The following is a 64,588-nucleotide window of genomic DNA, read 5'->3' as shown; positions in this document are numbered from 1 at the left end:
TCGATAAGTCTGCTGAACATAATGATCGTTGGCATGTGAACTTCACAGATAACGGAAAACACGTTCGAATCAGTAAAGGTAGAGCCGTCATGGAGTCATTGCTTACTCAAGCAGGAGAGCAAGCATAGCAAAATTTATCAACACAATGGGTGCCAAGGAAAACTCACGGTAGGTAGAGCATTACGGGGTGGGATCAAAGTAGAAAATGTTCAAGTACAGGATGGAATCGGTCGGCGCAAGATAAAAGTCGTTAGAGGTCACTTTGTGAGGCCTCGGTCCTGCAGTGGGAAAAAGATAGGCTGATGGAATATCAGCAAATACAAGCGCAGATTATACATTGTGCGATAAAGATCGTGTCTGCAAAGTATTACATCGCTACGCGCTGCGGAAAGATTTGAAATTTCAATCCGTACGTCGTTTTTCCTTAAACAGTGCAGAGGTGCCTGCAGTCATGGTACGAAGGGCAGTCACACGATAGGTGCTTCATGGTTTTTTCTGTGCCACATCTTTGATTTATTGATATTACCTCAAAAGTTCAACCGTCACCGTGGCTTAGCGGCTGTGCCATCGGGTTGCTAAGTACAAGATCGCGGGATAAAATCCGCGTGCCGCTGCTGTCACGTTTCGATGGGGGCGAAATGAAAAAAACGCCCGTGTCCCGTGCATTGGCGGCACTGGAAAGATCCCCACGTGTTAAAAATTAATGCGGCTTTCCCCACTATGGCTTGACTCATAATCAAATCGTGGTTTTGGCAAGTAAAACCCCCAAATTCAATCAATTCCTCAAAAGTTTCTTATTGGGGACATTGCATGAGTCGCTGTTACAATTGCCGCTTTTCACAATACGAATTCGGAATAGGTTAGGTATAAGCATAACGTTTTTGATGTCTGTATGGGATACGGCAAAATATTAAGGAAAAAAGGGCATCTAGAATTCACATGGTTAAATATATCCTCACTGCGTAACTAGCTAGCCAAGATTCTTTTCTACAGCGGACTTGTTGCCATGGGTGTTTGTATTTCTTTTTCTCGTTCTCTATTTACACTGTTCGGTGAATTTCGCTGCCTAGTTAACAACCTAGTTAGTTACCTAGCATAACAACGTTTTACAACAAACGACAAACGGTCAGCAATTACGCCACGTACAACGTGCGGCGGGGGGAAGCCGTAAGTGGTAATCGTCAAAGACATAATCGAACTTGCTGATGGAGTGTCACAGAGCCTCCTCCCCGTACAAAAGTGACTGATGATTAACCATTGATATACTGTTGGGCAATTGTTGAAAAAACGGACTTCAACAAATTTTCAAGAGCAATTGAGTTCACTCGATCTTTGCGCAACAATATTACCGTTGAGCGTTCTCAATAAACAATTTATTGGGTAATTTGTGTTGAATTTTCTAGTTGTTTTTTGTTGTTGAGCAGTCAAGTCCAGTATACAATAATTAGGACTCGCATATGAAGGCATTGCAAACATGTTTTGCGATGCGTTCCAACCTCATTCCTGTCACTTTGCGGCACGTAGGTTCTTCTTTCGCCTCGCTTTCATTAAAAGAAAATTATGTGTGACCGATGGGGTGGAATCGAACGTCGGCCGTCGAGCCCGGTACTCTAACGAACAGGCCACGAGCGCGTGCATACTCCTCTCATTCGAAAGCCAGTAAGCTCTGAAATGCTTGGCGTGTGCGCCGCGTGCCACTTCCTGGTGCTGTCGCTACAGCTGGCGCTTTTAAGCGCCTATCTTCGGGACCGCCTCACTTTCGTAGCTATTTTCGCTACGTAAAAACTGCAACGTTAGACTAGATTCATGACCGCCCAAGCTCATAACGATTCATTTCTTCGCCGGTGTACAAATGCCATCGTCGTTTTAACGTACACTAGATGACATAACTATTGGTACGATCCGAAATGAGGACGTTTAGGGGAGCAGAAGAATGCGAAATTCACTTGCAAACACGGTGACTACGCGCATGTAGAGTTCCCCAAAAGTAGACACGGCAGCAGCGCGGCCGGCGATAAGACAGGCGCCGACACGCGAAGACGCTACCTTCGAGCATCGGACGCGCTGTGGGAGCCGTAGGATGCAAGCGCGCACATGCTGCAAACATACACGTGAGATGTCTTCGAAATTCTTGCGACGCACCCTCTGTCCAGAAAGCAAATATATTTGTATCCAACGGCCGTGGTACTAGAGATGAAACAATGAACGCGGTTTGAGATCGCAGCGCGCAGCCGCTATAACCATGGACTTCAAAGAGCTGCGTATCCAGCAACAACCGCAACATTATCACAGCTAATCGCTGTATCTGCGGATGCTCCCAACTCTCGCCTTGCAAGGAGCATGCGATTTATTTGAGCCTCGCCGAATTGTTGTCCTCTCCCAAGCCTGCACGTATTGTATGTTCAGTTAAATAGAAGACCAAAGGGAAACGAAAGAAATACAGGTAACGGACTCTTATCATACCTTACATGTCACCTCGTTATCTGCAAAGGCACTATAAACTATTTTAATAGGGTTACTTTTGTAAAATAGCGAAATTAGTAATAATTTTTATTTCTAGGTAGCGCTACAAACGTCAAGGTAGCGTTCGGGTGTGTGCGTGTGCGCACGCGGTTGGAATGGTGTGTCGACACGCGGTGTGTCGTTTTGCGCACACTTTTCCAACAGTACACATGGTTACCGCTAGTTTCGTAGTCGCATTTTTTGGTCGTAGTATTTTTTGTTTACGCTACAAATGAGGTTGTTCTAAAAAATTTGTAAAGGTTAGTAGATGAACAATTATTGCTAATTAATTAGCGTTTTTTTTAGTGCGGTAATTTTGTGTTTGAAAGTTTTTATAACTCAATACGATAGTGAAGCTGTGAACGGCTTCCGGACTCAGTTACTTGGTTGCACAATTGTGCGGTGGTTCGCGCCTCGCGATTTTTGATGAAAGTATTTTTTTCTTTTCGCACATCATGACGCACATGTTAGTGAAATGCTTTAACGACGATAAGTGGGACGTTGATCCGTTAGAGTCGTTGGCTGACCCAGCTACTAGTCTTCGACTGATGTGCGAGCCTGGCTGTTTTGATGAGTTGCGTGGCAGAGGTCATGATGCCTGTTGGAGAGAAGGCACCCCGAAACAGTCGCAGCCTAACTTCTGCACATAGGTAAGTAGTCTCGTTTTCTTGAGCATGTAGCCTTTTTTTCTATTTTCACATTGACAAGCGTGAGATGTTAAGCACACCGTTTACTTTCTTCGGGCAAACCGCATGCCCCAGAGCGAAAGCGCGCGATACTAACGCTCGCTGCCGCCGTCACTTCGTTTGAAACAATGGTAGGCGAAAAGGCATCGGTGCCCCATGTGCGTAAAATTGCATTGCTTCATTTGTTCCTATCTAATAAGGTTTCCTTAATTTGTATGAGAGAACACAATTGAAACATAAGGATCAGCTTCTCTGCGCAGTGAAAATTTTGTACAGTGGCCACGCCATCTTTCATAGGGGCTCACGTGGGCCATCTAAGCCCCTTTTATCGCGTTCCGATACGTGAGAGCCACGCTGCCTTTCAAGGTATTTAGGCAGGCATTACGAGCTTAGGAGAACCGCGACAAGTAATTGTGCAGCAGGTGTGCAGCTGCGCTACGCCTGTATCACACTCGTACCGGAAGGCAGTGTTGCACTTCACGCATACGCATATCGTAACTGGGGCAGCCGCCGTGGCAATTTGGGGCTGGAGGTAGTGGATACGATCCCTCCAGCGGCCGCTTTCGAAAGGAGCGGAATGTAAAAACGCTCGTGCATTGTGCACGTTAAAATTTTCAGGAAGTCAAAATTAATACGGAGTCCCCAACGAAGACCTGCCTCATAATCAGATGGTTGGTTTGGCATGTAGGACATTATAATTATTTTTTTATTCCGTAGTGGCTCATCGTATATCATACGGTTAGTGTGGTCACCTTTTGTGCCGTAGCGGTTAAGCGCACCTCGATTTAGGTTGCGGCTAATGATGCGGCGCACCACAAAATATATTTCTCCTCTTCGGAATTTGCTGAGAACGGCCAACCGATAAGTCGCATCTTCCACGCGGTGACTGCACATGGATACACAGCGCAAATGAAGAGGTGTGGTGACGACGCCGGCAAAGAAGACAGCCGCCGACGGGCTCGCCTTATCGCCTATCACCGCCAAAACTACCGCAGTAAGCATCTTAATCTAGCGCGGCGCGTTGCCGTTGAAGGCGTGCTGTACAATTTCAATAGGTGATAACCGAATATGCCACCGTTCTCTGCTGCTTCTTTGAGCTGGACCGAACTGAATGTGCGCTGCTTGCAGAAGCGAAAGGAGCGCCATTCGGCGCGTTGTCACCTCAAGCTAAGCGTCGCCCTCGAGTACCGTTTGCGCGGCGAAGAATTACGCGTGCATGAAGCTAGCTCACTGCTACGCAACCGCGCAAAACGCGCAAGGGCGTGTACGCGATGTTCTGCACACCAATTGCGTGGGATGATGGGAACCACGCCGGAGCGGCTACCTTCAAACAAGCGGTACATGTTCTCACTCGTACAGGCACGCTCACGCTCGCATCACTCTCGGCGTATGTTTAGGTCATTCCTGCTGCTGCACTTCTACCCAAAGATTCGATATCTGCTTGGTATCGGCTATGCGGTGTCGCGTGGTCTTAGATTCTGTGAGAGAGTCGGGAGCATTTTTCCCCGCTGTGAAACATAGCTGTGTGTGTCTTAGCTAACAATTACCGTAGCAACCCATTTGTTCCTTTTCTCGATGGCACTCATAAAGAGCCACAAATGTTTACTTGTCAATATAGTGTGTACTATTTCGTGCATAGTTATGGGCAGTTCGTGGCAGATTCTTATTCCGTGTAATCTCATTTCATGTCCGCATTCCCTTCTCACAGTTTACGCATGCAGCGAATGCCCAGGTGCTAAACTGTTCTACGTCAAGAGCAGCGTGGCCTCGTGCAAGAGACACCCGTTGATATGTGGCTGATTCACTAGGAAGCTCGCATCTCTGTTGCCACTCTCCATCAAGTGGGACTTTTTAACTATTTTTTGTGCAGCTCTGTGGTGTACTAGCTGCCGCATAGACGCTGTGAAGGCTTACTTTCGATTTGCTCTGGCTTTTAGTAGTAAAGGATGGGCTACCTTTTGAGGGGAGGTATTTCCTTTTGCTTGCAAAAATGTTTACCAGCCTAACCTAGTGATACGTGCGTACTGGAAACAGCAGCGCGCACAGAGGCGGACTACGGACGACGAAATAGCACACACGAGCGCAAGCTCAACTAAAACTTTATTTTAACTAAAAGTTCATTTTTGAAGACAGAGGTATTAAAGACACTGGTCAACTTGACAAAGGTAAAAAGCCGTGCATGCGCGGCAGAAACAGCCACGTGCAACAAGAAAAAAAAATATGAAAAAGCAATTTCATGTAGAATAAACGTGCGTGAAAAACGATAACTTTTGGACAAATCTTTCGAAAAAGCGAAAGATTTGTGCGATAAGTGATGCTACCCAACGAGAAATACTCTTTGGAGAACTGCAACTCTTTCCCACTAAAGGCAACAGATAACTTGGTTATGCAATTGTTTCGTTTGTGATCAATGAATATTGCTTCTCGTACTCTTCCGGTTTGCGGTATAGGGCAGAAAGAACGATTGTTTCATCACAATGACCAGAACACAAGAAGACTTATGGAAATATTATTTATTGATCACGAAGAATTAATAAGCAAGATTTTGTGACCCTTAGTTGGAAAGAGTAGCTGCAGTATTTCTCGTTAATATCACTTACAGGACAAACCTTTGAGTTTTCATGTGTTTTTTGTTAGTGTTTGACGCACATGTTTATTCTACGGGACATGTCTTTCGTCCTTTTTTGTTGTGCCGGGCTGTTTCTGCAGCGCATCCATGGCCTTTTCTTCGTGAAGTTGGCCAATGTGTTTAAAATCTTTGTCTTCATGAATAAACTCCCAGTGAGTCAGCGTTTATGTATGTTGCCCTCTTAATTCATCCTCCTCGTCTCTATTTCGGTGGTTGTCAAGTATAAATGTACACCGAATTGCCGAAGTGTCCATAGAATTGATACATGAAGTTATTTGCGCTGTTTATTTCAGGAAGAACGCTATAGAGTCTTATCTTCTCTTTGTTTTTACCACTGATGTACATTTTACTAGATCAACTTGAAGGAGTCCCCTGAGGACGCCAATAAGAGTGATGGTAACTTCATTTGTGTGTAAGATTTATGAAGTTCATCCATTCAAGGCATGACATGTCACACGCCTGCTTGTAGGTATGCAAGCATGTGTAGTTTTTAAACACACTAAACTCTACTTTTCGGTACTCATGACGCTGCTTTATACCGTGCTGCATGCTATAGGCGCAGGAACCTCTTTCATGCTGTAAGTGCATGTGTTCCTTTTGCATATATTGGAGAAAAAATTGTCATGAGCCTAAATATGCATGTATATCACTTTCCTGGTAATTTGTTTTTCAACACTGGTGCTGTATGTCCCTCCGTCTTTGTTACTGCTTTGTCCCAATTTTTGTTACTTTTATGTACTTTATGCAACAAAATTCTGTTAGCATTTTTATAGCATTTTACTTGCGCAATTGAGGTAATTAATGTTTTGTTGGCGCATTTATTTGCGTTTTTCGATGTCTCACCTATCTGGCTGTCCAGTCATTGGAACGTTTTCTTATCCTTTATGACTAATTCTGGGGTACTTGATACTGCAAGTGCAGGTGACCATTTATGTGGCTGTTCGGAATTTTGTTAGCCGTGTGTTACTACCTATTTTCTGGGCTAAATAATTATTTTTCTCGTATCTTTCAAGGTATTAGCCTTGCATTATTTCTTTATTGACTGAGATACCGCTTAGTTGCCGAGTATAGCGAAAAAGGCCCCAAAAGTGCTCTCATTAGCTTTGTGTAAGTCCAGAAAAATTAACTGAACATGAGCTCACTAAATTGAGGAAATACCACCAACAAACTCTTCTGTACCTCAATTTAACATAAACAAATGGTGTACTGTTTGTTCTTGACTTGTGCCAGGGAGATAAGCAGCATTCAGTATACAAAAGGCTTATAAGTTTATGAAGAAAGCAAACCTGGCTCGTCGGAAACATGATTCAGGTGTTCACCATGCCCGACAACTTTCTAAATGATGTCTCGTCAATTAATAGCTAAGTTGAGTGATGTTGTTTTATAAAATAATTGGGAAACATGAAAACATACATCTCGAAGACAAAAAGCCCAGAGAAGTCTTCTTCGGTACTTCATTAAATTTTAGTCGCGGGGAAAGACCTGTGCTAAAGCTTGTATATATTTACGTGAACTCATTTGTTTCAAATCTGTTATTTTGCCTTCTCACAGTCAGCCGTAACTGTTCTGGTGATGTGTTAGTGTGCGAAACATTTTAATGTAACGTATTCAGATGTGTGTATTCACACGCAAGCAGCTTCAAGTATTCATGTGCTCAAAGTTGGTTGTTACAAGGGTATGCTTAAGGCCTGCCTTATGAGTCGCTTTGCCTTCTAGTCATAAGCTTAAGTCGGAAGTGAAGACCACAATGATCGTTTTGATTGAATGTATATGTATAGGTTTTTTAGATGTATTTACACTGCTAAGAGTGCTGTAGGTACTAGCCTATGTCTCCTGGTTCGATGTAGTGGTGCCTTATGTACTGTAATATTGTTTCGTGGGCACGCATCTTTAGTGTAAATAAAGGTACTTCAAATTGATCAGTTTCTCCTTTGCTTTTGTTTGTGTTTTGGAAAGTTATGAGCAAGCATGGGGGCATGCAAGTGTGAATAGCAAAGCAATTTCAATATATGAGTAAGAATCAACTAGCTCAACAAAAAGTCAATCAAATTTCAATAGCGACTTCTGAAATCTCAATGCCATCTCAACTTGGCCACAACATACTTTTCAGTGATGTGACAACAATAACTCAACAACAGGTTAACAGAACTACCACAACGTCAGCTAAATGCAGCATCAATGGTAACCCAACAACCATTCAATAAAACGAACACAACGAGCCGCCTAAGCGTAATCGACTTTCAATTATAACTTAATTATTCAACATTGAGACACCCGATGGTCTTTCAATCAAATTTCAGTGGCAAACATTCAAGAGCCCTCAACACTCAACCCAACGATTCTCCAACAAACACTCCATAATTCCTCAATAAGAAACTCAACATTGACCAATGATAATCAATGACTTCTCAATTTTTTTTAAGAATTATCTTCCAAGTACACATATGTAAAGAGGAGTAGCAGCCCTCCTTATTACGGTGTCTAAATCTCTATTTTCAGAAAGAAAAAGTAGAGCCGAACATTTTTGCTAGTCAGTATCCAGTGCACCCAGTGCAACAACATATCCAAAGAATGACATGAACAATGAAGAAGCTGGAATAATTGGAAAGCTATATAGCTTTTGTGCTTTTGAAATCAACGCTGATTGTGTTCAAGCAGCTTCGCACCTATCTACTTGGTAGTGTACTTACGACAAATGTATTTTCAAGTGCTTCATAATGAAGTATAATGTAGAACTAAACGGAGAATTTATGGAAATAAATGAAACCAGGAACAATACAATCCTGATGTATGGATGTATTCTACGATAATCCCCTCTGCGATACTATCGCCTTCGCTTGACGTAAGGCTCAACCAGCCAATCAGCTCATCCGATTTTGCTGAACCAGCCAATAAGCGCGCGCCTCACGGAAATACTATCGCCAAAGTGATCGTAACAGAGTACGTCCCCATACTTATACTTTTGTCACAATTGTAAACACGATAAGAGTAGTGATGATCCCTGGAAAACCATGCATCGACTATATACGATGCAGTATTTGTGCATCGTTTAATTGCCGCTAAACCGGATCCTCAGCAAGGAAAAGTTGGCAAAGAGAGGTCGTGCACGGGCCCAAAGGGCTCGACAATGTTATACTGCGACGAAAACTTTTTTGTTATATGCAAATGAATCCATTCTCCCCGGCAGCTCCAAGTAGCCAGGACCAGCGATCGGCGGGAAGTCAACTTCGATTCATTTCAGAAATGGGCAGTCTCCGGCTATGCCAAAAAATAAAAGAAATGTTCGGCATTTAAAAGCGTCGTTAGTGCCTGCACGTCACTTTGACGTCGTGGGTTTTCGCGGTTTTGCGACATCGCGTGACAAACAGGCGAAGTGAACGCAGCCCGTAAGCATCTGACCAATTGCGAAAGGCTTTTACGGCCTATGATGTTAGGCAGCTGAGCACAAGGCCGCGAGATCTAATCCCGGCCGCGGCAGCCGCATTTCGATGGGTGCGAAATGCGAAAACACCCGTGTACTTAATTTAGGTACACGTTAAACAACCCCAGTTTCTCGAAATTTCCGGAGTCCTCCACTACGGCGTGCCTCATAATCAGAAAGTAGTTTTGGCACGTAAAACCCCATAATCTAAAGACTTTTACGGTATGACACGCGATGTTTCTTTATTTCGCTGTCTGTCCCTCTCCCCATATGTAGGGTAGTAAACTGAACAATGTGTAATTAAACTCCCTGCCTTTCCTTCCTTGTCTTTTCCTCTCTCTGCCTTCATGTAAATGACGAAGAAAACATTGCAGCAGGCGAGCAGCAACGCTCGTACAGCCAACTTTCCTTTAGAAATGTATACAGCCTTTTTATTACCATGATCGACTGTTTTTACCGAATATTCGGGCGGATAATGGTTTAGTAGCAACGTAACTATCGCAAAGGAATGTTTTGTTTGACTAAGATGAGTGAAGTGATAGAAGATGCTTGACATTTCTTATTATTGAAGACATTGTCGAAAGATGTCGCCACGAGCGCTTCTATTAGCGCAACTTGCGCGTCCTAACATAAACACTGACATCAGGAGAAGAGGCACTCCGTGATGTCCAGTCCAGTTTCAGTATTGAAGTAATGGTTTTTTGCCCGTCATAATTCTTTTATGTAAACTGGAAAGTCTTACGCTTGCCGGGAAGCGCTGATAAACCTCAAAGGACCGCTTCTGCAACATAATCGCACAATTTCTGCAGGTGAGCTTTATGTAGCACGTACACTGCAACGCAATATCAAATGTAGCATCGACTCAAAATTTCTTGATATGTGTTGCATTTACTTGGACGTGCCAGCATCAATTCGGTGATTTCCACTGTGCAGAGATCCCCCTACGAGGTTTGCATTATTCGTCATTACTATATAGTCATCATAGACCTATATCGCAAAACAAAAGACTCAATGATCTCCACGTACCCCAGTCTTGTGTCAATTGATTCCATCCTATCTCTGCAAGTTTCCTCATCCGAGTCGTCACCATATCTAATCCGCTGCTGTTTTTGACAGCGTTTCCCTGCCTAAATAGCACCCGTCGTTCCTAATAAGCCACTGGTTGGTTATAAGCATTATATGATCTACCAAACTCCACTTCTTCCGCTTAATCCTAACTACAATATAGTCACCAATTACAAACGTACAAAAGGGTCCTGCACCGACAAAAGAGCGTGTACTATACAAAAATAGCCCGAACCCTCGAGCAAGAGCAAGGTGGCCCTTAACTACTTTGGTTTTCTCCGCAAAAGAGAATACTACAACATGCTTTTCAAGGGACCTCGCGAAACTAAATATTGTCACAGTCGGTAATGTGGGAAGAAGAGGACGCTGATGGTGATCTTACAGACGACGAAGAAGAGTTTAGTATTATCGCTGCTCTACACTTGTTGGCTCAGCCATTAAAAGCCATCTGTAAATAGACGCACGCTTCTTCCTTCCCGCAACAATATAAAAAAAGAAAATATCTTCGGTACAGCTTCACTGCGCACATGCGATGCAATGGACAACTTAGAGTGCTCTCGGACGCGTAAACTTGAAAAAGGTACCTAAAGTGAGGCCGCACTTGCATTACCGCGTAAAGTACGGCGTCATGCGAACAACATGCATTATCGCTGAGGAGTGCTGGTGACGCCGGTGCGACACCGCACAGTCCAGGAGAAATTCACATCGCTAACACTGTAACGTAATGTAGGTTCCAAAGTTGCGACTGGGAAGCTTTCCTGACAACACTCTTTGGCGGTGACCCTCGTCCTTACTCATGGTCTTCCTGGTGGCATTCGATTTGCCATTGCCGTTGTTGTAGTGGTATGCACCTGTGCCCTATCGCTGCGCGATATGCCCACGCATCATTATAAAGCTTCAAGAATAACATTTAATTTTGTGACCGCTTGAGAGGAGTTCACTATCATTGGTAATTATTCATTTCACTCTCTCCTTGATGAGAGAGTGAACAATGCATTTCACTCTCCTCGACATTTTGCGAGAGTAAAACGACGCTTTGAAGAGTGAATCGGCCGCTACACTCCTGCGATACCCTTCCTAGTTTTTAGAGTGTAGTTAAAATTTCATATTGAATGGTAACGTAGACACCACGACTTCCACTTTCGGTGCCTACGACGCGTTAAACGTAAGCCACATGCCGTTGTCCTCAGAGAGCCGCAGTGGGCTTAGTCAAAGGACTCGTGGCGGCAACCCGTGGCGGCCGTGGTATATAAGCTACGTAGCAGACCGCAGCTACCAATAGCAGCAACGTACGGGAATCCACTTTATTATGAAATACAGTGTTCAGAGGAAAATGAAGAGCAGTATTCTGTTCAAAAGCGAGCATTTGACAGAAAACTTACTTCACGTTCCGCTTGTGGGCTCCTCGCACCGCGTACGGCAGCAAAACTTGGCTGAAATGTTCACAACAGCGTGTGCTACCCGCGCACTGTGCTATTTCACCAAGCCCGTGGGGTGGCTCAGGTGCCCTGGGCCACCCCTCGGGCCAGGGAGCCTGGGCAGTGGTGTGCAGAGGCGTGCACCGTTGTGGTATTCGACAGTTCATAACGCAAGAAGTTCTGCGGCGCTCATGTTGTGCAGTTTCATCTAGTGATAGCTGCAATAAATTCGCCAGGGATTAGCAATCCTCAGTACTCCCATCTTCTAAGTTCAAGGTACTTGGACAACAAGAAACTGCCGAACATTTTTTGCATTAAGTACTGTATGATTAATCAAGCCTCTTCAATGATTTCTCTTCGATTTATATATTTTCCACAATAAGGCGATTGTACCAAGGCTGAATAAGTGCAACGTCACGCTTATATGTATCTATTGCGCGTGACCCACGGTGGCACTATTTTGTATATATATCTCGTTCATTCTTCCAATAAAGCTGTTCATTGCCTGACCCCGACTTGCGCACATGGTGGCAGCGGTTCAATATCGCTATGTCGGCCCCGTCAACGCTGCTCCCCCACGGAAACCACTGGACCCTTGAGCAAACGCATGGCTTGGATGGAAAACTTGGAAATCTGAGTTCATATTGTTCTCCACGGCTACCCAGTTAAGTAAGCAGCCGAAAGAAGTACTAGCAGCAACTTTACTTGTAACAGTTGGAGAGGAGGGCAGGAAAGCACAGCGCCTACCTCCTACTACTGCGCATGCCTTTTGGCATTACCTCTGCTCAGGAGATATTGCAGGCAGCGATGCACCGCGTCCTGGAAGGTGTGCCAAATGGCGCAGTAGTAAGGGATGACATTCTTCTCTGGGGCAAGACTAAGCAAGAGCACGACCACAATCTACAGCTTCTTCTAACGCGCTGCCGTGAACAGAATCGTCGACTAAATTTGAAGAAATGCTCCTTTTTGCAGCGAAAGATGCGCTACCTGGGACACGTGCTCAGCGCCGAAGGCCTGCGTGTGGATGCCCAACGTGTTCAAGACATTCCGGAATTCAGTTCCTATGCATTGATTCCTAATGTAAAGGTTGGTGCGGCCGAACAGTCCATGGTTCCTTCGTCCAATAAGGTTGTTCATTGCCTGACCCCGACTCACCCATAGAGATTAAATAAAACATAGTAAATAACAAAGAAATAATGAGGGAGCCTAGCAACAAACGAAGATAAAAAGGTAAGCATTTGATTGGCACAACTAGAGCCCTAAAACAATTTAAAAAATTCAAATTCATAAAATAATACGCCCTGTCTTATGCGGGAAACGGGCTTGGCCATTTCCAGCGTCTAGTGCAAGAAATTTAACCAATAAATTGGTGATAGTATAAAAAAGCACAGCAGTAAAGGAATTAGGCAACTAATCAGTGCACCCATACCGTCTTGTTCATCTATACGGAATTTAAAAAAAAAACACATATTCTATCAAGAGGTAAAAAGAGCCACACAGAAAAATACAACCCTAGTTATATTTCACTACAAAAAGGCATTGAAGTTAGTCAGAAAAGTGAGAACAATACGTCTCTGTGTCCGTCTAGGAGTTAAGGCAATGTTCAGCTGAAACATGTCCGTGCTAAACATTGCATAATAAATGCAAATCCTTTTTTTTTCCAGATTTCCTTATATATTTTACGCAATGCAAATGTCAGATCTAACTAGTTTCGAAGCTTATGGACACTACAGAAGTAAGAATTAAAACAGAAATAAAAAGGCTCCTATTGCACCATCCTGCTGGAAGAAACATGCCATTGCATAAAATTGTATATAAGTGTACAGGAAATTTTAGAATTTCTTACAACAATTATACATAAATACACTCTCTCACTTTGATGTCACTCCTCACTAGTTTCTAAGCGTGCATACAACTGAATGCTTGCGGCACCTTTTGTTCCGAATTATCGAAAGTATTATCGAAAGAAAGTCAGTTTAGTTTTTGCCAGTACGCGTAAGCCCCTATGGAACAGCAATAGCCCATGTCATGGCACAGCCATGACATCAGTAGACGGAAGCGTAAGAATTTAAGGGTCAGAACATAGAAGTTCAAGCTGTGCCTATGACAAAGCCATTTTCAAAAAGAAAAAGAAAGTAACATGTGAGCAGCCTAAAACAAAACTTCCGATCCTCATATATCTCCATGTGAACATGGCTACGCTACTGACTCCATAAAGTTATTAGGATGACAGGGTAGGCTAGTTGGTAACAATGCATTGCAAGCAGCGCCAGTTAAGGACATGAAAGAGGAGAAACACTTACATGTAGTGAACTACCGATTAAAGTTTACAAACAAACTTTCTGCTACGTAGCATACGCTTAGAGCCTGATACAAGATTAAAGTACAACTGTTGGAAATGAAATGACAATCTTAGCCCAAGAAGTTTCACTTTCCGTTCAAAAATGTCAATTACACATTGGGAAAAGAAATAGAAGAGTAGTTAAGAACCATACCTTGTCTTTATCCTTTAAACCTGTGCGCTATTTCATTGACCCGCCTGCGTGAAATATATGCCCTCTAAATAAGAGTATGACCGGAATGACAGGGATAACACCATGTCTTTTAATAATTTCTCCCTGGCTGTGGCAGATGTATTTCAATGGGGAAACAAAATACAAGAATACTCTTTTAGCGTGCTTTCTGTACATGGTACACCCACATGGTCAAAGTTAGTTGTGAGACGTCCACTACACCATCCCTCAGAACCCAATGTCCAGTTCCGGACATATTAAACCCCGTAACTTTTTAAGCCTCATTTGACAGAACAGTCTGACATGACTTAGCTGCGAACGCATGAGAACGGCTCCCCATACCCTACCCTCTCCCTTGCTGGCAAAGCCTATTACATCTTTGATTTCACACAATGTAAGAACACAGCTTGCAAACAGACAAGTGAGGTAGGTAGCAATTCTGTCTGCAAATTAGAAAATGGCTGCATGGCACGAACACAGCTGACATTTCAAACTGAACCCCGCACACCCCTCCTCTCATAGGGTCCCCGCTTTCAAAAGAGTCGAGGTCAAAGCACAAATGCCTCTACATAAGACACTGTCTGCAACACTACCGATTATGGCACCCGACTTCGACAAGTAAATAAATGCAGGACGGGCAATACCACAGTTGAAAGTGAATCACACAGGAAAAATGAAGAGAGAAGTAGGTGGGGCTCATGGTGTAAACATGGCAAGGCACCTTGGCAAACTTATAGGAAATGGCACGGAAGGAATGACGCTTGTATATGCTAGTCAAGACAAAGGCGGGAGCATTTATACTGGCAGTAAAGCTTGCTTCCTAGCTACATTACGAGATGACATTTCAGTTTTTCCTGCCTCCTCTATAATGAATTATATTGAAAAGTTGTAAAATATTTCGGTTTTTCAGTTAGTACATAGCGTTCTGCAACGTCAGTGTATAATTAAAATTTGCAATTGCTGCTGGTGAGGGGCCTGTTGCTGCTTTTAGGCACACCGGAAAGCACTACTATGGATATTTTTTCTGCTGAACACTCCAAAAAAGCCACATCTATTGCCTTGGTTCCCGCTTAATTCTTTGTACGTGTAATGAAACCACTTGTAAGGGTATTTTTTGCCATTACAAGCGCAGATCTTTGGTGTTTCTGGGCTCCAAAAGCAGCAGAATGTGGTAGTTCAGCCACCACTTACCGCTTTTGAGTTATGTTTGTGCGTGAGAAACCCTACAAACAGCTAGGAACAGCACCAACTGATGCCCAAATGAATGTTGTCCTGAACCTGCAAACAGCTCTAGGAGAACAACATGGGTGAAAAAATATGTCGCCGCTCTCAAGATTTTACTAAATAAATATGTGTCCAGCACCACTCTTTCAATGTGAAGCCACGCTGGCACTCATACGACACCAATCACAGTATTTAACACAACACACTAGAATCTACGTTTGGAACTGAAAGTAATACGCATGTGTGCTTTCCATGTGAAGCCCTCCATCCACTTACTCAAAGAAAGAGTTAGAAGTGTTCATTGTTTGCAAAATGTCACAACGGGCAGCGGGATATGGACACTTACTTGAGTTCAACAATATAATAACCACAGCATGCACGACTAACAAATGAATCGGGGATCGCTGCAAGGTGTGGCTGCTTCACACATAAAAAAGTACCCCTCCTTCTATGAGCAAAATAATTGTACTTATGCATTTCTTCCACATTGCAGCTAGAAATATTCTATCTTCTCATGCTACAGACGCCATTCTGTAGCTGCTGATGAAAATTTGTTACTCTTATAGTAACAAATTCTTTCAACTGAAATCATTGAGGGCTGGCTCATAATTGCTGCACAGCTATAGATGCGGTTATTCTCCCAGCTAAGATTGCAAACCACTTCGAACTTTTGGACTGCTATTTTCTGTTTATCTCAATATGATTCACCAACTCTTGAGATGTAGAAAGTGAATGGAAAACTTTCTCTCGCGAACCACCAATGCTTGCAAATCTTCTGCTTTGGTTTCTATGTTTCCTAGAGTGAGGCGAAAGCAAGGCTCATTCTCTTTCGGTGGATGAAATTTCTGTGACGTTATTGATCACTGGAGGGCGCCACCGCGTTGGTCAATAAAAACGCACGCATGACTGGGCTAGTCAGTGCGTTGTATGCCCTCGACTGGCGTGTTGTCCTTCACTCGGGGCCGGGAAATGTTCCCAGCCCGGATTATCACAACTGGCGACGAGCGATAGACTACGGTCACGTCTGCGATATCCGCCCCCCCCCCCCCCCCCCTGTATCGCCCATGTCTGTTGTCGGGAAGGTGGAACCATTCGACGCGGGTACGTGGGATTGGACCGAGCAGCATGAATGGGTGGAACTGTACTTCGCAGCGAACGACATCGCTGAGGCGAAGAAGACTGCTGTGTTTCTGACGTGCTGTGGATCAGAAACGTGCTCGCTGCTGCGGAGCCTGCTAGCCCCTATGAAGCCTGCCGATACCACCTTGGCAGCAATTTTCAATGCTGTGAACAAGCACTACTCGCCAAAGGTATAGGAGGTTGTGGCCAGTTTCAAGTTTTTTTCTCGACACCGGCGGGACGGAGAGTCAGGTACTTCATCGCATCACTAAAGAAGCTTGCCGATGACTGCAAGTTCGTATCGTTCCGTGAGTGGATGCTGCGGGCCGAAGTCGTGAGCGGCATCAGCGATGTCACAATGCCGACTCGGCTGCTGGAAACGGCACATTTGGAGTTTGAGATCGAAAAAAAATACCCGCGAACGCTGTCGTCAGCTGCTGTTGCTGATGCCACTGCCCGAGATCCAGTGGTTTCTCGAGTGAGGAAAGCCTTGTGTACTGGCCGCCAGCTAGACATGGGACCTGAGAGGAAACCTTAAGAAACATGGTTCCCCGAGATGAGTGTGTAAGGGAACTGCGTGCTCTGGGGCAACCGTGTGTTGGTCCCTGTGTCAATCTAGGGCGACGTCATGAGGCTGCTTGATGAGGGCCATCGAGGGATATCCAAGATGAAAGATGTAGCCGGAGCCATGTATGGTGGCCTGCAATGGATGACGATATAGTTCCTGCAATCTAGGGGTGCCCAACGTGCCAGGAGCAGAAGCGAGCGTCACGGCCAATACCCGTCATGCCCTGGCCGTTCCCGGATAGACCCTGGTTAAGACTTCATATGGACTATGCTGGGCCATACCGGAACACTTATTTTTTTATTGCAGTGGATGCATTTTCTAAATGGATTGAGGTGTTCCCAGTTTTTTCGGCATCTGCAGAAGCCACCATTACGTTCTTGAGAGTCATGTTCGTGAACCAGGGGTTACCCGACATTGTGGTGTCTGACAATCGTCCAGCGTTTATTAGTGACGTGTATGCAACATTCTTGAAGAAGAATTGGGTGAGACGGATGCTGGTACCGCCGTACCATCCAGCGTCTATTGGCGCTGCAGAACGTGCCGTTCAGACCGTAAAGAGGAAGTAGCAGAAGGCTTGTCCTGGGGAGCTTCGGGCACAATTGCATGCTTCTTGCTGACTTATCGATCGACACCACATGAAGTCACGGGCTCCAGTCGCGCAGAGCCACTGCTGGGATGAAAAATGAAGACTGCAATGGACCTGCTCTGACAAAATCGAAGGGCCACCGTACAGCAAAAACAGCTCACGCAGAAGATCAGATGGAACCAGCGAACGAAACCTCGGATTCAGGGACTGCCTGAGGATCAGGTATTCGCCAGAAACTTTCGGCCAAGGCCTGCATGGGTGTAGGCTGTAGTCACAACTCAGGGCATGTTTTCTTCGGACCTCCAACTGGCAGATGGACGACGATGAACGCGCCATCGTGATTATCTCTGGCAGGCAAACCTGCTACCCCAGGCTGAGCATAACCAACCATCCAGCACAGTCACGGTCCCTGACGTTCCTGGGCCCAGTCCTGACATACCCAAGCCGACAGGGCAGGTTGTGGCACCTGATTTGTCAGATGAGAGTTCTGAAATCTCCTGTCCAGTGGTATCACCTAAGGAACAAAGGTAGCCAAGGGCTGCAGAAGGTGCAGCGTACCCTCGGCAACACCTCTCCCCTCGTCCACTCGCCACCACGCCTCTCCGACGGGGCACCAGGGTTCGTCGGCCTGTACAGCGCTACTCCCCATAACTCAAGTTCTGTCATTGTTACACTTAATTACCTTATAATTGTTTGGATTTTTATTAACTTAGGGTGGGATGGATGTGACCTTACTGATCACTGGAGGGCGCCACCGCGTCGGTCAATAAAAAGGCGCGCATGACTGGGCTAGTCTGTGCGTGGTGTGCCCTCGACTTGCGTGTTGTCCTTCACTCGTGGCCGGGAAATGTTCCCAGCCGGGATTATCCCAAGTTCGAACTGTATTTTGGGTGAACATAAATAAAGCAGGCGAAACTCCAGCCCCTGCTATCGAGGCATAGCACTGCTCAAGTTCCTCTAGCCTTGAAGCTTGAATTTGTGGCATTGGGTGCGATGGCTCACGTGAGTCGGGAGAGCTGATGCGAGTGATGTCCATTCTTTTTTATTGTCTCGGATAAGACAAAATCAATGCCTTTAGGCTTGCGGAACACTGTCATAAGGTTGTGTGCAGGGTGCCACACATTGCCGTTGTCTGTGCAAGTTTCAAAAACTGCGGTAGATTGCGAGGTTCGGGATTCAATATATCGGAGGACTTTTCACTTATCGTGCAGTCTATCCGTAGGAAGCTTTGTGCAAGTACCAAAGTAAACAGATCTACTGGGGATATGGTCATCCTTGCTTTTGACAAAGTTAAAATCAACGGAACCCTTTATCATTGAGGTGCCGAACGAACCTGTTAATCTACTACGCGATGACCAGGCTCTTGGGGTGACTGCACCCAACACTGCAATTTAAACAACCCCAGATCACAGTCTCTAGTTTATTACAGCTGAAGGACGTTGTCCTTAATGAATGTCAATGCTAAGAGCATTGAAAACAAATGCGACAATCTGGAAGTGTTTTTTTTTGTTGCTTAGGATCCTGATATCACCGTGGTAACTGATACTTGACTTCACGACAGCATAGGTTGTACCTGTAACGCATGAAAGTGTCCCTCACTGTCACTGTTAAAGAGAGGAAGGTGTGGCCCTTCTGCTGAAGAAGGGCGTTTAGTATACACTGGTCCTACAGAATAAAATTGAAGTGGTGTGGATAACTGCGAAACTTTCCTGCCAAAACGCACTTATCGGAGCTGTCTATGCATCACCCAATGCTGACATCTCTATGCTGGAAGCATTACACAACTTCTCTGTAAGACAAAAAAGCACTATATTTGCGTTACAATGAGTGGCGACTTCAGATTACCTAATTCAGATTGGGATCTGATGTGTACTACTCCAAGATGACAATACGCGGATCTGTCGCTAGATATCACATATTCCTTCGATCTACAGCAAGAAGTACATACCCCAACGCGACAGATTGCGTATCAATTTCGATTCTTGATCTCGTCTTCCTATACGATAACGTCAGTATGGTGTGTTACACTGTTGACATCGTGCCTATTATATCGGACGAGTCCTCTGTCCTATTTAACGTCATCTGTGGTGCAAAGCTGAGCGCAGCAAGCCAAGAGAATAATTTAACAATGTGGAAGATGTTAGAATATTAGACATTTTGGAACAAGACTGTGATCACTTTTTACAGTGTCACAAGAACTTCACAAGAGCTAATGATTTCTGGCTGTACTTCAAGTGGGCAGTGTATCATTGCGTGAATAAGTACACCCCAGAAAAACAAAAACAAACGTGAAAACTTCTGGGTAACATGCGAAATACTTAACCTAAAGTGGCGCGTAAAACGACTATCGTCCAAAACCCAGAGAGAAAGCGCCATCTTGGCTATGCTGTGATCAGGTTTGCGTTGAAAATAAAATCATCCAGATAAGTTTTCTTTAACGCCAAAATGCACAACTTTATTTCAACCGATCCGAAAAAGTTTTCGCTTCACTTGACGCATAGAAAGGAATCACTTGAGAATGCGCGACAAGCACGTCACTTACGCAACCTGTATACACCTTTCCACTGAAACCCCCTTGGACTCCACCATACTGCGCCGCTAGCGACGCCTGACGGCGACGCCATCTTGAGATGTTGGCTCTCCAGGCTTTCCGTCCAGCCGCGCACACTCAACGTAATATGTGTCTACAATCTCTCGTTTTCGGTCTATGTAAGCCTTGCGGAAACGTTGGCTTGATTAATTTGTGCATTTCCTGGGCCTAGCTCACTGACACAAAGGCTAGAATCACCAGTGTTTCGCGTGTTCTGGTGTGGGTTCACGTACGGTACGCGCTCTAAGTCCGTGCTCTCGTTCCGGATTGCGCCGTCATCCGCAGAGTCGGCGACGTCTTGCGCTGGTGCGTCTAAGGAACCCGTTGATTTGGGAGGTAAAACCACTCACTGTGTTCCCCGATTTATTTCACCGCTTTGATGTTCACGACAGCGTCGTATTGACAATCCTCCAAACGAGCACGATGAAATGGCATGCTCGCACCCTCTAGATGCCTCCTTGCAAATTCAACATTGCGCCAGGACAGATAGCGAAATGCCGCTACTTCAACGCTGTATACCTGGTCGGTGGTTCAGAAAAGTTTTCACTTGCTCTGGTAAATCTTGCACCGCAAGAGCGCCGTAATTCCAAGGCGAGCGCTCGCTGTTTTACATGAGATCAGTTTGGTCTACCGTTATGACGTCGTGCTTCGTCTGTTTTCGAACGCGGTCAAAATCGGTAGTTTATTGAAGCTAATGAATGATAGCTCGCTTTTGACTCGCAGCGATCTGCTCCAGCATTAGATCTGTCGTCAGATTTTTCACTTTTGCCGGCGTCGAATTGCTGCCGTATGGTGCAACGATCCGGATCGCGTTGGTTGAGCTCACAGCCTAATTAGGGGTGGTAGGCGAGAGCCTACAATCATGATCGAGAGGCTCAATCGCGATAGACGGATCGTGAATGTGTGGATCCGGACAGAATAAAATTGCCGTTCAAAGTGTCCGCGGGACAGCATAAGAGTTGCAAGCATTATGGCATGATTTATGGCATAGTTGTAACCTATCGTTGCAGTTATTGCCTTCATCATTTTTCACCATTTGTCATGTGCAATTAATGAATGCAAACTGTTGTCCATCTAAGAAAAGCAGCAAACCTATCTTAAGCTTCATTTTGTTGTTCTGGCTTTATCTCTAGACAGCCGCAGTTGTGACCATCCTGACCTGGTGAAGCGATGGCTAGACGACATGCGATAGTGGGCTGCTGTGAGAGCCCCCGATATAATATTTTGTCTATTCAATCGCAAGCATGCGACCTGCAGGCTGTAAGGGGTTTCAGATCACTGGAGTCATACAAGTATGTCCAGAGTGGATGGGTTGGAAAACTGTTCGTCCACAACATTGAACTAGAGCTCAGCTATGTGAAAGGGAAGTGTCTCCATCACAAGCTCTCGGTGGCACACCCCATACTCCAAGGTTTTGTGCAAAAAATTGGGGAGGTAATTTGCCTAATTTGCCTAACATTTGCCTAACTCAGTAGTTAGTGTAGTGGTATTGACGGGATGATGTTGGTTGGCTATGTAATACCGTTACCTTTCACTATGTTTTCATGCAGGTGCACTCCTATACGAGACACTGAATGCGCCTCCACGGCAACAGCATCTTACAGCGGATAATCTTGGGGACAAAACGCATGGTGACCACAGAGGACACAATGCTCCAAATGGCTGTGTATTATTGTGTTCTACATTGCATTATAAGTATGTAGCCTTATCTGCTGCAGCTGATCCTGCTCTCAGCTTGAAGACGGCCAACCAGTCTTCTGAGCTGTGGTTGTTTTCTCGCAGACGGCGTTTGACTGCGTCAAATGTGGCCGAAGTGCCGAAAAAGGAAACCACTGCAGGAAAAGTATGCTGCAACAACAATGCTTTGCCCAGTGTTCTCTGGCAATGCAGCCACAAAACATGGCAAACAAATGAAGGCAGTTGCCCATGCTCAATTTTCGAAGAAAACAGGTTCTTTAATTAGAGAAGTAGGCACATCAGTAAACCAAAAGCTTCCGTGGCTTTCGGCTAGTCCTAATGGCATGATTGACAACCCAAAGGCCATTATTGAAATAAATTGCCCATATGTGCGTGACATCACACAGCTAATTGGGCATGGAAAGTATGACAGGCTGAGCCAGGACGGGACATTGTTCCTAGCAGAAAAGGGGCCAAATGGCTATTACAATCAAGTGCAATTTCAGTTGCTATGCACTGAGAAGCCACTTTGCCTTTTTTATGTATGGAGCACTCAAAGTGATGTGCTCATTGACGTCCCTTTTGACCCTGCCTACATAGCCAAAAATATGCCACGGCTAAAGAAATTCTACTTTAATCAACTGCTTCCACGCGTGGTAGACATGCACAAAGATGGCAATCTAGATGTACCTAACCAGTACTCAACAATTTGTCAAATTTAAACCACGCAAATAAATAAATATGTGTGTAAGTACTTTCTAATACTGCCGTGGAGCACTTGAAAAAGAGCACGGGGCATAGGAAATGTTGCAAATTATAAAGCCATGGAGATTCGTAATCCATTTCCTCTGTGCTCTTCTATCTCATTCAACACTTTAACTGCACCACAGAGTACAAGAGTAGGATGCAAAGGCATAAAATAGAACCAATAGACGCAAGTCTGTTTATTTTCCTAAGCACTTGGCTTCTTCATCAATTCGGACTTCATGTTGCAGAGCCCTGCACATACAAATGCCATTTTGCTAATGGTTTTCTTTGACGGTGTGGGAAGTGCTTGCTTGAAGATCCTGTAAGTCTTAATCCTGTTGATTGCACGCTCGACATGAATTCGAGCAGATGCAATGCGCTTTGTGCACGTCACCTCGTTGTCACTCCGTTGTGGTTTTCCTGGAATTGTAATGCAGAAGTTAGCATTTATGCAGCATGCCCAAGGATCAGTGTTCTGAATTTTTTTAATAATCAGTGTATGCTAGTTTTATACATGCGCTCGTTTTTCTGCAAGAGTGATGTTGGAGAAAGGGGCCCGCAGACTCAGGAGCATGAGCAAGACCTGCTAATGTTTTCTTGTCTCCGCATAGTGTCTGCAAGGTAATAAGTAAACCGTCCATATTTCCTTCAAGGTAGCACATGTAGCATAGCTTCGGAGTCGACTTTCACTGCTCCTTTCTGCAAAACCTTGAGCACATTTCTAATATGCTGTCGTGCCAGAGGCTACAACTTCTTAGTGTCAGCAATGTGGATGCCACACTGTCGTTACCTTCACATACATGCATGCAGCATCAATTCACTGAGAAAACTAAACACGTTCTGCTTTCTGTGCTCATGAAGTGATGTTTCATCATAACTCTTCAAATAAACAAGTGGTTCTTGTCTGCATCCTGGTCAACATCTTAAACGAAACTATGCCATGATGAAACACAAGAAAGGAATTTTAGGTGTCAAAGCTAAAATATGCGGGAAAATCGAACGAGGCATTATGGACCTTCTAAATGTTTCAATAAAATGGCCCCACGCCCTTAATCTGTATATTAGTTAAGTAGGCAGGGTAGAGACGGCGGGAAAAAAATTGGAATTTTTCCTTAACCTCCAGGCTCTAGTGATTACTTTTAAGCACATGGAATGCATTGTATTATATTAAAGGCTTTGACTTACTTTCTTGCAATTTAGTGACATGTGTACTGATACCAACATACCACATGCTGTTATTGTGGTGTTACATATTTTGCCAGCACAGAAAGCTAAAAATTTCTTGACAACTTTTTACTAAAACCTTAAACAGCACAACAATATAGCATCCAAGAGGTACAAAACAAGTCGAACATATTATAATATATAGGTAAGCTTCAGTTCCCTTGGTCACTAAGGCTCCAGCTGCTTCGTGCAACTCCAGTAAACACATGTATAGGTATAGTATTAAAGCTGTAACCATTCGCGTCAAGTGTTCTGAAAAAATGGCAGGTCAGCTTATCATTATAAGGTGCAGCACTTCCAGTCTCAGATGATAAAAGACCCTGAAGCAAAGAAAACATGGCCCTAGCTTTCTGCGCCATCTTTGTTAGGCCGCACCTAAAACTGCAGTGCTTTGCACTTTTACTAACCCCCCCTCATTCCACCCAGCAAAGCACTAGACCTCTAATTAACAGCACAGAACAACAATGATGAATAAGAGCCCCATACATTTCGTAAACGCCGGTGTGTTAAATCGAATGCCTTGGAGTTGCATCTCGTCTTTGAGGGCAAAGCCCCTGTCTGCCATGACAACATCGCCATGTACCAGGTAGTCGCTAAGGCCACTGCTGTTGGTAATAAATCTGTCCGAGGTACGCCCTCCTTAAGCTTTGGACACAAACATTATAAACGCATTTGGTGCAATCGCTACATGCAACTTCACGGTGTTATGTGCTTTCTGGCTGCTGAATGTTTGTGCCCTGGCCATCAGCTTATTAGAGCGCTGCAAAAACACCTCTGTGGAATCAAGAATGCATGTGGTGTCACCATGCTTATTTTTGATGAAGGAATGTTGCATGCTGTTTCGAATGAGGGATTTCGGCAGCCAGATGACAACCTTCTTCTTGATCTTGCAGAGCAGGCTGAGTATGTATGGCACGTGGTTGCCAACACTCTACACAGAGATTTGGAAAATCTGTGCAAGGTGCCGATACAACAGCCCAAGGTGAAGCCTGGTTAGGCACATTAATAACTGATCAGCACATGTGACAACACTTGGCTTCTTTGCCAGCATATAAATTGTCCTAGGAAAACTGGGGGCTCTCTATACGAAGTGTCAATTGACTGCAAGGGTCCCAGAAAACTGGATGAATGCAAACATTATACTAATTCACAAAAAGGGCGACGTTAAAGAACTAATAAATTATAGGTCCATTAGCTTACTCACGGCATTACATAAAATATTTACAAAAATAATCTCCAATAGAATAAGGACAACACAGGAATTTAGTCAACCAAGGAAGCAGGTTGGCTTGAGGAAAGGTTACTCTACAATGGATCACATCTATGTCCTTAACCAGACTGTCGAGAAATCCGCAAAGTACAATAAACCTCTCTCGATGGCTTTCATAGATTACGAAAAAGCATTTGATTCAGTAGAGATACTAGAAGTCATAGAGGCATTGCGTAATCAAGGAGTACAGACCGCTTACGTAAATACCATAAAAAATATCTGCAGAGACTCCACAGCCACCTTAATTCTACACAAGAAAAGTAGAAAGATACCTATAAAGAAAGGGGTCAGACAAGGAGAGACAATCTCTCCAATGCTATTCACTGCGTGCTTAGAAGTATTCAAGATATTAAACTGAGAAGGCTTAGGAGTAAAGATCGACGGTGAATACCTCAACAACCTTCGGTTTGCCGATGACATTGTTCTATTCAGCAACAATGCAGACGAGTTACAACAAGTGATTGAGGACTTTAACAGGGAGAGTGTAAGAGTGGGGCTGAATATTAATATGCAGAAGACAAAAATAATGATAAATAACCTTGCAAGGGAACAAGATTTCAAGTTCGCAAGTCAGCCTCTAGAATCTGTGGAGGAGTACGTTTACCTAGGTCAACTAATCACAGGTAACCCGGACCATGGGAAGAAAATTAACAGAACAATAAAAATGGGTTGCCCCGCAGGGGCTTCTGCGTCACCAGGCTCTTGGTGTGTTGCGGAACCACGTACCCGAGCACATGGGGGTGGGACCCTCCCGCCTCTAACCGTGCGCGGCTTAGCCGTGTCCGGGGAAAGGGCGATTCTGGAGGTTGAGCTGATGCCGGGTGTTCGCACCTTTAAGGCCCCCCGGCGGAGGCAACATAATTCTTTGGCCTCTGCTTCACGTACACGGCACCCCCGGACTGACCAACCCGGATGCAATCGGTAGTTGCCTTTTCCTGTCTCTAGCTCTCTCCTTACAACCTTCGTCCTTCTCTTACTTTCTACCTTTAGTGTCTTCTTCTGGCTTCCCCTTTACTTCCAATTTTTCCCGGCAGCAAGGGTTAACCTTGTGTGAATAGCCAACCTAGGTTATTTCATATTTAGTTATAGTGGTAATGTGCAGCTAGCGTTTGCAGGCCGTGTTTCACAGGTCCTGCAGCGTTCCATTGTAGGACTCCACGGTGGGTGGCTGGCGTTACTGCCGAAATCTCACATATCTTTATGGATAGCTCCTTTCTTCCACTCCCTGATCGCCTGAGAAAAGAGGGTGCAACGATGAAGTTTTTCAGTTTTTTGGACGCCAAGTCCACAAGTTCCCACATTTCCATGTAGTTCACTCGGAAAAACCCGACAAACCAGTGCGCACCATTTTACCGTTCCTTGTATCAAAGGCTTTGACTTATGTTTTTAGAGCTGGTTATAAGGCGACCAGGATGGCAAGCGGTGATCTCCTCCTGGAGCTCCGCGATAAGAAGCAATACGAGAAACTGCCGAAACAAGTGCCATTTGCGGAGACCCAACTAACAGTAACCCCGCACCATACTATGAACACCACCCGCGGCATTGTGTCGGACGATGACTTGCTGGAGCTCACTGAAGCTGAACTCTTGGAGGGCTTCAGTGAACAGAGTGTAATCAATGTCAAAAGAATTAAGATGAGGCGAGATGGCAAAGAAATCCAGACCAAGCACTTGATAACTCCTTCGGATCAAGTGTCCTGCCCGAGTCAATCGAGGGAGCGTACATCAAGCTCCGTGTTAGGCCATATGTGCCCAGTCCGCTCAGATGTTTCAAATGCCAACGTTTCGGCCACAGTTCGCAGAGCTGCCGAGGCCATCAAACCTGTGCGAAGTGCAGCGCCCATGAACATACTTCTGAAACTTGCCAGAACACTCTCCATTGTGTAAACTGTGAAGGGGAGCACGCTGCATACTTGCAGTCGTGCCCATCCAGGAAAAAAGAAGAAATTGTGACACGTAAAGGAAAATATAAATTTCAAGGAGGCACGCAGGCGGGTATCCTGCCTGCCCAAGAACACATTTGCCGAAGTGGCGCGTCAAGGCGCAGCGCTACAAGGGTCCCCGGCGGCTGTCCGACTCACACCCAGTGAGGCGGCAGTGACGCCATCCGCCCCCCGGCGGCTCCAGCTCGTGCTGCTACGCCAACCCAGCAGAAGGGTCCATCTACCATCAGGCAGGTGGCCTCCAAGGCCTCGTCCAACGTGTCGAAGCCTTCACGCCAAACAAAGTGCTCGGAAGAGCGCGTGTCCAGCGCCTCGCAAGAGGCGATGGACAGAACCACCAGCAAGACGGCGCCACCAGCGCCTAAGGAGCGGCGGGGCACTGTCCATTGCTCCAAAAGAGACATAACTCCCGTCAAGGCGCCTGAAAAAGGCCTGTGAGCTAATCTTCGTCGCTTAAACACACAGCACCCAACACATATAGAATAATGGATACACAAATACTACAATGGAATAGCTTATAACATCGACGACATTACTCCTATACAAACATAATCTCAAGTTGCAGTGGGTTCAAGAGACACATCTTAAAGCTACGAACACAAATTTTCTCCGTCACTACACAATCTACCCTAAAGACCGCAACGAGGCGAACGCCTCGGCTGGCGGTGTAGCAATAGTTCTTGACAAAGCAGTAGCTTGTCATCATGTCGCCCTTCAGACGCCCCTTGAGGCAGTGTCAGTTCGGGCAACCCTTTTTCATAAGTTAATCCCTGTATGTTGCATTACATACCCCCAAATTATGATTTCCCTAAAAGCGATTTTTATAACCTAATTGATCAGCTCCCGGACCCCTACCTATTCGCAGGCGATTTTAACGCCCACAACACCATGTGGGGAGACACGCGATGTGACGCGACAGGTCGTTTTATTGAACATTTTCTTCTGAATTCCAGTGCATGTCTCTTCAACAAAAAGGAACCAACGTATTTTAATATTTACATAATTCATATTTATGCATAGACCCATCGATTGGCTCTGGCTCAATGTTTCCTGATTTGCAATGGCATGTAACCAAAAATCCCTATAGAAGTGACCACTTCCCTATAACGTTAAATTTAATACATCAACATGAATGCCCTCCACATGCCCCCCGATGGAAACTAGCCTCTGCCGAATGGAATAATTTTAACGCATCCACTTACTTATCACGAGATCTTATCAGTGATCTTAACATAGGTGAAGCAGTAGCATATTTTACTTGTTTTATACTCGATGCAGCTCACAAGTGCATTTCACAAACACAGGGTCTCTCTTGTAAAAGACGGGTACCTTGGTGGAATAAGCAGTGCAGACTGGTGCGAAAGAAACAAAACAAAGCGTGGGGTTTGCTGCGTCATTCCCCAACTGCAGAACATCTCATGGAATTTAAACTCGTAAAATCACAGGGAAGGCGCACCCGGAGAGAGGCAAGGAAGGCTAGCTGGGAGAGGTTTCTCTCGGGCATCACATCCTACACTCAAGAGTCTATGGTATGGAATGGCGTACGAAAGCTAAAGGGGCAGCAAATCCACCCTTTGCCCGTTGTAGACGACCAAGGGACTACCTTGGAAGACCAGGCCAACGCTCTGGGCAAACACTTCGAACATGCATCAAGCTCCACACATTATACAAGATCATTCCTCAAGTATCAACAAATAGCTGAACATAAGGCTCTGTATCGCAAACGCCATCCGGATGAACCATACAACCGTCCTTTTAATATTGCCGAGCTTAAAGCTGTCTTGAGCACGTGTAGAAGCTCAGCACCGGGAGCTGATAGAATCATATATGACATGATTAAAAACTTACACAGTGACACACAGATGACACTTCTGGCACTTTTGAACTCTATCTGGGTTGCCGGATACCTCCCATCCTCATGGAAGGAAGCTATTGTTGTTTCCTTCTTGAAACTGGGTAAATACCCGTCCTTGGCAGCAAGTTATGGTCCGATACATCTTACAAGTCACCTGTGTAAACTATTTGAAAAAAATGATTAATCGTCGACTCATACACTTCCTTGAACTCAACAATAAGCTTGATCCCTACCAATGCGGGTTCAGAGAAGGGCGGTCTACGACTGATCATCTGGTGCGCATTGAAGGAAATATCCGTGATTCATTTGTACATAAACAGTTCTTCTTATCGATATTCCTCCATATGGAAAATGTGTATGACACAACGTGGCGATGCGGGATCCTGTGAGACTTATCGCGAATGGGCATGTGTGGAAATATGTTAAACATACTAGAAAGCTATCTGTGCAAACGTACCTTCCGCGTGAAAATCGGCAATGTATTGTCGCGACCTTTTATACAGGAAACTGGTGTACCCCAAGGAGGTGTGCTTAGCTGCACGCTCTTTATTGTGAAAACGAACGCCCTTCATACTTCATTACCACCAGCCATCTTCTATTCCGTTTACGTAGACTACATACAAATAGGTTTCAAATCCTGCAACCTCGCAGTGTGTGAGAGGCAAGTACAACATGGCCTGAACAAAGTGGCCAAATGGGCAGACAAAAACGGATTTAAAATGAACCCCAACAAGAGTTCCTGTGTGCTTTTCACGAGAAACAAAGGGCTCATTGCAGATCCCAGTATCGAAATGTGTGGTCAGCGAATACCTGTGAACAAAGAACACAAGTTCTTAGGCATCATGCTTAATTCTAAACTAACTTTTATTCCACACATAAAGTATCTCAAGGTCAAATGCATAAAAACAATGAACACAACATGGGGCAGCGACAGGAAATGTTAAATGTATCTTTACAAGAGCCTCATTCGATCACGGTTGGACTACGGTGCCGTGATCTATCATTCTGCCGCCCCGGGCGCGCTAAAGGTGCTAGATCCGGTCAACCATCTACGAATCCGACTAGCCACTGGCGCTTTCAGAACAAGTCCCACTGAAAGTTTGTATGTAGAATCAAATGAGTGATCACTCCATCTGCAGAAAACATACATCAGCCAAACATATTTTCTGAAAGTTCACTCTAATCCTCAACATCCGTGTTTTAACACCGTTAATGATACGGCATATGCTACATTCTTTCGTAATCGTCCCTCTGTAAGACAGCCCTTTTCACATCGTGTGAGGGAGCTTAGTGTTGTAATGGATGTTCCACTCCTCAAACACCCTTTCATGCCTCCAGCTAAGCTGCTACCGCCTTGGGAGTGGCCGCTGATACAATGTGATATATCTTTCCTACAAGTTACAAAGCACACCCCAGATATCGAAATCCGAATGCATTTCCTGGAACTCCAGTGCAAGCACTCCTGCACGGAGTTCTACACAGACGCATCGAAGTCACGCGAGGGGGTGTCCTATGCAGCCGTTGGTCCTTCCTTCTCGGAATTCGATGTACTGCATCCGGAAACAAGCATATTTACGGCTGAGGCCTACGCACTATTGCCAGCTGCGCAGCACATAAGGAAAACAAAACTAAAAAAATCTATTATATATACGGACTCCATAAGTGCTGTGAAGGCCTTCATGTCATTCTGCAAGCACTAAAATCTAGTAATCAATGAACTATATTCCGTCCTATGTAAAGCGTATATATGTAACCAGCATGTCATCATATGCTGGGTGCCGGGTCATAGGGGCATCGAAGGTAACGTTCTGGCGGACCAGATGGCCACATCAATTGCATCGGATACTGTTAATCCTGCCGCTGCAGTCCCTGTCGCAGATCTGAGGCCCTTCTTGCGCAGGAAACTACGAAACTACTGGCAACGCTTGTTGGACAGGGAAACAAATAATAAGCTGCTCGTAATAAATCCACATTTAGGGTTCTAGGCTTCTGCAACAAACAGATGTCCGATTCTGTCGTGTAAGAATAGGACACACATTTGGCACCCATAATTTTTTACTCACTGGAAATGAGCCTCCAACCTGTGGGAGATGCGGGGAGAGGCGGACCGTCCTCCACGTGCTCTTGGAATGTCGGAAAGCCGAATCTGAGAGAAAGAAACATTTTCCCTTAGCCTACCGGCAGCACATTCCTTTTCACCCTGTTATTTTACTCGGCCCAGAACCGCTCTTTTACACCAACGCAGTTCTAGGTTTCCTGAAAGATGTTGTGTTACATGTAATTAGCCCCATACGTTCATAGCACCTCCTCTCTCCAGAGGATAGCGCAGTGATAGTTGTTTCGTATAGCACATGCCACTCGGCCCTTGTGTGCCAAGGGCTCTGGTGAGGCAGCAGTGCTCTTAGACAATTTGAGCATCTGACATTTTGTATATTGCATCATTTTTTCCAATGCATTTTAGTGTTCATAGTACACGTCATTATTCATTACCATAATTTAATTACGCGTAGATTTTAGGCCACTTGCACCAATGACTTTTAGGCCCTGTTACAGCCACGTCACACTAACTTCACAGACCACGTTAGACCACTACGAACTCATTAACACTAGCATGGCGCTCTTTGGCCATACTTGGCCCTTGCGCCATTAAACATCAAATATTCATTCATTCATAAAAATGGGTTGGATCGCATACGGCAGACATCGTGAGCTCCTGAATGGGAGCTCACCGTTATCATTGAAAAGGAAAGTGTACAATCAGTGCATTTCACCGGTGCTGACCTACGGCGCAGAGACTTGGAGGCTCACAAAGAAGCTTGAGAACAAGTTAAAGACCACGCAAAGAGGGATGGAATGAAGAATGCTAGGCATAACTTTAAGAGAAAGAAAGAGAGCCGTTTGGATCAGAGAGCAAACGGGCATAGACGATGTTATAATAGACATTAAGAGAAAAACATGGCGCTGGGCAGGTCATCCAATGCGCAGACTAGACAACCGTTGGACCATTAGGGTAACAGAATGGATACCAGAGAAGGGATGAGCAGTAGAGGAGGGCAGAAGATTAGATGGAGTGACGAAATTAGGAAATATGTGGGTGTCATTTGGAATCGGTTGGCGCAGGACAGGGGTAATTGGAGATCGCAGGGAGAGGCCTTCGTCCGGCAGTGGACATGAATAGGCTGATGATGATGATGATAATAATAATTGTGATTATGACGATAATAATGATGATGATAATGAAACTGCTCTTATAAGTCTCTCAAACACGGTCTGGAATTGGCCAGTGTAAAATAAAATGTCCTCTCTTGATGGTGATTCAGCAAATGATTTTCCTTTGAACCCAATGGGGAGATGCTGGACATATGTGTGGTCGTCATGTGAATTGTCCTCCCGCTGTGTCCACCGGTCGTATATCAGCACCTGTGCGCAAAAGTACATGAGCTTCAGAACCACGCAGGCTCATTATGTTGAGTACATGGTTAGTATGAACCACATAAGTAAGCATCAACTCCAAAATATAAAGATATTTGTCACCATTGAATAGGTTTTGCTACGATGAAGATTTTACTCTCAGTGGATATCACATTATTATGCATCTGCAGATTACAGCCACTTCACATTTGTACGCAAGCATGTTTGTTTTGCACCTGGCGTAGAAGGCAAGATGCAAAAGTTTGTTCCTCGCGCAGCAAAATGTGCATGTGATGTTTGCTTATGCCGAGAGGTACAGCTTGGCCCGTGTTTAGAGAACGCAATACATTTTTCTGCCAGCATCAAATTTGCCGCCGTAGCAAGCTTGGCAGTGTGTGCCTGCAGCTTATGACACAGACTTCTCTAGCTCCGTACTTTGTGCTTATGCAGTACTTAGGTGCTGCTTCACCCAACCAGAGCTGGAGCACTCTCAAACTGCTGGTCGCGCACTTGTGTGTTCTTATATAAGAATGGACACAGCTACAAGGTTAACCATTCTTAAAGGAAACACCGAGTGCAAGCTTAAGCTCGGTGAACAATCACGTGATGGCACCGCAATGACAACTCGCACAAGGACTGAGAAACGCAGGTAGCACATCCTGTGCTCTCCTTCCCAGTGGGCACATAGCTGTTAGCATCACCGAACCAAACAATACTCTGAAATGTGCATTGTGTGAAGCAACAAACAGCTTCAGAGTCTGTGTAAATTGTTTTGCTTCGCGACGGCTTACGCACACAAAGCTAGAACAATGACTACTTTAAAACGTCCATGGTAAGCAAAAAAATAAAAAAAACACCTAACTGATCAGCCTATTGTGGCCCTTGCTCACATTTCTAAGAATATATCTCTGAACTTCCGATTTAGTTTTGGCATTCCTACAATGTAAACATAAATCTTACCACAAGTAATCATAATCGTGCATTTTCAGAATGCTTTCTGACCACAGGTGCTTACACGCCTGATCTCCTCACGCTGTTATGTGCAGTGTCTTGACCGTTCTACGAAGGCAGATATGTTAATTTTGCTGAAGGCTATAAAGATTGCATATGGCAGGTGATTGCGGTCGGCGCTGGTCTTTGGGACCAGCATCGACTGGAATTACCTGCTTACATTGCAGCCCCTGCATCCTTCAAATGTGCCATTGTAGAAATTTTATAATATAGTGTACCTGCTTCTTTAGTTTTCTACTGTTTAACTGCTTTTTTTAACTTTTCTACTCTTGTACACACTCCCACTACTCTCTGTAGCGCTTCGCGGCCTTGAGATAACCTGAATAAATAATTACATAGACATACCAGGGCTGCAGCCTTTCGACTTGCATTCCGTTCCTGCTGTTCACTGCCTGGGAGCTGCAAGTCTTGCTGCTCACTGCCAGTGTCCTGTTCCCCAGAATTACTGTCTGTGTCTTGCTGCTCCCTGCCGGTGTTCTGCTCCTCAGAAGGAGCAGCGTGAACTGCCTGATGATTCTGCAGTAAAATAAAAAAGTGCTTTTAATTGCAGTGCTCCCGCTTGAACGTGGTGCTGTATTTGAAAATATAGCACATTTAATGCTAAATACGCACACGTTTGCACATCTTTATGGGATGAAGCTGTGGTATGGCTTTGCTAGCAGCGATTGCAGCGTTTTCACCATGTTCCTGAAGCAAGTATATTTAGACGTGACATACACACTGTGCGTGCGTGTGTGTGTGCGTGCGTGCGTGCGTGCAATAAAAGACATGCAAACAAACAAAGGAGAGGGAAGGTCCCTAATAATGCTAAATAATATATCGAAGCGCGGAACAGCAGTGGTGAGGGCAATGATTTGTGAGTGGAACCTCGTGGCCAGCGAAACTTGCTGCGTCGTATACACCTAAATGCAGTGTACGCCACAGTACCTGCGCGATAACTAGCAACTACGCAGTTATCGTATCAGCCATCGGCACGGTTGGGTGAGCGGCAGCTTTTTAATCGCTGCCTCCGTGTCGCAGCTAGCTCTTTGGAGATAGGAAATACAGCTGTAAACGCGCCAACGCCGTGTAATGTAGTGAAGAGATCGTTCTTTTAAACGCTTAGCCGTACGTTGGTTTATTCGCAGCAGCTCTGCATTAGTCACTAGCACGACAGTAGCCTTCCCTCTTAAGAGCAATGTGTTCTCTTGAACTTCGAGGATGAATACCTTCATAGAAGCGGCAGCACAGAGCAGACCTACGCTGGAGGCGTCATCCTGTTAGCGCGTGATAAGAAAACGTTAGCTCGTGCCATTACGGTTTTTCAGGAATAGCATCAGCTCTCGTAGACCAGAAAAAAAGTTCAACCTTCTCCCCGTAAGCATCTTTCAGAAAATAGGTATCCCTGTGTCGAGATGGAGACTACATGCTAGCGAGGTCGGTGGTGGGTTCTCGGCAGTCCTCTGAAAAACGCCACCAATTACTGACGCTTCGGTCGATAAGAAGTCTCATTATACCTTTTTATTTGGCTGTTGACTGTCGTAGTTCACTAGTCGCCGTCATCCTTTAAGCACCTGCAATGAATAATTTTGTATCATTCCGTCAGAGACGTTTCGGCACCCATGTCAACAGGCTGTACCTTTCTCTCGTATCCGTGGCAAACCATAGGCACCGGGGTTTTGATCGCTGCGCTTACCGTCAACAAAAATGCATAGAACACGCGTGTGACGATGATGAAGCGACGAAATCTTTTCTATTCACTACTGCGATACATTGTCTCTTTCAATCCGCATCAACGGGAAACCTATGCAACAAACAGATGTAGCCGCACTCCTCTTGCACCAAGGTGGGCATGCCGCACAGCTGTTTTCTTGCAGCATTCAGCTTTTTTGATTGTTGCCACAACCGTAAACAGCGCAGTGATGATGCCTTGTTGAAAAACTGTTCTTAAACGACATTCCAAAATTCGCTAGTAAGCACAATACAGCGCCCGTATCGCACACGCTATACAGCACCTAACCAAGCAATTCGATCGTGCAACAGCCCAGAGGCCTACTATTCTCGTTCCCGGTAGACAAGTACCGGTTCCCGAGTCGCTGGTTTGAGGTTACCATTGGAAATGTCTACAGCAACAGAATAAAATGAGTATTTCTCGTCCGTTTTTTTTTTGTGTGTAGTACCGATAACGGCAGAAAATTCAGTCATGCACCCAGGTGTGAACTTTCCGAGGAACTAAACACTGAAGTAGGTATGTTTTAGCACTGTTGAATTCAGACACTAGAAAAACTTTGAGACCGGACGAAATTCTAAATACCTTTTTGTGTAGATACGCGGAGTGATGTACTAAGTATCTTTATATTATTTTTAGCGAAAGTTTGTTATTATTTTTAGCGAAATTCCCGCTGATTGGAAAATAGGTAAAATTATACCGATATATAAAACCGGGGATAAGCTCACAGTAACTACTCACCGCCCAGTGTCATTGTTGTGCACAGCTAGCAATATATTACAACATTTTCCTTTTAAACATTTAAGCAGTTCTTGGAAGGGAAAGTTTTTTCTGAACCAGTTAGCATGGATTCAGGCGTGGCCTTTCAACAGTGACCCAGTTACTGCACATTACTAAAGGTTTGTTTGCAGTTCTTGATAATGATTGCCAGGTCGACATAATCTGTCTAGACTTTGCAAGAGCCTTTGACCTCGTGTCGTATTCCACAATGATACTAAAACTATAGCATATCTCTTCAGAAATTAGCGTATACTGAGGTGGCTTGACTTTTACCTGACGCAACGCCAACAATATGTTCAAATAGGTGACTCTAAATTCTCAATGGCTCCAGTACTTTCAGGTGTTCCCCAGGGGTCCATCCGTGGAACAATAATCTTTCTTCTATATCCGAATGATCTTTTGTTTGACACTGCTGTACAATGTCCATTTATTGCGTATGAGTGCGTCGTTTATCATGAAATTCCATCTAAACATGACCAATTAGTCTTGAGGAATGCTTTAACATCAATTTCTCACTGGTGCAAGACCTGGATGATGAGTCTAAATATGCCTAAGTGCTCCAAAATGACTGTAACAAGAAGAAAGAATGGCCTACAGCATGCATATAAAATTAACAACGTTGAGATGATGCCTCTCGACGCGTCTAAATATCTGAGTATTGCAATATCTCACGATTTAAGGAGTGCACACATTAAAAACATTATTTCGTCAGCCTCAATAAGGCTCTAGTTGCTTAGGCAACCTCTGAAATAGTGTGCGAGTAAGACAAAACTAGTTGGTTATAGATCACTAGTGTGTCCTCTACTTGATTATGGTGACGTCGCTTGCGATAAACACAATAGCACTGATACGAACAAGTTAGAAGAAGTACAAAAAAAGAGCACACAGGATTATTTTTAATAGTAGTAGAGCAGTAGAGCGGCAAGTTGGGCTAGTTGGTGGAAGTTGATCTTGTATCACTGCGCGCGTCCTGTCTATTTCTACTTCTGTTGTCCGTGTCTTAGTGCAGTAACCTCAGTATTACAAGATGTTTATTTTTAATGCCTGCAGAAGACAAGTGTCGCTGTCTGATCTCCGTTCAAGATCTGGTCTCTCAACACTGGAGGAACGCCGTAAGTTACGCCATCTCAAGATGCTTTATACAATAGTCAACATCCATGCTAAAATGAATTTTGACAAATATTTGCAGTTTAAGACATACTAGAAGTCTCCGCAAAAAAGACGAACATCCTTTATTGTGCCCTAGGCTAGAGCGATCACTTATCAATTTTCATTTTTCCAAAAACGATAAGGGAGTGGAACAGGCTTCCACAAGGGATAAGAAACAAACACTCTGTTGACTCTTTCTCATCAGCTCTTTGTCATTTGTGAGCGAGGCATATGTGATTCCTTTAGTGCCGCTATTCTTATTCAACTCGCGACCTTAGTAATCGGAGCTTCTGCGCAGTAGCGTATAAGTATGTATGTTCTATTTTCCAGTGTGTAAGATCTTGCTGTGTTCAAATTTTATTCCGACATTATGTTTGCTAGTAAAGTGTCCCGTTTCTTTTTGTATGTACCACCCCTGCTTTCGCTAGCAAATAGCAGCTGGCAGTATTGTCAAATAAATACAAAATTGCGGAGTCCGTGATCCACACTGCTGACCCTATAGCAAATAGAGTTGCACCCACGTGAGAGCAAGCCTCTGTATCTCCTGCTATGCAACTGCAGTGTGCAGCTATGATGCTGCCATCCATATCTGCCAAGAGCCAGTCTTTGATGGGTCCCTACCGCAGATACTGCGATGGTTCACGTGTAGAAGAATGAACAGCAGATTGATAACAGCCTGCCTCAATTCGTTAGCGAACACACGAGCTCATTTTTCTTTTCCCTATGTCTCGCTATCATTTACTCTCGTGGTAAAAATAATTTAAAATCAGCTGTGAGGAAATTCAGGTCGCGATTTAGCACCTGATTTGCTGTTTGCATGGTTGTTGGCTCACACAAAGCTGGAAACAATAAAAATTCAAACAGCGCAGAAACGACGGGACCAGAATGAGAAGGAGACAAACACTGCGCTGTCTCCTTCTCATTCTGGTCCCGTCGTTTATGCGCTGTTTGAATTTTTATTGTTACCATGCAACACCAACTCGCCCAATCCGGTGCCCCACAAAGCTGGAAGTTATTCTGCACAAGCTTTGCTAGCAGCTTGCATGCTCTTGCTGCAGCTAATTGCAAGTAATGTAAGGAAAAAGAGCAGTGATAAATGAGAACTCGACAATTCAGTAGAGTCGACACACTAGAGATGCTTTTTGTAAACACTGCGCCCACTAGTTCCACTTTTCTATCGGCTAACGTCGCACCACTTATGAAGCAGGAGGGATTTTTCTTACTTTCGCTTTCTGTTGGCTTTTTTTTCTGACTCAAGTGTAAAATTTGGTGCCCTACATCTCCACTCGGCGAGATCGCGGCGTGGTCAACTGTAAAAAAATTAAAGATTGTTGCAACTTTAAATATTTAATTTCATTTAGACTGGTATGTCTTTAAGTGGTTATCGGTATTTTGTCACGGCTGTGAACTGCGAAAAGAAATGTGTTCAACTCACCTGGGTAAGCACGACGACATGCTTTGATGGCAACTTCTTTCTTCAACCCACCCGCTCGTGAAATGGTTGTTATTGAAGCGACCTGTATGCCTTCATTCGCTGTAGCTATACATAACTGGTTGACAACACAAGATAAAATTGTAATGTCGACATGGGTCACGGCGTCATCATCCATTTGTTATTTGTGGAGGATAGTGCGGATGGTGTTAGTTGTGCGCGTCTTTGTGTGCGTTTGGCTAGGCAGTGCTCGTGCGAGGGAGCATGTTTAAGGTGAGCTAATTCTGCACTAAAATTGGTCGCAGAGGTTGTACCAATTGTTGTTATTCATGACGGTGGCATGTTCTTCCATTTCTGTTGCGATTCGTGCGATTTCTTTTTCCTCCTGCGGTTCTGCCGCTGCCTCTTTCGTCGTTTGGTCAGATCTCTTCGCGCCTCCCAGAGGTGGAGCAGATGTCTGTCCACATCCCCCTTCTCCGTTGTTGCATTGAGTTGCTTGGTGGAAGCTTTAAAATCTGCTTGTAGCTCTAGTGTCCACTCATGCAGGGACGTCGCGTCATGTTGTTCAGACTTAGATATTTTGTGGTGGAAAGCATCCAAGTATTTTATTTTGATTACACGTTCTGGGGTGCGTGTCGCCTCCGCTTCGATTTCAGTGGCCAGTGTGTTCACCCTTTCATCATTGCTAGGTCAGGTATCCCTGCTTATGTTGCAACCTATTCTGATTGATGTGTGAGGTTCTATCAGCAAGATAATTTGATGAAGAATAATGACTTGAGCTAGCCCGCGGCTTTACGGAGTTTCTTTTTCGCACCCCTAAGCTAGGTGGTGGTGGGGGGGGGGGGGGGGGTGCGCATTGAAGTCTCCCCGAATAACAACTGTTCCGCCTTGTTTGCTGGCGCCCCCCCCCCCCAAAAAAAAAACAACAACAAAGATATCTGAAACGTGCCGTCCCGATATTCAATCATCTGTCTGCAACCTTCTCTTCCTTCGTTCCGCGTTTCTTACCATAAAAAAAAATCGCTGTGGATTGCGCTACTTCCTATTGCGAAATTTGAGCGCCGCTCCATACGTGTTATAATTTCGCAGTATTTGGGTTGGCGTGGACAACCTGTTTCGTGCGGCACGTTGCAATGGCGCGAGGTGCGGCGTGAGTGCCTCGCTAATCTGGAGACTGTGAGCGCCAGCGCGTGGGTGACGCGTGAGCGCAATTCACAGCAGCCGTCGCCGATAGATCTTCCAGATGACGCGCGCTACTCTGGCGCCGTTTCGTAGCAATGGTCGTCGACCTACACTTTTCTTCTCACGCTTTCGCCATACTCGCCGCCGCTTTCCGCCTTCACGGTTCTACTGCACCATCCTCTCCGCTTTGCTCCTTGCCTCTTCCATTGCCCGCTGCGCTCCGCGTTCGCTTTCATCTTTCTCCGCCACCACCGACGACGACGTTCGCCGCAGAAACAGGCGCCTAAGAGTTATGCTATAAAATCATAGCAAGGCCTCAAGAAGGCATAGAAATCTGTAATAACCTATATTAGCTCACTGTAGCAAAACAGTGTAAATGTAGGAAAAGACCAGACACAAATAACCAAACTAAATAACTGATAGAAGCACGATGTATTTTATAACACCGCAAAAGATGACGTTCACCATTCCAGCGTGCGAGACCGAATATCCTGCCACGTGGGGCTATTTTGGCTGTAGAATTGGTTGTACCACCTGCGAAATTCGACAATAGTCTTGTCTCCTTTCTGGAAGGGTGGCTTCAACAGCATCTTCTTGTGATTCCACACGAGCAGATCCCTTTCGAACTGCGAGGAAGAAAGAATCAGATGGCAAGAACTGTTAAACTACTGGTGCTATATATACCACTATATCTCATAAAGAACAACGAATTGTTCCACGCGTGTCATGGCAACGTCGAATCGACATCACGTAACTAAAGATCCGCTAAAACATAAGGGTGGTGAAATGAGTGAATTTATATACGCCAGTGATGTGCGGCGCATCTTTCGGTACACAAAACTAGTTCCGTTGATATGACTTAACGCATTGAATATAAAAAACCAACCCTTACATTTGAAATATTTCGTAAACTCCACGATTGTTAATTATTGCTCATTTCATTGTGCATCTTTCAGTATAGCTTCATCCGGTGTAATTTTAGGAGGAGCCGCCTGCTGCCAAAGCTCATGGGTTACGTGCCGCGATCGAACGGTCAAAAGAATGTTCCGCGTGCGCCGCTGTGACCATGAGTGGCGCTGGCTAATGCTCTCCTGGTTACATCTTGTACGCATACATAAACACCCAAGAATACGTAAATGGGAAAGGGAGAGAGAGAAAACATTTATTTAGACCATCAGGTCGTAGCTCTTGAGGTCGAGTGGGTGGTGTCCTTATTCCAGGACTCCACTGGCCATGGCTGCTCGACGTACTTGCTGGACGAGAGCTTGTCGTCCCGCCAGCGTATCACCGGTCAGCTGTACCTCCCACCGCTAAAATGACGTGCTTGGCGTCATTTAGTGTTGAGGTTTGCCCCTCGCACGCCCGCGAGATGTGAAAGAGTGTAGGGCATGTGTCGCCGCACCAGGGGCAAGTGTCGCGATATGCATGTGGGTAGAGCTTGCTGTATCTGCGTAGGTTTGGGTAGGTGTTACGAAGACGAAGTAAGGCGTAGGCGCAACACACAAGCGCTGTGGTGCGTCTACGCTTTCCATCGTCTTCGTTTTCAGTAAGCCGTTGTTATTAGCCAAGAACCTATACCAACTCTCCGAGTTTTCTATCCCCTACTTTTGAATGTTGCACGCGTCAGTATGACGTTGTTGTATGCAGAGATGGCTCTCTGTCTATAGCAAGAAGTGTGCCACATATGCCAGAAGAGTACAGTGGTGAGTATGCCTGTTGAACCTAGAAAACCCGCTCTGGCGCAGATAGCCTATGATTGTTTTTGAAGCTCATACAGAACTGGGCCCGCATTCGCAAATAGTTCGTAGGCTAGAATTGTTTGTAATAGAAAATTCCAGTCAATCCTGGCACTGAACATAATATTAGTGAAGGCAACCGGCCAATCGTATGGCGCACTTACGAACAAAACGGTTTGTGAATTTGGCCTCCAGTAATTGGTTCATTGGCGAAGGGTCATATTATCAAAATTTCGCTTCTATCTTATACACGTGACTGCCTCTCTAGCTCAGTGGCTATATAGGGTGTCCCAACTATCATGCACCAAGACTTAAAAATATGCAAATGCCACGCAGCTGGACCGAACCAAGGCAATGTTGTTTGCTGTCGCTTGGAGATACTCAGATTGTTCTTTTTTTTTATTCCGCCTAATGACATAATTTTGCCTAATTAGTTAATGAACTTGTCAAATATTATTATTAGATTAGAACTGTCAATCAGAAAAGTGTATTGCAACATGAAAAACTACGGATAAAGGTTTCTGTGGCTCAATTCGTGCTTTGTAAGGTCCTTTTCTGAGCTTGAAAGTAGTTCGCGAATACACGCAAAGTGCCTCGAGAGGCCAGTCGCGCAGCATTTTTGCGTGCATTTGCGGGCTTCCTTCGCACTCAGAAAAACCCTTTTATGTAGCACGTATTGAGCTATAGAAAGCTGTATCGGGAGTTTATCATGTTCCTCTACAGTTTTCTCATATAACATTTTAATCTGATTATAATATTTGAGGAGTTCGTTAATTAATTAAGACTAATTAGGCAATTAGGCGGAATGCAAAAAAAAAATAACTGAGTATCTCCAAGCGACGGCAAAGAATATTACCTTGGTTCTGTCGAGCTAAATGGCATTTACCTTGGTTCTGTCGAGCTAAATGGCGCGACAGGAAGGCTAATGGCAGGAAGGAGGCGAACACACAGGTCACTGTGCGGTCGCTTTGCTTCTGTCCTTTGTCTTCCTGTCACCGCTGCAGTTAATGGATTTTCATGCGTTGGTTTGAACGATCAAGTGCACTCACGGATTTCGCGTAGATGACGCTTGCCAGCCAGCGGAAAAGCAAGTTTGCACGGGGCTCGTAGTGGATGGTGTGCACCACGCGGATACGGAACGGAGCCATCGGCGTGACAGCGACCACGGTAAGTTGGGTGCCGAAGCCACACTCGACGCGCACCACGAGCAGCGCGGGTCCCTGCAGCGCTAGGTTGGTCACGTTGTCGAAGAAGCGTGGGCACCGCCCAAGAACTCGGATCTTAGCGGCGATGTCGACACAGCAGCGGTGCTCCTTTGTGTACCACTTGGCCGTCCATAGGTGCGTGAAGAAGCGACCCCAGCCCGTGTCGCCCGCGTTTTTCGCGAACTCCTCCGGCGACAGCAGCACGTTGGGTCCGTGGAAGTAGCCGAAGTGCGTCACGTCCGACTCGTTTTCGGACAGGTCCCGGATGTGGCAGCTCAGCGTTTCCTCGTATCGCCTCCACGCTTTCCAGCGACCGCTTGTCACCTCGGGAACGTCTTCTACTTGCCAGCTGGGCTCTTCGCCGTCGGCGTGGTACCACAGAAACACGTTGCCGAGAAGCTCGGCCGTGGTCCAAGTTTTTATTTTGACGAAGTCGGGCACTGTAGGAAGGCAAGCAGCATAGCTAAAGGTGAGCCGATAAAGCTGTAGTACACCGGTTGTTTCACGAAATGCGTTGGAAAGTTCTTAAAGAAACGGAAGATGCAATAATAAAGTTATTTCCTCATTGTTGCGTTTATCACCGAGGCGCATATTATAGTCGGAGTAGTGGTGCAAATTAGACAAATAATTATGCAAATTCGACTACTTAATTAATGTTAAAAAATTACGTGCCATTGATCCGAATGGACGACTTTCGGATCGTCCGAATGGACGATCCGAAAGTGCGCCATCCAAGGAGCTCATAACACTTGCCGAAATGTAACCAATTGAATGCTGTGCAAATGGAAGACGACGAAATGTTTTCTTGGCAGAACACTTGTTTTTGCGCTCTGTGAATTTTGGTGAACTTTTCGCCTTTCGAGGTGCCTCGCCTCCCCGTCATGCGGCCATGGACGCGGAGCATGTTAGAGGCCCACCTGGCCAGAAGTCATCACGGCCGCAAATCGCAAGGAAGCGAGTTGGCTCCCCCAGCGACACCAAAGACACCGAGCTGTACTCTATGTCGAAAGGCGATTCATCTGACGACGGCTTCATACCCGTCCGGAGTAAGAGGGTGAAGAGAAATATCCCCAACACAGCGCAGTCAACTCCTGGGAGTACAACGACTATGAAGTCAAGGCCTGCGCGCTGGCCACACGTCTTTACCTTTATGCCGGAAGAACCCTCAAGGAACCTACGATTGCTCAACAGGCAAGCCCTATCCGTTTTTCTGGAATGTGCGGTGCCAGATCAAATTGAAGACATATCAGAATAAATCCATGCAAGAATATACTCACCCACATGTGTACAACGTGAGTGCGCTTGCAAAACTTGCAAAAATCACGGCGCTAGGCGGAATCAAAATTTGCCCCTTTATCCCGATCGACGATACATCCATAGACGGTGTAATTTATGACATTGGCATTGCCATTTCCAGTAATGACTTACCTAGCCTCATCAAGCCGGCAAACGACGCCACGATCATTGCGCAAGTGTGCCCCCTTGGGAATACACGCTGCGTAAAAATTTTTTCAAGGAGGATTGTATACCATCCCACGTTAAAATCGGACATTTCCGACATCCGGTTCAACCATTCATCCAGAAGCCGCTTCAATGTCATCAGTGTTTCAGGCTAGGTCACGTCAAGTGCGTGTGTACCAACTCGCTACTGTGTCCCCGTTGCGCTGAACCTCATGCAGAAAAGAACTGCGGTGCCACAGTTCTGAAGTGCGCCAACTGTAGCGGCCCTCACGCGGCCTCGTCGAAAGACTGTCCTCGCATCAAGAAGGAGCGCGCGGTTCTCAAGCAAATGGCCAGAGACAATTCGGCCCATAGAAAGGCAGCCGAAGTAGTCGGGCGTCGGCATCGACGTCGACACCATCGTACGTCTTCAAAGAAGGCGCGTGCGCGAAGTGATAGTACCCACTCCACTGCGGCACCACTTAGTCGTGCCGCCGAAAGCCCTACCACTTCCACGATGGAAGCAGCTAAGACTCTTTAGAGGAATTGCCTACGCTTCCGAGCCACTCCCTTGCTAAGGAACCTCAGAAGGTCGCCGCCCCACCGAAGCCTTCTCCAGCCATGGATGACTCGCTTAAAACAGATCGTCAGGTCGTCTCGGTGCTACGTTCCCTCATGGAAGCCATCCGAGCGATTTTAGTGGAAATGGGGACAACGTCTGCTCGAAGCGCACTTAAAGTGCTGGGCGCCTTATGCCCAGTGCTTGAATCCCTCAACTAGAAAGATGGCTACCCATCCCCCATCCTTACCAAAAGAAGTCAAGGCAGCGTCCGTCATACAGTGGCGCGCCAGAAGGCTAAAATCACGAATTTCAGATTTCCGTCACTTTGTCTACACCAATGTATTTCCACTCATCGTCATTTGTGAGCTCAACTTGTCGAAACCGATCAGACTGTCAGGGTACGAGGTTATGATCTCTTCAACAAATAGTGGATGCAGCAAAACTATCGTTTTTGTTCGTCGTGAACTTACCTATGTTCTGCAACCAATTTCGCCCCACGACAACAATCAATACATCTGCATCATAGTTAAAAAGAACAAACTCTTGTTTACTCTCATAGGCGTGTATATATCGCCTTCAAGCAATTTTGATACTGAAAGATTAGCGGACATCTTGAGTGTTTGTCCCGCCCCATGGGTTATCATAGGAGGTTTCAATGCCCACCATCCAGCATGGGGAAGTACAAGGACAAACGCAAGAGGACGAATATTAGGAAGCAGCGCCTACAACTATGGCCTTACTCTCCTGAACCACCCACTTTTCTTGGAGGCGTGACATACGGCAGCTGCCTCGGCCTTGCTTTCGTCTCCAACTCTCTCGCCAGATGTGTGAAGTGGTTTCCAGATATTGAGACATGGGAGTCATCATATTCCCACCTATCTAAACATAAAAGGCTCGTCGACTAGATCAGGTCCACGGAATAGCGTTCGAACGATTCAATGGGCCAATTTCAAATCTGATATGGACGATGCCTGCCGCGAGGGCCTATCCTCTGGGTTAGAGCAAACAATTAAAAATACGATGCGAAACGCCACTCGCATGATGATGATCTCTAACAGGTGAAACGACTTCGACATGGAGTTAGAGCGACTTCGAACACTTCGTCACCGGGCGGAACGTCGATATCAGCGTAGAAAATCAATCCATGACCTTAGGGCAGCCAGGAGGACGCAAAAGCAGATTCAGCGTCGTATGGATAGTTTAGGGTCGGAACGCTGGACAACGTTTTGCCAGGCACTAGACCCCCGCAAGCCACTGCCTCGCATTTGGAAAACGGGGCAAAGTCTGCGTTGCCTTCCGAAACAGCACTTTCCATTCAAGGCGCTCGCGCTTTTTCAAGGGCGGCAAGACATCGATGTCGCAGAAGACTTTTGTGTGCAGACCAAGTAATTCGTCCAGATACTCCAGCCCGAGGCGACGCCCCCCATTCCCGTGATTGCCGCATGGAGCTTCCTTTTACAATGGAGGAGCTCGAGGCGGCACTAGATCTCTGCAGGCGCTCTTCATCTTCGGGTCCAGATGGTATATCATACCGAGCCTTGTGCTACCTCGGAGAATTCCCACGTATAGAATTGTTGAGTCTTTACAACTCCTCATGGCACGAGGGAAATAACCCTGACGAATGGAAAGTAGGGCCTTGGTGCCACTCTTAAAGCAGGACAAATCCCCACTAGAGCTCACCTCTTACCACCCAATAGCACTGGACAGCTGTGTAGGAAAGATAATGGAACAGATGATCCTTGGCCGCCTGGAATGGTACCTTCAACACTTGAAGATTTATCCGAATTACATGGCTGGTTTCCGACGTGACCGCTCCTTCATCGACAATGTAATTGATCTCCTTTCGTATGTGCAGCACGAAAAGTCCCGTAAGCGTTTATCTACAGCTTTATTCTTAGATGGGAAAGGTGCATACGATAACGTATTACATGAGGCCATTTTCGACGCTCTTGCCATGGTTGGCCTAGATGGTCGAGTCTCCTTGTGGATTACAAGTTACCTATCTGCAAGATCATTCTTTATGTTAACTGACGATGGCCCAACTACGCGACGCTATACCAGCAGGGGCGTTCCTCAAGGCGGTGCTCTCAGCTCGACGCTATTCAACCTCGCTCTTGTTGGACATGCTGAATACTTGCCAACTACCATCAAGATTTCAATATACGCAGACGACATCTGCGTCTGGACTTCGGCAGTTTCACGTCCTCTGATACGTGCACGGCTTCAAAGAGCGGCAACTCTGACTGCGAGGTTCTTGTGTAGACGAGGTCTCAGCATATCACCAGGAAAATGCGCACTAGTGGCATTTACTCGCAAACAAAATGATGCCTTATGTCATCTGAATCAATGGGCGGACCATTTCTTATGTCAGGACCCACATATTTCTTAGCCTAATTATTGACCGAGATCTCTGTTGGAGCCCGCACGTGGCCTACTTGAAACGGCGCCTGACAGCAACTACCCAGTTGTTTAAATACTTGACAGGAAAGACGTGGGAGATGTCAATAGACGCAATGCTCAAGCTCTACAGAGCCCTCTTTCTCGGTTTTTTAAGATATAGTCTACTTGTACTGAACAACACCTGTAAGACAAATATTCGTGTTCTGCAGACAGTACAAGCTCAAGAACTCAGAGTTTGCCTTGTTTTAACAGATGCACCTCAACACAGGCAACTATTGCGATTACTCGGGACCATCCAATTCAAACTCACATTATGGTGGAAGCCCTGAGAACGCACATCAGACATTTTGCACGTGCCCCCTATCACAACCTTGCAACACTACCTTCAGACAGGCACCAAGAATCATTCTCTAAAACTATCGTCAAGTACAACGACAAACTTCCCTCGGGCTTCACCGCTGCATCTAAACAATCGATACCCCCCTGGTGTCTTATCAGCCCGACAGGTCATCTCAGTGTACCAGGAATCGGGAAAAAGTTCGAGCTGTCGTCGCCTGTGCTGAAACAACTGTCTCTGCTTCTTCTGCGCGAGAGGTATGCGGGCAGTGGACATATTGCTGTCAGCTCCTAACACTACCAGGTTCTCTTTACAAAACCTTTTACTTCCAAAATCATGCAGCAACTCTGGCAAACTAACTGTTGGTTTCGCTAGTGTGAAAATGTGGAATAATGTACCTACTCACGTGAAATCCTCACCTACATTATCGTGATACCAACGTTCACTGAGGGCTTATATTAATACCCTGTAAACTGCATCTATTCTTTGAAGTATTTTTATGTTGCTTATTATGTAATTTCTTTTATGTTGTGATGTGTTGCCATAGGTTTTATTACTTTAACACTGTAGACATTGCGTAATCAATTCTTTGTTTATAACCGCAACTGACGCCGTTTTATTTATATATTATTATGTAACTAAGAACGAGAGGTCCCGCTGCAGTTTATAACTGTGGGACCTCTTTCTGTATAACTTCTACTGCATATATGTACCACTAATGAATGAAGCAATAAACTTGAAACTTGAAAAAAAAAACTGACCCGACGGAAAAATTTTTTTCTGACCTTGCCCACACATCGCAACCTCATTAAAGTGAACGTCGATGGTGTACCTGTTACGGCTCTGACACTGGCGCGCACGTATCTGTGATGATTGCTCAGCTACGGAATCGTCTCAAGAAAGTCCTCACTCCTGCCCCGTCGCCTGTTGTCCGAGTCTCCAACGGTGGAACACCAGCCGTTATTGGCATGTCTCCGGCTCGCGTGAATGTCGCCGGACATTTTACTTCTGTTTTATTTTATGTACTAGAGCACTGGGGCCCTCACGACATCATCCTGGGCCTTGACTGTCTACAAATTCCGCTTTGATAGACAGCTCTGCTGGTGTTGTGCAACTCGCTCTAACTTTTGCTATTGCCCCTCCCGATAGTGCTACGAAACGGCTATGTTCCACAGAGCATATTCGCCTCCCTCACCGTGCCGTTACCTACATAGGTGTCTCCCCCATTCCACCTGTACCAGATGGTGACTACATCGTATTCTCTAATCCGGATGTCCTGCTCTCGCATAACGTCGCTTTTCCTCACACCGTCATTACCATTTCGGACAACACGTCATGCCTTCCGCTTGCAAACTTTGGGCTATGTATACAAATACTCCCGCGCCGAATATCCCTGGCGCAAATAACGCCAGTCAGAGACTACCACATTTCGGCTTTAACTTGTGACAGCTCCTCGTGTTCAATTCTTGCTTCGCCCCCTGTCCCTTCAGACTTGAATGCCTTAACAAAAATGATTGTTCTCGACCTTCCGCCCCAGCGTGCTCAAGAACTACGTTGCCTCCTTGCCTCATACTGGGACATATTCGACCTTGGAGAGCGCCCTCTAGGACAAACATTTGTCGTAAAACATCGAATAAACACTGGTGATGCGAGCCCGATCCATCAGCAACCCTACCGCCTCTCGGCTACTGAGGGACATATCATCCAACATGAAGTTGACAAGATGCTTATTCGAGACATCATCGAACCTTCTTGCAGCCCATGGGCATCCCCTGTTGTACCAGTTAAAAATAAGGACAACAGTTCGCGATTTTGCGTCGATTATCGACACTTCAACAAGGTAACAAAGGAAGACGTCTATCCTCTACGACGCATTGACGATGCCCTGGATTGCCTGCATGGAGCACAATATGTTTCGTCCATCGACCTTCGCTCCGGCTAATGGCAAATTGCCGTCGACGACATGGACCGCCAGAAGACAACTTTTATTACACCCGATGGCTTGTATCAGATGAAGGTGATGCCTTTTGGTTTATGTAATGCCCCGGCCACGAATGATGGATGCCCTCCTACACGGTTTCAAGTGGTCCATCTGCCTCTGTTATCTGGACGACGTGATCGTTTTTCTCCGGCCCACCTCGAACGCCTATCGACGATCCTATCTGTTTTCCGTCAGGCGGGGCTACAATTAAATTTGTCCAAGTGCCACTTCGACTGTCGGGAAATTTCTGTGCTCAGCCATCTCGTCGATTCTTCTGGTGTACGCCCTGATCACGATAAAATATGGGGAGCGCCAGAGGGAGAAAGAGAGAGAGAAATTTTATTTGGTTCCTTCAAGGATTTAGCGTCTCGAGGTCTCCGTCATCTTCTTGGGCGCCGGCGACTTGGAGCCTCTTCCGGGCCCCTATTCCAGGGCTCCACTGAGCCTAGCTACCTCACTAGCGTGCTGCACTAAGGTCCTTTGCGCCGTGAGCTCGCAGCTGGTAAGCCGACTCTCCCATAGCTCCGCACTCGGGTTATTGTGTTGGTGGAATGATTGATTGTGTTTACATTCCCATGTGACATGATATAGTGTGGGTGTGGCCCCGCACCATGGGCAGGTGTCTCTGTATTGTGTTGGGTACATTTTGTTTAGGATGTATAAATTTGGGAAGGAGCTTGTCTGCAATCTGCGCCAACTCGCTGCTTCCTCCTTCGTTAGAGCTTTGTTCAATACGCTGTAAAAATTATGAGCGTTTACTTTTTCCATTTTTGGAAAAGGTTGGAAACATTGGGCGCCCTCTCAATCAGCTCCTCAAAAGGGACGCAGCATTCATTTGGGGCCCTCAGCAAGCTGGTGTTTTCACCGAGCTGATTCGGTTGCTTGCGTCCCCGTCAATTCTCGCTCACTTTGATGCGTCAGCTCCAACAGAAGTCCATACCGATGGCAGTGGCCACGGTATTGGATCTATCTTGGCACAGAAATAACAAGGCCGAGAACGTGCTATTGCCTACGCCAGCTGCCTTTTTTCCTCTGTGGAGAGCAATTATTCGATCACCGAACGCGAGTGTCTGGCTCTCGTTCGGGCAGTGGGTAAATTCCGCCACTATTTGTACGGTTGCCAATTCACAGTTATCACTAATCACCATGCTCTGTGTTGACTTTCGTCTCTCAAAGATCCTTCAGGGCGCCTTGGCCACTAACTTTGGCCGCCTTGGCCGCTCTAGCCTTGGCAGCTCTAACATGCGCCCAGACGGCCCTGACCGACTCTTCGTTGTGCCTGAGAATCTGCGTCAGACTGTTCTCGCCCAGCTTCATGATGTACCGACTGCAGGTCACCTTGGCGTGTCACGGACTTATGACCGCGTTCGTCGGCGCTTCTTTTGGCCTAGTCTATACCGCGACGTCTGCCGTTATGTCGCTGCGTGTCAACCTTTGTCAACGACGTGAAAAGCCGACCACACTCCCTGTTGGTCACCTTCGACCACTTGACGTACCATCAGAACCATTCTTCCGTGTCGGTGTTGATCTTTTAGGGCGTTTTCCTACGTTTGCTTCGGAAAACAAGTGGATTGCTGTAGCAACAGGCCACGCCACCCGATATGCAATCACACGGACTCTTCCAACAAGCTGTGCAACCGATGTCGTTGACTTCCTCCTAGAGAACGTCATCCTTTACCACGATTCCCCTCGACAGCTCCTCACCGACCGAGGCCGCTACTTTCTTTCTAAAGTTATCAATGACATTCTACACTCGTGCGCGACTATACACAAACTTGCTACTGCTTACCATCCACAAACGAACGGCCTAACCAAGCGCCTTAACCGCAACCTTACTGACATGCTGTCCATGTATGTGTCCGCTGACAATCGGGACTGGGACGTTGCGCTGCCGTTCGTTACTTTCGCCTATAATTCGTCTTGCTATGATACCGCAGGCTTCTCTCCATTCTTCCTCTTGTTTGGCCACGACCTTACGCTACCTTTCGACACCGTTCTGCCTGCTAGTCTGAATTCCACATCCGAGTACGCCCGTGAAGCCATACTCAAAGCAGAAGAAGCACGCCATATTGCCCGACGTCGACTTGTGGAGTCGCATGACAATCAGCAGCGCTTATATGACGCCCGCCATCGTGACGTCCATTACACACCGAGCACCCTGGTTCTCCTTTGGTCGCCGTCGCGACGCGTTGGCTTCTCGGAGAAGTTACTTTCACGCTAATCTGGCCCTTAACGTGTCTTGCGTCAAGTAACGGACGTCACGCACGAAATTGCCCCTCTTGAGCTAACCGTGGCTCAGCATCGCTCCAACGTGGTCCACGTCGCGCGTCTTAAGTTGTATCACTCGCCCGCCTCCTAACAAGCACCGAGCCGGTGCTTCAGCCGCCGGAGGTCGTGTAACACGCTGACGAAGATGTTTTAATCTTGATCGGAAGCAGACGACGCTCGGGACTTCATGCGCTGACTACCACGTTATCAGCTGCTACAATTATTGTAAATATTCTGTAAATATACGTCTGACTGTTTTTAACCCCGTAACATCTTTATACTGATGGTTCCACAAACATCGAGTGTTCGTCCGGTACTGTGGTCGTCGCAGCAAGATCTATTACCATCAGCTTTAGGACTGACCACCCAACGACATCGACTTCTGCGGAACTAGCTGCTCTTCGCGTTGCACTCTGTTTTGTCAATCGGGAACCACCTCGACAATGGTCGATCTTCTGTGACTCAAAGGCAGCCCTACAATCTGTGCTATCAGCTTTGCCTCGCGGGCCATACGAACAGCTCGTATTCAATATTAGATGACTACTTCATACATCACAGGAGAAAGGACACCACGTGACGTTTCAGTGCCTGCCAAATCACTGCGGCGTCATAAGAAACGCAGACGCCGATAATGCCGCTGGGACAGCTCTTGAAGACACACAGGAAGAGGCCATACCACTTTCACGGTCCAACGCAGTTAGCAGACTTCGAGTGCTTTCACAGGAGATCACACTCTCTCTATGGTGCATACCAAGCAGCCAGACCAACCAGCGCGATCATCAATACCACCTGCCCTCTTTGATTCATCTCTGTATGCCAACTGGACTCCACCGAAGAGAGGCCACTCTGCTTTACCGCTTATGGCTAGGGGTCACATTCACGACATCTTGCTCATTTTGCATTGGAATGACCGACAACGCTCTCTGCAATGCCTGTCTTTGCGAGGAGATGCTAGAACACATTCTGTGCGACTGTCCTGAATATAATGTTCAGCGACAGTCCTTGGCGTCCGTTCTAGCACACCTTGACAATAGACTATTCTCACTTCAACGTTTTTCACATGTTGCTGATAGAAGACATCGCAGCTGAACGCGACGAAGGGACTACTTTGGTTTTTGAAATAGACGGGATTGGACAAGCTGCTGTGACAGTGATGTCACGTACCACGCAACAGTGATGGACTCTGACTGACGATGTGTGTGCTGTGTTATGTGCTCTCTCTCTCCCTTCCCCATCTTTCACCCCCCGTCCCACTCCCATGTGTAGGGTAGCAAAACGGCTAAGCTAAACTGGTTAACCTCCCTGACTTTCCTCCTCCACATTTTCTTTTTTTCCTTCGTAACCAGTTGACGCACCATAATGAATTACTTCTTTTACCCAAATGAATTATGCCGAATTGTCCACATAAGAGCGAAATTAAACAGCCAAAGTACACAACTGTCCTTTTACAGTAGACACCCATAAGTGATTTTACTGCTTATTCATCACTGTCTGGGGAATTTCAAGCAAGAGACTTCATATATGTGTACTTCGGTTTCATATCGTTGTATGTGTGTATGTTTAAAATTAGCCCGAATTCATTACGCTGTAAAAATTATGAGCATCTACTTTTTTTCATTTTTTGGAAATGGTTATCAACAGCTTGGGCGACAGACTTCAAGTCCATTACTTTCAATCATCTGCTCACCTGGCTGAAAAGTGAGTTTAATTTGACTAAATACTTGTCTAATTACTTTCTGGAGTCATTTGAAATGGATATCTATCCTAAAAGTATAACCTTGAAAAAATTCATTATCTCGTCTTCCCTATTTTTAGGTAATTTCGCACGTACTTTGTGAGACACCTACAAGTATAAACGCCAGTGACAAGAAACCTGACTACAATGTTTTGGTCTGAATAAAATGTCCTTACGAAAAAAAGATGCACAAAACGACGTACTTTAGCCACTTCGTTTTTGTATGTTACACATAAAACAAAATTCCACAGGAAAATGGTCGAATGCAGCGAGCATTGCCATGTGAACCTCGGTTATTAACCAAGGTGCTACGAGTTTACAGAAATCGGTATCGATATTTTTTTCATTACAATCGTCCATCGATCCCTCCAAACGTGTTTTGCTCAGATTTCATTTGGGTCTATTAAAGCAATAATAATAATAAAAGGAAAGCGCTGGCTTGAGCATGGACACTTCTGTAGCTGCGTGTTTAACGGCTGAAGTCTCAGCGCCACAGCCTTTTATAACGAGAAGATAGTAACAGCGCACCTTTGGCCGAGTAAGGCACGTGGGTGCATGCGCCGCCGTTTGCGTCGAACCTCCACCCGTGGAAGGGACACTCGATGCAATCTCCCACCACACGGCCCATCACTCCCAGGTGGGCACCCAGGTGCGGGCAGTAGGCGTCAAGCACGTGTGCAATGCCGTCCTCGGTACGAAACGCCACAAGCTCTAACCCTGTAGAAAGAGGAATATCTATTAGTGCATCTCGCGAAATGGGCTCCAGATTGCCCGATCAGCTGCGGGCCGGATATGGACATGCAGCGTTTTGTCCGATTAAGACTGTCTTGCTGCATCGGGAAGGCTACGTGGCTCTTAGTTCTTCTCAGACTGCAGTACGTGCAGCTCCGTTTTCCTTGGAGAGTGCAAGAGCGATCCGAGAGCCCGCTGCACTGAGGCGACATTATAAGGTAGAGTAAATTATCCAAGGAGCGACAGCAAGGCATTTGCGACGTTTGCGGGCATTTGCCGCAGCAGACAATGCCGTGACAAACGAGGGCGGCCTCGCACGCATAGCGAGCAAGTTCATTGAAACATTAGCTATAGGACAAGGGCATCGCCGATGTGACAGCCGGCTGCTATTGCAACAAATGAGCTCAGTCAGAGCTATTCGGGAAGTGTACGAATTTTTTATGTTTCAAAGGACGTCCCTTATGCTTTTCAATTCCCAAGGATTGAAGGCTTTACGCATAAGGTGTGCAGTAGGCTAGCCAAATTATAGACTGCATATGTGACCGACGTTGGGCTGGTTAGCGTTCCACTTGGGAGGGAAAACGCCGCGCAAGACGAAGAGTAAGAAAGGACGACAGCACATGCGCTCACTAACTAGGTTGGCTTTATTGCAACAAGAAAATAAATATGTAGAACACGCACAGCCCACCACGTTCCTTGAGCTTCGTCGTTCTTGAGGGAAAAACCACTTAGTTAAAATAAATTATTCGCCCTTCTCATATGTATTTTACGATATGCTCGACGCACACGGGGTGTTGTACGTGTTCTGCATATTTATTGTCTTGTTGCAATAAAGACAACGTTTGAAGGCAGCGAAAATGCTGTCGTTCTTTCATAGTCCTCGCCTTACGAGCTGTTTCCCCTCCCAAATGAATAGAAAGGTAAAATCGAGTATGAAAAACACAATAAATCCTTGATACCTTCTTTTATTTATTTTTTTAAATCCCTTAACTTATTTGCGCTAGGCTGTAGTATTTTCTCTTTCTAGAACACGTCAAAGAGTGATTCCCCGACACTAAAACTTACCAAGCACGTCGACTCGCTTTACTTGATTGACCTTGAGTTCTTGAGACTCTATAATAGGAAACCAGCCATTGGGATACACCGGCGGCAAATCCTCTTGAGGATACCGCTTTCGGACAGGAATCAACTGCATGTGCAAGTATGCAACGCTTTAAACTTATGGGAAGGTTTCCAGTCCTTAAGCAACGATTCATAGGCTCCGATTGAACATCGAAAAAATGGCGACGCATGGGTAGTTCAGTTTTCCAAGGATATCACAGTTTCTTTACTCAAAATGCTTGTTGCCGATTTGAGGAGCTTGTGAAACGCATAAAATAGCGTCTGTAATTGCGCGAATCCCATAGACTATTGAATTAGTTTATGGTTCTGTACATGAGGTTCTACAAAGCCGCTACTTCAATGCTGGGCAAAACGCATTGCTAAACGCACGGAAAAATTTTAGTTAAGAAGGTGAAGTGTTTACATCTGCTTAATTCCTGGCAGTCAGGAACTCTATATGCTATGTTATCAGTAAGTAACATCCTGTAGGGTAGCTTTCTGGGCCATTTGATGCATGATGACAGTTTGATTGTTCCATCAACTAAAGACGGGAGCACATAGACAAAGAAAGGCACAGGTTGAAGAAGTTATAGGTTAATGGGTCAGCGTGGTCCTCTGCGTTTTTTTGTCCATGTGTTCGCGTCTTTACTTGCTGGAACAGACACGCTGTGAAAATCCTGTAGTCCGAGGATGGGAAAGGTGTTATTGTCAGGACAAGCAGTACACATTCGTCGTAACCTGTTACCCAAGGGGAAAGGAAACCAGGATAGTTTTCGATCACTACAGTGCATCCTTTTTTAAACACTGAAACGTGTGCTCGCAATCCTAAAGTTAGCTGAACGGATTCTATGTTTTAAGAGCACCGAGTGGCCACCTAGTCTGAGTGTCATGAAGGAACAGAAGTGGTGCGTCTTTGCGTCTAAATGTGTCTGCTAGGCAGGCGAGATGAGAGGAGCAGATAAAGAGGGCGCCCTCTTGTTGACTACGATTCATTCGTTCTACGCCTTGTGCGTTGTCGTCACTGCACATAAAAGATGCAAATCACTACAAACGAAGAAATGAAAAGTTGTTCGATAGGTAATAATGTTTCACTGTTATACTGCAACATCCATGGTGTTATTGGACATATCAACAGTCTCCAGATATTTTTTGTTAACACAAATTGCAGTATGATTTAATTGCTTAGACTAAGACGCAGCTTACGCCTGAGGAATCTGAACCTCCTAGGTGACAACTTAGGTTGCATTCTACGATTTTGCAAAACAAAGGGTGCAGGTGCTCTGCTATTTGTCAGCACAACCCCAGGGATTATGATCGTCTCTCGTTTAACCACAGATATATCACCACAATATGAGGCGCTATTTATTCAATTCTTTTGTGAGATAAATGTCGGCGTGGTGTACCGGCTGTTCATCAAGTTCTAAAGTCTCTTTTTTCCTTCAGGCCTTAGAAAGCATGTTAGAAGAGCTGGGCACCAGAAATGAGGAGGCACTCGTATGTGAAGGCTAACTAAAACCTAAACTCGATCCCTCTATCATTTCGTATCAAACATTATATGAATCATATGGGTTCAAGAATAGCGTCCTTACATGGTTCATCAGTGCGTCAACAATACAAATCGCTTTGTCAAACAGCTGCACGTACCTATAGAATTTCACTTCGAGAAAGCTTGTCCGCGATGCGCAAATATTTTATGGAAGCTGGCCTGCCGAGTAATACCTTTATTAACAAAATTATTTCCCACAGCTTTCTTAAGCTAATTGACTAGAAATAATAGTACGATTATCTATAATATCTTTTTCTCGCTGTATCGTGGAAGCGCGAAAAATTTGCTCCTAAATAGCATTTATTGATTTCTGTAGCAAGCATTATCTTTCCTTTTACTTTCTATGCCTATATTCCTTGATACGGGATAGCTCTAAGGCACTTTGCGTCATCCAAGGGTTGATCGGCTGTTTGCTGTATTTCTTGGCGCGTTCATGAGTTAGCGTTACACTGTTATTGCAGGATGCCTGATATCAATTTTTACGCTGAATAAAAGCAACAATAAGCAAACAGTTTTAATCCATTTTCTCCTTATTTGTCTAACTTGCCGCTCAAGAAGTAATGGCCCTAAGTATTTCAATATCAACTCGTAAAGCCACCGGGTGTGACAGAATATCATAGAGTATAATGAAATATAATGAAGATTTTCTGTGCCCATATCTGGCGCCAATATTTTATTACGCTTTTTACACTGGTACATATCCTAATCAGCTGAAAAGAGCTAAAGTATCTCCCATTTTTAAGAACGATAATCTCATGTTAGAAAACTACAGAGCTATTTCGATACTCTCAACCGTTAACAAAGGGTTCGAACCGCTTATATCCAAGCGAATTACTAAGTTTCTAAAAAATAATGATATAGTTACCCTGCAGCACTGGATTTGTCGAAATAAATAAACTAGAACGGCAGTTATTCATGTGGCAAACTACATTACAACTTATCTGAATACCAAAGAAATAGTAAGAGGAATTATTCTGGGCGTTAAGGAGAGCGTTCGGCACCGTCGATCATCACATTGTTTCCAAGGAAGTTGCAAGATTATGGATTAAGTAGTGACATGCTTAATTCCTTTGAGAGCTATCTTGATGAAAGGTACCAGAGGGTACACACATTGAAAGTTTTTATCCAATAAAGCTAAAATATCAGCACCAACAAATAACAAATTAGAAGGTCGCAACAAAATTTACAAAACTTCAAGAGTAGAAATAGCACATTATAACGCTAGGTCCATCACTTCATTACAGGCACACGTAACCAATGTTTGCTGCCGGTTAAGTCGTGCTTGATCTGTATCTTATATGAAATGGGCGCACATTTTTCTTGTTTCCTTTTTCGGTCAGGAAGGTGAGCCTCATGGTACTGGCCACTCGGGATTTCTTTTCGACGTCCCCAATGCAAAGACAGTAAATGGTCCATGGAGGGGCCTTCACTCGTTGAAAGTCGAAGCAAATGTCTCCTCTCTCGGGTGCGGTGAAAAGACCAGGCTATGAGAAGGTATAGTCACCACTAATACGATTAAATTTGCGCATTGATTGCATGGATAACTACGAGATCATACACGAGGAATAATAGTGGTGCAATATCACGGAAAAGAACCTCGTCATGAGTCGAGTATTTTTTGTTGCAACATGCATGAAAGTGGCCTTCATGCTTACACTTAATTTAAACCCCAAGTGATGCTTCGTAGTAACCCGAGTGAATAAAAACAAAGCCACGTCTTTCTTTAGACTTTGCGGATTCAGCCATGGTAGTCATTGACAATGTCATAACTACATCACCGCTGCCTACTCACTCCCCATCCCTGTCCTCCCACTTACCTTTATAAGATAATTTATAACCAATGTGCGAAATGCCTGTACTTCGCTTTGCTTCATACTGCTTTCTCGTTGTGTTCTTTTTTATTAGCTTGTATGATGTGTTTGAACGAGTACTGTAATTAGCCTTGATGTACTGACACCTCCTTTTGTAACACCCGTATATGTCTGGGGTATTTGATAAAACAAATTGGGCCGATAATAAGTTCCGGTGGGTGCAACTATTCCGAAGAGGACGTTGACAGCCTCCCGTGAATAAAGGCGAAAACACATTTCACGCGCACAGGTAAAGCTGAAGTTTACAACCCGCTAAATACGGGCACACGTACAGCAAATAGAAAAGCAATCTACAGAATAAATTGCAAGCCCTACCCTTTTCTTATCTTCCGACGCCCGTGCACGGTGCCGCAAGAAGGCCCAGGTGAGGCTGGCGAACAAAGCAATGAGCGGCGCAAAGCCCAGGCTGAACCAGAAAAACACGTCCATGGAAAGCATGGCAAGGGGCTGAGCTTGCGTGGGCATGCTTCGCGAAGCACACGCGCCGTCTGAGTAAATGCGAGGAAGGAGCGTCGCTGTGTTAAGTTGGGTGTGCGCCTCCGGACCAGACAGTAACGAGCAAAGGAGACGGTACTCGTCCACCTCTGTGCTTCCTCCTTCCCGCAGATCCTCTTAGACGAAAACAGGAGAAAACAAGTCACAACAACGCGCGACAATCGATTAAAAAAAAAGACAAGTCTTAGCAGAACCCATCGCACGATCGGTGCCATCGGTAATCACATTAGCTTCCATGCAAAGTAGCGACATTCCACATTGGCGAAGAGGCCTTGGATTAGAAACTGGTGAGTTTCCGTAGCTACTGGTTTGTGATGAATTGCGCGCATGTCACGCTTACGTAGGAATCGGTGTTAAGCGAAGCTTTCTTGGATGTCTGCGCGAATGTTCAATGCAAATGTTATGCAAAACGAAACGCTCATAGCGAGAACGTTTGTACAAAATGACGCATTCAAGGGAATATACTTTTTTGAACTTTTGCGTAGCCCACTTCTTTGCATATTCTGTCGCTGACTTCATTTCGCTGCAACTCAACGCTCCTCGCTCAGTCCGCGCTCTATAACGAGCAGGACAACAGGCAAAAAAAGAACGCCAACCTCGCTCAATGCATGTTCAAGTCCCAATTTGGTCGCTTGAGTCCTTTGCCAACGCTCGGCTGCTTCGGCTGCCGACTTCATTTTTGGCCTAATGTCCTGATTATCTCTATTGCCCTTCCAGATATGTTTTAGTAGCAAACTGGTCTGATTTCAGTGAGCACACGTGCTTGCACGTGCGAACACCTGTACCTACATTCTCTGAATAAACTTAGTGACGAGTGGTGGTGGTGGTGAATTGTAGAAACAGGCGGGTGTAGCCTGGCGATCAAGGCCGGCAATTGCTCCGCCCGAGCGTTTCGCACAATACTGCTGAAGGGTTTCACCATATGTACATCAAACCAGTCTCTCTTAATTCGATAAGGAGAGGTGAAGTTTCATTGCGGGCTATGGACGTCAGACTCTGGAGTTTTGCAAGACGCGTAGCGTCACCTGCCGGTGCGAAGAGAGAGTAACTGAGTAGTGCGAAGCCCGACTCCCTTGCTAAGTTGCTTATGCAGCTAGCGACTGCGAAACATCGATTTAACTAGATTTTGGTCCGTATGGCGAGTGTTTTGCGCATTTGACACCCAGACAGAGAGCTATGAATTTCTACTCTAGTCGGACGCGCCGCCGAACTGCCATAAAGCGCTTGCTGGCTCACTCATCAGACTGACGACGGAAAAAACGGCAACCGCGATAGCTCCGCGCGCTGCGAAGAAACTTCGGAATCGACGCTACTGTTGTGTTGTGAATTGCCATGAACGTGAAGGACGGAATAAAAACGTTGAGTTTTACGAATTTACATCGCGATCGTATGAAGGGGAAAGGCGAGAGCGCTGGATACGGGCTGTTCAACCTGTTGGGTAATCGGAATACTTGCATTCCCCACAACACAGCGGCTCGCATGAGAAAGTGCGGCAATTTTGTTCTGTAATTGTGTTGCGTATCCCTGACGGAGGACCATGGTAACCAAGCGAAAGCTCAAGAATCTGCAGCCGCCACTCCTTTGGTAACAAAGAAAACAACGTTGCGAACCATCCTGCTTATGTGCCATCGATATCTCCGCCTCTTAACAGACGTCCGCCTCCGCTTGACTCAACAAGTGGAACGGAGAGATTTGGCAGGTTAGCTTAACCAAACATTTTGGTTCGTTTATGAATTCAAGATCCTGTTCTGGAGCATAGTTGTATCGCGAGCTCATTTCTACTTTCAGTATTTTGTATGTCCTGCGCCGATACAACAAGCACGCTTCGCAATGTGCGGAGCCTGCTCGACTGCGTTTTTTTAAATGTGAGCAATAAAGTTGCTGTAGGAGCACTGGATGAGTAATTGCGTAATAACGCACGTGTGTAAAGAGAAAAATGTAGCGTTTATTTACATGTATGTGTTCGCGCTTGCTGCTCGAAGCATCTGCAAAAAGCTCAAATTAAAGTACTGAGCGATGCTGTAGCTCCTGCGAGAAAGAAAGATGCAACGCGTAGGCACTGTAGGAAGCTTACCTTCGCTATGATCGCACGCTATTTGCTGCCTTGGAAAACGTTTTCTGTTTGCTGCCCCGGAAAAGGCTATGAAAGGATTTACTCTGTGTAAATAATTGCGAGACAAAACATTACAATAAAATACATAAAAATATAGCAGGTACTTAATAAGTCTTGTATTCAGGACATATTCAATATGAACCAATTTGAAATGCTTAGATTTTTATGCTGATATGCCTATAGACAAACCTGATGTTATCTGTACTTGCGAGTTGCAGCACGCCGAAATAACACTTGAGATTTTATTTTATATTGTACACGTACTTCACCCTGCTGAACTTCCTTTCCGAAGCGTGGATGGGCGGAAGAAGCTTTTCAGGTCCTTGATTTTTAGGAAACCGTGCCTCAACACAAACGAAAGAGAAGGGTCCATTGTGGCCTATGCACCTTCGCTTGCGGACACCTCCCCGTGCACTACTCAGTTCGCGCCAAGGCTCCGATGGCGGCGCTGGTGACGGGTTTTTTCGCAGCGCCTCCTGGGCAGAGTCTGAGGTGTATAACTGATCCCTCGGGAAATATAAGGTGTTGCAGGCACGCATGCGGAAGGTCCTTTTTTGAACATCATTCAGGAGAGCGTCTCTTTCATCTTGGAATTTCTGGCAGAGTGGGCATGGCAGAGCGAACTTTGACATGATGTCTAAGCCTTTCTTCTGTATCGCGCAGATATTTCTGATGAGCTTAGCCGGAGCGTCAATGCTGTTTCATCAATTGTCTGGCCATTTCAAGATACCACCGGATGAATCTTGCTCATGGACAGCGGGTACAGCGATGTAGTAGCTCGTTTTCGAGGACATCATCTGTGAGGCATCCTCAGCGCCACCTCGGGACCAAGTGACGTCATCATGCCTGACTATAAAAGAACAGCTGGAGCTCTGCGAGTTCAGTGGGCATGGCAGACCGAGCTTCGGCATGATGTCTAAGCCATTCTTCTGTATCGCGCAGGTTAGTTCATATTTTACTACGCTTAGAAGTGATTGCCGCAGTATATTGGTCGTGCCATGTCCACAACAGTGCATTACCATAGTGTACAATGTGTATTATGTGTGCCAGCTTCCTTGCGGGGACGTAGAATTGAACCCTGGCGCACAAACAGCAGTATTTCTGAAAGGACTGTTGGAAGGGCAACACAAACTTACCGCTGATGTGGCGGCACTTAGAACTCAGCAAAGCACGATGGAAACGGTAACGTCAGATATGGCGTTACGTTTCGACAAAATCAATAAACAAGGTGCTCGCGTTGCATCCTTTGAAAAATCGGTGAATCTTATGCATAAAAATATCATTGACCTAGAAGACCGGAGCAGGCGGTCAAATTTGATTGTTGTCGGGGTACAAGAAGGCAGTGACGAAACTGTTAATGATTTGAAGCAAAAAGTCTTGAGGGAGATCTTTTCACAGAAACTTAATGTTACCTGCAACTCGGTAGGGAGAATTCATCGGTTGGGCAAACCTAGCAAAAACAGGCCAGTTATAATATATTTTCAAGAGTATAACGAGAAACAGCACTTATTGAAAAATGTATACAAGCTTAAAGGATCGCGAACGTCAGTTCAAAGTGATTTTTCTCCGGACACGCGCAGAAAGCGGAAACTTTTGCGGGAGAGTGCGAAAAGCGAAAAAGAACTGGGCAAGAAAGTAAACCTTATCAATGATAAGCTACGAGTGGATGGACAATTGCTTATGTGGGACGAAAACACTAACTCCAGAATAGAATTAAATACTCGTCAGAGCTCATCCACCCCTCAATGAATTAGTTCGACTACTAAGAATCTACGGGTTTTAACCATAAACGCGCGCAGCGTAGTGAACAAAAGTGCCCAGCTTGAGACTACCCTTTGAAGTTACGATCCACATGTTCTTGTGATTACCGAGACTTGGCTGCGCGATGACATTGATAGCACAAGCGTTTTTCCATCTTCTTATCAAGCATTTCGACGTGACAGACCTTCCAGAGGAGGCGTTGTAGCTGCACTAGTCAAACATAGCATACCTGCTTTTGTACTTCGGCAGATTGAAAATCACGAAAGTATGAGCCTAAACCTTCGCTGTTGGGGGCGATCCTTTTTATTATTCGCTGTTTATCGCACACCTGAGTCACCTAGCCAGTTCCTAAATGACCTTTATGAGCATATGTCGACTTTTTCTCAGGATAAAATATTTCTTGTTGGTGACTTCAATCTGCCTGGTGTTAACTGGGATTATGGTGCTTACAGTTACGATCAGAATGTCGATTATCTGATTGATATTATGCTAACTAATAACTTGCAACAAATTGTGACACAGCCGACGCGCTTACAAGGAGATAGTGAAACTATGCTTGATCTTTTTATTAGTCGCTCTATTGAAAATTTTGTCACCTCTGTAGAAAAACGTATTTCGGATCATGAACTTGTCTACTTTTCATGTCCCATTGAACGTTGCGATATTGCCCTTGATAAAACAGTGATTGTAAAGGACTTTTCCCGTGCCAGAGATGAAAGTGTTTTGCACTACTTAGATCACAAGCTGAGCGAGTTTGATGGGAATGACGTCATGGTTCTCTGGAATAAGTTCAAAGAAATGTGCCATTTTGGTCTCGATAATTTTATTCCAAACAAAGTTAAAAAGAAGTCCAAACGTAATCCGTGGATTACACGAAAAGTACTGCAACTTAAACGAAAACTAAAAAGGCTAAAGCAACGGCATGCCCTTTGCACTGAAATACAGAACATTCAAGAAGCCTTGAATCGGGCTGTATTCGAGGCTAAGCAATGGTATTTTCAATATACCGTGCCTAGCTTTATGCGCAGTGCACCAGAAAAATTCTGGAACCATCTAGCTAGCGCAAAGAAATCCATTGACTGCATTGTGCACAACGGTGTAACGGTTACACAGAAGCGATGTATAGCGGAACATTTTAATAAATTTTTTCACAGCGTATTTTCGAGTGTCTCGAACCATGTACACTTTAGCCGTACCCCTTGTTATGTTGATCCTGCTGTTATATCGACGACTGATGTGGTTTCTATGCTGCTAAATTGAAAAACGATATCATCACCAGGACCGGATAACATCCTAAATGCCTTTTTGTGCCGCTATGCAGAGATGATTGCACATTTTCTAGTGCGCATTATTAGTGTATTTTAATCTTCCGCCACCCTTCCCAAAGAGAGGCGATCGGCTCGGGTTGTACCGGCGCTTAAGAAAGGCGAAGCGACATTAACAAGGAACTATCGACCGATTTCCCTTAACTTCATCTTGCTGCAAACTGTTCGAACATATTATAGCTAACCAGATAGAAGAATTCTTAGATTACAACAGCATCCTCACACCGGTACAGCATGGCTTTAGGAAGGGGTTTTCCCGCGTCACTCAGCT

At 45.4% G+C, this 64,588-nt stretch overlaps 1 protein-coding gene across 1 annotated transcript; it reads right to left on the bottom strand.

Moving 5' to 3' along the window:
* Window positions 1-29,804: 29,804 nt before the first annotated feature.
* LOC135906707 (cholesterol 7-desaturase nvd-like) lies at window positions 29,805-59,088 on the bottom strand. The gene is made up of 8 exons (XM_065438290.1): window positions 58,939-59,088; window positions 55,171-55,294; window positions 53,902-54,090; window positions 42,495-43,090; window positions 40,175-40,335; window positions 39,908-39,992; window positions 33,804-33,974; window positions 29,805-29,846 (listed from the first exon to the last, which is right to left on the bottom strand). Exons 1-8 carry the CDS (start codon window positions 59,086-59,088, stop codon window positions 29,805-29,807), a joined length of 1,518 nt encoding a protein of 505 aa, XP_065294362.1.
* Between the last annotated feature and the right edge of the window lie 5,500 nt (window positions 59,089-64,588).

The sequence above is a fragment of the Dermacentor albipictus genome, chromosome 1 (genome assembly GCF_038994185.2).
Source record: "Dermacentor albipictus isolate Rhodes 1998 colony chromosome 1, USDA_Dalb.pri_finalv2, whole genome shotgun sequence".
Taxonomy (NCBI): Eukaryota; Metazoa; Arthropoda; class Arachnida; order Ixodida; family Ixodidae; genus Dermacentor; species Dermacentor albipictus.
This window is presented reverse-complemented; position numbering and strand designations above follow the sequence as displayed.

Excerpts from the sequence above, each read along its gene's own strand:
- LOC135906707 (XM_065438290.1), bottom strand. The coding sequence starts at position 59,088 with ATGCCCACGCAAGCTCAGCCCCTTGCCATGCTTTCCATGGACGTGTTT. Across the intron at positions 33,975-39,907 it reads CGCAGCGGGCAATGGAAGAG|AATCATCAGGCAGTTCACGC; the intron begins GCAAGGAGCAAA and ends ATTTTACTGCAG. Across the intron at positions 29,847-33,803 it reads GTCGAAAGGCTGCAGCCCTG|GTATTCGCTGACCACACATT; the intron begins GTATGTCTATGT and ends CTTTGTTCACAG.